General features: G+C 44.4%; 2 protein-coding genes and 2 pseudogenes across 6 annotated transcripts; 1 reads left to right on the top strand and 3 right to left on the bottom strand.

Moving 5' to 3' along the window:
* Nucleotides 1-11,855: 11,855 nt before the first annotated feature.
* On the bottom strand, nt 11,856-34,100 carry CDC25A (cell division cycle 25A). 2 transcript variants are annotated; one of them, XM_081284705.1, is made up of 15 exons: nt 33,493-34,100; nt 32,489-32,565; nt 30,310-30,352; nt 29,602-29,638; nt 28,835-28,936; nt 26,634-26,753; nt 23,889-24,023; nt 23,139-23,213; nt 22,035-22,214; nt 20,465-20,563; nt 18,611-18,673; nt 18,419-18,517; nt 17,333-17,463; nt 13,997-14,108; nt 11,856-13,765 (listed from the first exon to the last, which is right to left on the bottom strand). In XM_081284705.1, exons 1-15 carry the CDS (start codon nt 33,660-33,662, stop codon nt 13,625-13,627), a joined length of 1,584 nt encoding a protein of 527 aa, XP_081140831.1. In that variant the 5' UTR covers nt 33,663-34,100; the 3' UTR covers nt 11,856-13,624. The 2 variants fall into 2 exon arrangements, with proteins under 2 accessions (XP_081140831.1, XP_081140832.1); XM_081284706.1 differs by lacking the exon at nt 26,634-26,753.
* Nucleotides 34,101-48,498: 14,398 nt separating this feature from the next.
* LOC308644274 (mortality factor 4-like protein 1) lies at nt 48,499-49,624 on the bottom strand (annotated as a pseudogene). The gene is made up of 2 exons: nt 48,747-49,624; nt 48,499-48,570 (listed from the first exon to the last, which is right to left on the bottom strand). The product of its transcript is annotated as a mortality factor 4-like protein 1 (transcript).
* A 2,151-nt stretch (nt 49,625-51,775) lies between these two features.
* LOC308644277 (DNA-directed RNA polymerases I, II, and III subunit RPABC3-like) lies at nt 51,776-52,158 on the bottom strand (annotated as a pseudogene). Its single transcript has one exon. The product of its transcript is annotated as a DNA-directed RNA polymerases I, II, and III subunit RPABC3-like (transcript).
* A 13,949-nt stretch (nt 52,159-66,107) lies between these two features.
* LOC308644275 (cathelicidin antimicrobial peptide-like) lies at nt 66,108-68,048 on the top strand. 2 transcript variants are annotated; one of them, XM_081285191.1, is made up of 4 exons: nt 66,108-66,436; nt 66,980-67,087; nt 67,234-67,305; nt 67,865-68,048. In XM_081285191.1, the coding sequence occupies exons 1-4, from the start codon at nt 66,239-66,241 to the stop codon at nt 68,000-68,002; spliced, it is 516 nt and encodes a 171-aa protein (XP_081141317.1). In that variant the 5' UTR covers nt 66,108-66,238; the 3' UTR covers nt 68,003-68,048. The 2 variants fall into 2 exon arrangements, with proteins under 2 accessions (XP_081141317.1, XP_081141318.1); XM_081285192.1 differs by lacking the exon at nt 66,108-66,436 and adding an exon at nt 66,460-66,680.
* The last annotated feature ends 1,979 nt before the right edge of the window (nt 68,049-70,027 follow it).

Here is a 70,027-nt window from a genome sequence, read left to right as displayed (position 1 = left end):
CTAGTGACCACAAAGCACTCAGTAGACTGTGCTTTGGATCATCCCATATTTGTCAACATATCTGGGCCTCCTGAGCCAGCCAGATGTCTGGACTGGCCTTAGAGCTTCTGGACCAGCTACCACACCCTGTAGTAGCCCTGCCTTCCCACTTTTTCTACCATGCCAGGTAGTTCTGCAGCTGCCAAGCTTGTCATTCTTTCTCCTGCACACCCAGCTATTTGGGTACTGCAAATGCCAGGTGAGGTACCTCAGTTTCTACCAGTCCTGCTCTTCTTGCCTTCCAGGTACAGGGTAGGTGTGGGGCAGGTAGCCAGGGAGAGATGAAGTGTCTCCCAAGATAAAGATTGCTGAGATTGGACTGCAGCTGAATTAGGGCATTAACCCATCTGGAACAAAAAGCTCAGTTGGATCAAAGGAAAGACACCACACCAAGGGAATCTAAGTAATCAGAATGTGACCTCTGTTCAAATGCAAGACAATTTCTCTCCCTCATCAAAGTTAGATCAAGTGGCCCCCACCTCTTCCTGTTCTCTGCATTATCTGTTTAAGACCGACCACAAACCCAGCCACAAATTAGAAAATTAACTCTCCTGGAAATTCATAGTTGGAATCATCCAGAGATGACTTCTGGGATCAAAAAGTTGAAGCCTTAATTCAGAATTGAAGACCAAAGGGTATGGCCTTCAGGGAGCATGGCCTTCAAGGAGCCCTCAGGGAGCCAGTCTGAGTCAGACCACTTTCTATACTGCTTTGTGTTCGAGGAAGGAAATGTCCTCTGTTAAAGTATTTGAACAGAAAAAGAAGATAGAAATAGGTAAAAGGTTGCTATAAGGGAACCTGAAAACACTCTACTACCGCTCAATAACCCCTGTGGGGTGAACCCAGAATCTTGCAAAAAGGAGACAACGCACCAGGCATCTTCTCTCATCTAGACCCACTTCGGTACACCTCTTCCCTCCCTGCCTCCAGTACTGTCACACACTCAGGTCTGGTGGTTTGTTCACCCTGATTTCCTGGAAACTCCACCTACCATTCAACCTCTCCCAGGTCCACTCATCTGGCTGCAGCCAGAGACCATGCTTGACAGTGAGGTAGTTGGGTGGGGTCAGGGCAGGGAGGGACCTCAGGTTGGGTCCTTATTCTCCTGTTTCTGTTACAGTAGTAGTTCTTGGGCCCAAGGCTGGAAAATACCACACAAGTCTTTGTCCCAGACACTAACTCCACTACCTGTGGCTCCCTAAGACATCTCTTTCCAACATTCCATCAGTCATCCAAGAAGCAATCTTAGTGTGCTTTCTAGGAAGGTGGCTTGAAAGTAGTAGAAAGTCAGGAAAGATCTTGGAACCTGAAACCCAAACATTTACTACCCCCTCTGTTTTTTTGTTTTGTTTTGTTGTACCAGGGATTGAATCCAGGGGCGCTTAACCACTGAGCCACATCCCCAGCTCTTTTTTATAGTTTTTTGGAGGTAGGGTCTCGATTAGTTGCTTAATGTCTTGATAAGTTGCTGAGGCTGGCTCTAAATTTGCAATGCTCCTGCCTCAGCCTCCCAAATCTGTGGGATTACAAGTGTGCACCAGTGCACCTGGTCCTCACCTCTGCTGTTTGTTAGCTGAGTTACCAGAAGCAACTCATCCATTGCAATTAATGTAGGTATTCCTGTCCTACCCCATAAGATGGGGTAAATTCCATCCTGTGAGAATCAAGTAAGAATGGCCACATACAAGATTCAGCACAGGCCAGGTGTGGTAGTGCACACCTGTAATCCCAGCAACTTGGGTGCCTGAGGCAGGTGGAACTCAAGATCAAGGCCAGCCTCAGCAATTTAGTGAGGCCTTAAGCAATTTAGCAAGATTCTGTCTCTAAATAAACTGAGGATGTAGTTCAATAGAAACGTGTCCCTGGGTTCAATTCCTAGAGTCCAAAAAAGAAAAAAAAAATCATTACCAACCACAAAATCCACAGAAAGAAAAACCAGGTGAAATTGCTTATCTTGCAGTTTCCTAAACTTATTTGTGAAACTAGAACCTTTTTTTTTTTAAGAGAGAGTGAGAGAGAGAGAGAGAGAGAATTTTAATATTTATTTTTTAGTATTTGGCAGACACAACATCTTTGTTTGTATGTGGTGCTGAGGATCGAACCCGGGCCGCACGCATGCCAGGTGACCGCGCTACTGCTTGAGCCACATCCCCAGCCCCGAAACTAGAACCTTTTGTTGAATCATTTTATGATAATGTATATACTCTACATATATAAAATACAGATTTTCTTATTTATGAACAATGGTTCAATCAACATTATTTTTTTAAATATTTATTTTTTAGTTACAGGTGAACCACGATATCTTTATTTTTATGTGGTACTGAGGATGGAACCCACTGTCTCACACATGCTAGGAGAGTACTCTACCTCTGAGCCACAACTCTAGCCCCTCAATCAATACTCTTGTACATATATACCATGTATTTATGTAGTATAAATTCCTAGAAGTGAAATAGCCATATCAAGAAAACATTTGAGCTGGGCATGGTGGCATATGTCTGTAATCCCAGTCATTTGGGAGGCTGAGGCAGGACTGCAAATTTGAGGCCAGCCTGCGCAATTTAGCAAGGCCCTAAGCAACTTAGTGAGACTGTGCCTCAAAGTAAAAAAATAAAAAGGACTGGGAATGTAGTTCAGTAGTAAAAGTGCCCCTGTGTACCATCCCTAGTACCCTGCGAAAAAAGAAAAGATTTGAAGCCATATAGATATAAAAATATATGTGAAGCCGTATAGATATATAAATATATATTTATATTATATTATATAAATGTATAATAAAATAAATAAATATTACTTATTTTTAAATTTAGTGGTACTGAGGCTACCATTGAGCTATATCCCTAACCACTTTTATTCTTTAGTTTGAGACAGGGTCTTGCTAATTTGCCCGGGCTGACCTCAAACTTGCTATCCTCCTGCTTCAACTTCCCTAGTTACTGGGATTACAGGAATATGCCACTGTACTTGGCATATTTTCTTTATAAACACACTGAAAAGGTCTAGAAGGCCACAGGCTAAACTTAAGAGGAGCTATCTATTCTGAGGGGTTTGGGTTTAGGAAGAGGAAAGGACGACAGGAAGAGACGTACAGAGGATAGGACGACAGAGAGACCTGTGTGTTTCCATGAGGGGTCAGTCTTCTATTGGTGCTGTGGAGCAGCAGCTAGGTGTCTCTGTGTGGGTGTTCTGGTCTTCTGTTCAGTATGTGTTTATGGAGATCATGCATCTTTGGTATCCTGTCCTCATTACATGTACAGATGTGGATTTTTTATTCACTCTACTTTGGAGGTGTTTCTTGATTTTGTAGATTCAAGTTTTCCACCCAGTCATTTTTTAATTTTGTTTTTAAAATTATTTATTTATTTTGTGGTACTAGGGATTGAATCCAGGGCCTCACCCATGCCAGGCAAGTGCTCTTTACTGAGCTACATCCCCAGCCCCTATTGTTTCTTCTTCTTTTTTTAATATTTATTTTTTAGTTTTAGGTAGACACAATATCTTTACTTTATTTTTATGTGGTGCTGAGAATCGAACCCAGTGCCTCACGCATGCTAGGCAAGCACGCTACCACTTGAGCCACATCCCCAGCACCCCCTATTGTTTCCTTAAAAATTGTTTTTCTCCAGTGGCTCAGGAGGCTGAGGCAGGATCCAGAGGATCACCTCAGCAACTTAGCAAGTTTTAGGGCCTGTAAACAAGTCAAGATGGCGCCAGGTTTTGCCAGGGAGCCATTAAGTGTGGAAATTCCTTATAGGTTGACTGCTGTATCTAGTTTATGATAATTAAGATAGCTGTGTGGAATGTATCTATACCCCTCCAGTCCTACAATAAAGGGCTCCCACTCCTGCTGTATCAATGTACACAAGTGACCCCCCAGCTATTTTGCTGCAGCCGGACTGCGGCAGATGGTGGCCTGTACAGGGAGCCCAGGGACACTCGGGGGTAAGTTGAGGAGGAAAAGCTGCCCGTCCCTAGATAGGATGGGAGCAAATCTGCTCGTCCCTAGGCAGATAGGTCGAGAGGAAAAATGGCCATTTTGAGAAAATGGAGAGGATTGATACAGTATGTTTGTGTCTTGTCTTGAAATGTTGTATTGTCTTTGTGACGAAAATATGGAAGGGGTGAGAAGTAAATTACTAAAGGAAGAAGGCACCCCAGTGGAACCAAGAATAGTTAGGGCATGTGTTGATGGAAGCCCAGGAACTCTAGTCAGAAAGAAGAAAGTTCAGAGGAGGAAGGATTATCAGGAAAAAAGTTGCAGCAAAAGGCTATTACTAAATACTTTTCGTTACCGGAGGGCGCGTGAATTGGTGCAGCGGCTGCCACGTGCGCAAGCCGGTCATGGTGCAGCAAGGACTTTCCAAGCAGCGGCAACTGGCTCTTCCCCGCCCCCCTGCCAGGGGAGCGGGACGCCACTGCCAGAGCCCAAATCCAAACCTGACCCGGAGGCACGGTCTCACAGGCTCTTGCTCCCTGTGCCCAGTGGCAGTTTGAGTCTGGGACACTCCCCGGACCCTCCCCAGGGCCATCTGGGGATGCCCGGGATGCTGCAGGCGCAAGACGGCCTGTGTCCCTGAAGTTTGATCATTTCCAAGGCCAGTAACTACAATGGTTCTCCCACACCTGGAAGCTAATGAGTAATGAGCACTATTAAGGCTTATTTCAAATGTAAAAAACCTTGAGATAATGTACTAAATTGTTCAGAAGGTTGTTTTCTTAGTGCCTGCTGGAATACTACAGGATTTTCTTTAGCATCATTGCCAGAGTTCCTGCCTTCATCCCAGTGCCGGTGAGGACAAGGGTGGAAGAATTTCCAGTGTTGCTGAAAACCAGAGGAGACTTCGGATCAAGCTAGCTGCCTGCAGAACTTACCTGGACTGTGAACTTACCTGGATTGTGATTTACCTGGTCTGTGAGTTAATCTATTGAGACACTGCTTTACCTGGACTGAGACAACAAACTGTAATCCACAACAAATTGTAACTCGGTATCTTTGCTAATGGTGTCATTGCTGGTATAATTTTTCCAAGGGCTTCTTGCATGGAGCCATCAATTAGCTTGGTATTGTGGCATTTTGTATCCTCCCCTTCTGCTTGTAGCAGATTATTTGTGGTGTTTGTGTAAAAACCACTATGATCGTTATTTAAATTAAACAAAAGGGGGAAATGTTTGGGTCTGTAAACAAGTCAAGAAGGCGCCTGGTTTTGCCAGAGGGAGTGGTTTGTGAAGTAATGCCAGGAGCCATTAAGTGTGGAGATTCCTTATTGGTTGACTGCTGTATCTAGTTTATGATAATTAAGATAAACTGTGTGGAATGTATATATACCCCTCTGGTCCTACAATAAATGGCTCCCACTCCTGCTGTATCAATGTACACAAGTTGCTCGTCACCCCTGGGCTATTTTGCTGCAGCCTGACTGCGGCAAGCAAGGACCTAAGCAACTTAGAGAGACCCTGACTCAAAGTTAAAAAAATAAAAACCAGGATGAGGATGTGGCTCAGTGGTTGAATGCCCCTGGGTTTAATCCCTGGTATAAATAAATAAAAAGTACTTTTCCTCCATTCTCTCTATCCCTTCTTTCTGGGGCTCAAATTTGATGTTAGATCTTCTTATTATGTTCTCTTTCTGCTTCTTTCACACTCTGTTGGTAAATATGATAAGTATGTTTTAGTGTTGTATTCTAAATTATTTTCTAATATATTTCCCCAATGTATGGGAGACATATCTGGGTCTAAGCTGTAGTTTAACCCATCAGTTGAATGTTAAATTTCAATAGTTATGCCATTTATTTTTATAAGAATGAATGAGTTACTTGAAAAAAAGAAGGGCATTTGCCAGAGGTGTCAGCAAAGGTGAAAAGGCCCAACAGGAATTGTGTGCAGGAGCAGGAGAAAATTTCTAGGATGGGGCTGGGGATGTGGCTCAAGCGGTAGCGCGCTCGCCTGGCATGCGTGCGGCCCGGGTTCGATCCTCAGCACCACATACCAACAAAGATGTTGTGTCCGCCGAGAACTAAAAAATAAATATTAAAAATTCTCTCTCTCTCTCTCTCTCTCTCTCTCTCTCTTAAAAAATTTTTTTTCTCTCAAAAAAAAAAAAAGAAAATTTCTAGGATGGAGAGATGATGTGTTGCTCAAGTCCATCCTTTAGAGAGACTTCTGAGGTCCAGAGAAGTTAAATGTTCTGCCTAGGGTCACACAGCTGCTTGGAGACAGCCAGAATTCCAATATAGGCCCTCTTTTTTTTTTTTTTTTTGTACTGGGGATTGAATTCAGGGTCATTCAGAGCCACATCCCCAGCTCTATTTTGTATTTGATTTAGAGACAGGGTCTCACTGAGTTGATTAATGCATCGCCATTGCTGAGATTACAGCTTTGTGCCACTAGCCTGGTGCTCTTAATTTTTGATTAGAGTCTGCCAGTGATCAAGGCCATCCTCCTGGGGAAAGTGTTAGGCATTGAAAAGGTTAAGGTGGACCCTGCACTGTCGTTCAATATAAACCCTGAAGGGCTGGGGGGTGTAGCTCAGTGGTAGGGTGCTTCCCTAGCTGGAGACCTTGAGTTGATTCCCAGCACTGCAAAACAAACAAAAATGCATCCAAAGCCAGACCAGGGGAGGGGTAGTGAGAATATGGGTGGGGTGGCTCCTGAAGAACCCAAGCTCTTCCCAGTTACTGGTTCTGGGAAGAGTTGCTGGAGGGCAGATGCTCAGAGCATCTAGAAAGAGGAGCCAAACTTGGTCACCATCGCCATCTGGTGGGTCACCATGGCTATGAGTTGATCTCTGCCTAAAGCCCTGTATGCAGCTGACACTGAACAAAATCTGAAAGGACAAAGGAGGCCTGTGGGTTGGGGGTGTGTGCCAGGCAGGCTGACTGGCCTGGGCTTGAAGAGTTGTCTGCTCCGCTCATCACTGTTAGGGTCGCCTCCCTGTGCTGGAGCGTGGTATTGTATGGGACTTTGCATGATTTCCAGGAATTCAAGCCTGGATTTCTGGGTGACCAAGGTCACAGGGTCTGGGAATCTTCAAGGTAATCTCCACTCCTAATCTGCCACCAGATCACAATCACATAGAGGCTGAGAACTGCCCCAGGCCACCCAACTTGCCCTGCTGCTGCTGTCTCCCCTCCCAGCCATTCCTCCAGACCTAATGTGGGCAGCTTTTGTTCTCCAAGTGGCAGTGGTGCATTTTCGGCCACAGGCAAGGGAGCTTTGCCTTATCTCTGAGTCTTCCAATTGGGCAACACTGATGTGTTCTGTTTCTCCATCTCCTTCAGTCTTTCTCTGAATGAATGTATGGTATTTCACATTTGCATGGTATGTTCCTTCTTCTTGGAAATCCTGTCTCATGATACTTCTAGTCATGATCAGGTTTGAACATCATCTCTTCTGGGATATATTTCTTTCCTTTGCTCTGGAACTCCATGTTCTCTGGACTCTCTTTTTGTGGCACTAGGGATTGAACCCAGGGGTACTTGGCCACTGAGCCACATCTACAGCCTTCCCCCCCCTTTTTTTTGTTCCTGAGGAATACAAGGGTGCTCAACCACTGAGTCACATCCCCAGTACTTTTTATCTTTTATTTTGAGACAGGGTCTCACTAAGTTGCTTAGGGCCTCACTAAATTGCTAAGGCTGGCTTTGAACTTGGGATCCTCTTGCCTCAGCCTCCTGAGTCATTGGGATATGGGTGTGTGTGCCACTGCTCCCAGCTGAACCCTTCTCTTTTCTAGTTTCTGTTTCATGAAATTAATGCTCCTAATTACTCCTAATCTTTTGTGTGTATGTAGCATTGGGTATCAAATCCAGGACTTCCAGAAAACTAGGCAAATGACCTACAAGAGCCGCACCACCAGCCCTGACTTGTAATCTTTGATTTCTCCCACTAGAGCGGGAGCTCCTTTCAGGAACACCTGTCTTATTCTATGTGTCCATTGCAATTCAAATATTGAATGAGTGAATGAAACAGATTTTTCTTCACTAAGACCCTTCTTCCAAGTGGATTTTGGGATAATGTAAAGGTCATCTGAATACCAGAGCCACAGAATGGTTGAGACACAGGCAGCGAAAGGGTAATATGTAGTTCAAATGCTTTTATCCATGAGAAAGGGAAGGAACTTACTCTAGGCTCTTTTGTTGGACAGGTGTGGCCCTGAGTCACTAAACTCAGGCTTTGCCTTGCCTGGAACCAGGTACCCTTTAAATGTGCTATGAAGAGGAATAAAAATCAAACTGAGGGCTGAGGTTGTGGCTCAGTGGTAGAGCACTTGCCTAGTATGTGTGAGGCTCTGGGTTTGATTCTCAGCACCACATAAAAAGTAAACAAAATTAAGGTAATGTCTCCATCTACAACTAAATAAAAAATTTTTAAAAAGCTGAGCTGCAGATGAATGTGCACAAAATGGAGATATTTATGTAAAGTTTTAAAACAGAAAACAATTGTTATTTTCTTTTTTTTAGAATTTTAATATTTATTTTTTCTTAGTTCTCGGCGGACACAACATCTTTGTTTGTATGTGGTGCTGAGGATCGAACCCGGGCTGCACGCACACTAGGCGAGCGCGCTACTGCTTGAGCCACATCCCCAGCCCAACAATTGTTATTTTCTTGCTTAGTTTCAATCATAGTCCTGGGAAAGGTAATGATTCCGTATTGGGGTAGGAGAGGCTGAAGTGTTTATAATCAAGTCACAGTGGTTTCAATTATGTTGTAGGGTAGGAAGCATTTGAGAAAGAGAAATCTGCCCTATTATTGGAGTACAAAATAAGCAAAGGATAAGACTAAGATTATATATTTTATTTTAGCATGGGCTAAAGAGTTCAGGTTTCATTTTATAGACAAGGAACCATTCAATTTTTAAGTAGAAATGGGTTGACCTAATTAGCCATTTTAGCAAGTTCGTTGTGGCAAGGATGGGTCCAACAGGAAATCAGCTGGCTATTTCAACAATCAAGGTAAGTATTACCTGTTCAAAGAAAAGATAAAAAGCAAAGTCAGAGTGAAGTAAGGAAGAGAACCAAGATTGGCAATGAGTAATGACTGAAGTTCTCCATGATTTAAAAAAAAAAAAAAGACAAAGTTGCTGAATATAGAGGCACATGATTGTAATCCTAGCTACTCTAGAGACTGAGGAAGGAAGATCGCAAGTTCAAGGTGATTTAGCCACACATTGTTTAAAAAAAAAAAAAAAAAAAAAAAAAGATATTGGGAGAAGTGTGTGTGAGTGTAGCTAAGTAGATTTTAACTAACTTGCATTGAAGTCCTGGCTTCCATCCCTAAGCAACACACATGCACACATACACACAGACATGCAGAAATGTACATCTAAGTTTAATGTATTTAAAAGTGTATGTATGGGGGCTGGGGATGTGGCTCAGGCAGTGGCGTGCTCACCTGGCGTGCGTGCGGCCTAGGTTCGATCCTCAGCACCACATACCAACAAGGATGTTGTGTCCGCCGAGAACTAAAAAATAAATATTAAAAAATTCTCTCTCTCTCTCTCTCTCTCTCCTCTCTCACTCTCTCTTAAAAAAAAAAAAAAAAGATTGCTGTGTCCTTTAAAAAAAAAAAAAGTGTATGTATGGGCCAGGTGTGGTGATCCCAGTGGCTCAGGAGGCTGAGGCAGGAAGATCATGGGTTCAAAAACCAGCCTCAGCAATTTAGTGAGGCCCTAAGCAACTCAGTGAGACCCTGTCTCAAAATAAAATATAAAAAAGGGTTGGGGGGCTGGGGATGTGGCTCAAGCGGTAGCGCGCTCGCCTGGCATGCGTGCGGCCCGGGTTCGATCCTCAGCACCACATACCAACAAAGATGTTGTGTCCGCCGAGAACTAAAAAATAAATATTAAAAATTCTCTCTCTCTCTCTCTCTCTCTCTCTCTCTCTCCCTCTATCACTCTCTCTTTAAAAAAAAAAAAAAAAAAAAAAAAGGGTTGGGGATGTGGCTCAATGGTAAAGTGCCCCTGGGTTCAATCCCTAGTACTGAAAGAAAAAAAAAAAAGAAGTGTATGGACTGGGTATGGTAGTGCATGCCTGTGATTTCAGCTATTCAGGAAACAGAGACAGGAGGATCACAAGTTCTAGGTCAGTCTGGGGAATTTAGTGAGATCTAGTCTCAAAAAACAAAAAGGTTTTGCTGAGTGTGGTGGCACACACCTGCAATTCTAGTGACTTGGGAGGCTAAGGTAGGATAGCAAGTTCAAGATCAGCAATTTAGCAAGACCCTGTCTCAAAGAAATTAGAGGTTGAGGCAGGAGGATTGCAAGTTTGAGAGCAAGGCCCTAGAATGAGAATAAGGATTTTTTGGTCATCATAGGAACATTGCCGGCTTTTTTCCTGTGGCGAGCAAATGCATCCTCATAACCTCCAAAATTAAAAGTAAAATATAAAGAAGCATGTTTGATATCTCTCATCAATAGAACATTATTTAGTAACACAACTATAGAGAAAAGTCAGGTTATTTAACTCAGAACTAACTTAAATTTAGGGCTGCAACATAGAAACCTGTGGAATTAAATTTTGTCTGAAAAAGATATCTCTCGTTAGCATTTACAGGTAGGCATTCTTAAAAATACAGGCTCTGAACAGCTCCTGTAGAAATCTGAAACACAGTAGTTAGTACAGGTTAGTGGCTGGGTCTAGAAGTCCTGTTTGAGTGACCGTGGAAGAACCAATCAGAAGCCCCCGAAAGTGTGCGAGGTGGGACCAGGAAGCCCGCTCTTCCGGCAGGCACCCCGTGGTTACCATGGTGATGCAAACAACATGGAGTCCGCTGCCCAAGTTCCCCAAGTTTTCCTAGCCGATTGCATTTTGTTTTATCTTGTCTGCATTTTCCCCCGCCTGGCCAAGATCCTACTGCAGTAGCAGCTTGTTCTGTCTCTGCGACCTGCCGTTGCAGCTCGTGTACATCCTGCACTTTTTTCTGTGGCACATGGGTGCTCCAAACGTTTTTTAGCAGCAAATGCTAGCATTACCATCAGATCTTAAGTTAGTTTGTGTTTGGCATTTAGGTCAAGTAATTCAAGGGTTAAAAGCAGTGCTGGCCGTAGGGGCTAGGACCCCATAGCGAGCAGCAAGCAGCCTGAGTTATAGCCATCCTGATTCATAGGACAATCATGTAGTAAAAAGGTCCCTGCGTACTTTCTGAGTATTGACAAAAACAATAGGAAATTGAAACTTATTTCTCTCCAGGTAAACATCACATTTTCTCTCCCTTTTTCTCACTCTCCTAGCGCAAACTTCTAGAACATAAGGGCCAAAAAAAAAAAAAAAAAAAAAAAAATCTTTTTTTTTAAGCTTTTTTTTTTTTTTATATGATGCTGAGGATCGAACTCAGGTTCCGCCCATGTTTACTGTAGTCTTTTCCTCATGCTCTTCCTTCCTGTTCTGTTCTTAGTTGTTCTCTAAAATTTTTTTAATATATATCTTTTTAATTATAGGTGGACACAATTTTATTTTTATGTGGTGCTGAGGATTGAACGAGGTGCCTCACGCATGGTAGGTGAGCGCTCTATCTCTGAGCCACAACCCCAGCCCTGGCCTCAAATTTGAGATCCTCTTACTTCAGCTTCCCCAGCTGCTGGAATTTCAACTTATGCCACCACTTCCAAATTAATATACCCATTTCACCTTGACAACATGAACCACATTTGTTTTTGGCCTCAGGATAAGTAGAGACTGTTCCAAAGTTGGTTGGGCTGTTATCAGAGCCTTTGTTTTCAGGAAATGTGGCTGCTCCACACACTGATATTAAAGTGTAGTCCCAGAAATACATGGGGAAATGATCCCTTTTAAACCCATCAATAACAAGGCAGAGTAAGGGTTCAAGATCACTTTATTTTCAGAGCCTGCACCAGTTGGTTAACAATACTAGGTAAGCTGGTACAATCTGAAAGCCATCCCCCCTTAAGGCATTCAACCAACAGAATACCTACAAACAAGATCAGAGACCAACTGGGATGTATCTTGACATGTAAGGGAAGAAGCCTTCTCCCATTCCCCTCCTCCCCACATATTTTCCAACAAGATTGTTTTATATCCAAATGCAACTCAAACCCGAAACAGCAACTAGTCATCTCCAATATCACTGATTCCCTCCCCACCCCCAGAATAGGAAGCAGAGGTAAGAGGGGAGACTGACTCTTTTTGTAAGAGAATCCTGGCTATACCCCAATGGAATGATGGTAAGGAGGCTGGTGCTGGAGGGTAGGGATGAACAGGCACCAAAACAGGCCTGTGTAGAATTAAGGCAGCCCCAAGGCTCCTTGGATGGGAGGTATTCTCTTGAGAAGACCATCACTTCCATGGGGCTAGATAAGGACTAACTGGTGATGATTCATCATTCCCTGTCCCTTGAATTAAAACATGATAAACCCAGAAAGTTTTACCTTCAAAATCCACCAAGCTCCCTCCTGAGAACCATTTTATACAGTTATCTGTATGCCAGGAACCACTCCTTCCTCCTAACACCCAGGGGCTCTTGCCCCCTCCCTGGGGTGGCCCATCCAACACTGATTTGATACTCCTTGGTTCATAAAATGATTTTTTTTTAAATTAAAAGTTACCAGAGAGTATCAGAGTAATAATAGGACACTTAATGGATATGTCCCTTCCCCATCCTATGGAGCCCACCCATCCCCACCCTTTACCCTGGATACCTACACTAAGACCTTCCAACACAGGCCTGGGGGTGGCCCAATGGAAGCTGCGTGAAGTGCTTTCCGGACTTGACTCCTACACCAGTCAACATCACAGGGAACTGGGGTGAGGAAGAGCAGGAAAACACCTCCCCCGTATATAGATTACAATGCTCAGAGGCAGGTCTGGGAGGTTTAGCTTATATCTTGTAGCCAAGCCTGAGTCCAGTGCCCACTCCCACCAGTATCTCAGTTCTTGACTTAATAGCAGCGGCCCCAGTATGCAGTGCCTCCTGGGGGTGATGAGCTCCTAGCTCTGTCGTCCCACAACTCAATAGGTTTACCTTTTCTTCCCCTTCCCTTCCTTTTTTTTTTTTTTTAAATTAAAAGCTGAGGTAGTCCCTGGGATGATAAAACCCTACCTAGAATGGCAGTATTTCGACTTAATGAAATAGTAAAATAAAAGTCTCCAGGAGTTAAAAAAAAAAAAAAATTGATGAAGCTGAATAAATTAAGATACGGGTTATCCCATAAAGATCTTTCCTTCCCAGGCTGTCTTTGGTATTTGGCCAGCAGCATTTCTGTTTGTGTTGCTTCTTCTTTCCCCTCCTCCACCCATCCCCTCATCAGAGAAGCCCAGAGCTCAATAAGGCCCCAGTTGCTTTATCCATTTGTAGGGAAAACAGCTTGAAGAGGAGATGGGACTGCACTATGGCACAGCCTTGGCAGACAGTCCTGATGAGGAAAGAGGACATCTTATAGGGATAGAAGAGGTGCAGCCTCTTCTGGGCTCCAACCTGGGAGTGTGGGAGGTAGGTTTCAGGCACGATGTCCCAGGCCTTCTCTCCGAATATCATCACACAGCTGGCCCCTTTGCTCAAGTTTCTTTGCAGCAAATAGGTGAAAGGGGGAGGGAGGCCCAGGCTGCTGCTTTCTGGTGCCAAAACTTTCAGAGCTTCTTCAGACGACTATACATCTCCCGTTTACTCTTTTCTCCTGCCCAGGTCCGGCTCTTGGTGCGGAACTTCTTTAAGTCTTCTTTAAAATCCTCATGGTGCATGGGTCGGTAGCTGGGGGGCTCACAGTAAGACTAAGGGGACAGGAGAGGATGAAGTTAGGGAACACTTGCCCCACACTCATATCTGGCTCCATCCCTGCCCAGAGCTATGAGCTTGGAATAGCAACGGTAGTGTGCCCTTCTGTGCAGGGCAGATACCCAACTTATTCCCAGGCCCCTGGCAAGACACAGTCATGACCACCAGACAGACCCACTGGTCCAAAATGGGGGTGGGAAACAGGCCCTTCAGAAAGCCCATCTTACCTGGCATTTCAGGAAGAACTCCTTGTATCCCCCCTTCAGAACATAGAGCTCAGGGTAGTGGAGTTTGGGGTATTCATTACCAAGCCGATCTCTCTCTCTCACATACCGGCACCTAGTAAAAGGAAAAAAAGGATCAATGCAAGGTTATCCCTACTAATAAACAATGCAATAAAAAGCAGTTATACTTATCTTCCCAGCCTTATTCACTTATTCCTAAGATAAAATGTTATCTAGTTAACCAGTACCAAACTATAAGTTCCTGACCATGTGAGCATGTACATTACTGGTAGATGGTCTCTTCCCCAAGCCTCTTTTCTCCAAACCTTCCTAGCATCTGACCCTGCCCATCCATCTCCATGGACACTATATATATATGTGGCACTGGCTTCTGAGCCAGCTTGCCCAACATGCTCCTTGACCAGTCTCCTTCATTCATCTCTTATCTTAGTGGGATTCTCTGTACCCATGCCTTTTGAATAGGCTAGGCCTGCACCAGCCACGGGGCATCTTCTTGCATCCAATGCTTCGAGTGAATACTGAATGCTTTTCTCCTACTAACCTCATCTGGTTGATAGTTCTTTACTGCCACCTGCCTGCCCTCCGCAGGAAAGCTGCAGTCCTTATAGCATCCTGCTTTTACCTTTTTTGTTAGCTCCCTCCCAACTCTGGCCCCCCTGCTGTTCTGCCAATCTTCCTGGGAGGTCCCGTTTGGCCTTTTTTTTTTTTTTTTTTTTTTAAAGAGAGAGAGTGAGAGAAAATTTTTTAATATTCATTTTTTAGTTCTTGGCGGACACAACATCTTTGTTTGTATGTGGTGCTGAGGATCGAACCCGGGCCGCACACATGCCAGGCGAGCATGCTCCCACTTGAGCCACATCCCCAGCCCCCCCCAATCTGGCCTTAATTTTCTCTGAAGCACCTTCTAACATAATGCACAATTTATATATTTGTTAGATTGTCTCCCCTTTGTCTACTTGGAAATGAACTTAAGTCTTGCTCAAATATCACCTTTTTGTCGTTTTGTGTTATTTTTATTATTATTATTTGGTACTGGGGATTAACCAGGGGAGCTTTACCACTGAGTTACATTCCCAGCCCTTTTAAACTGGGATTACAGATGTGCACAACTATGCCTGGCTGATTTTGTATTAATGAAGAGCAAAGGGATAACGATGTGGCTCAGTGCTTGTCAAGAAGGCACAAGGTCCTACTGAGCCTAGTAATCCTGTAATCCTGGCAACTCAGGAGGCAAAGGCAAGAGTATTACAAGTGTAAGACTAGCCTGGGCAACTTATTTTCTGAAAATAAAAAAGGAAAAAAAAATTAAAAGAGCTGGGGATGTGGCTCAGTGGTAGAGCACTAGCCCAGCATGTGTGAAGCCCTAGGTTCAATCTCTAGTACCACAAAAACAAAAACAAAACAAAAAAAGGATTGGGGATGTAGCTCACTGGCAGATTTTCTTGTATTCAATCCCTAGTATTTTTTTTTTTCCCTTTGGGGGGTGGGGACGGACAAAACAAAAAACCAAAACAAAGTCCTTATCTTTAGGAGACAGATGCCTGAAAGACTTGGGGAAATGGCCAGGTGTGTCAAGTTTCTACTGTGCGTATTAGAAATATATGCACTCAAATATGGTAAATATTAGCAACTGATGAAATCAGGTAAAGTCTATGCAACTACAGCCTTTGAGCTTTGAAAAGATTCAAAATAAACAGCGTGCCCAGCTAGAGGTATTTATCAGTGGTAGAGCATTTGCCTAGCATGTGTGAAGTCCTGGGTTTGATCTCTAGCACCAAAGGGAGAAAAAAACCAACAACCCAAAGTGGCATGAGAATGTGGCCCTATCAGAAGTTTATCCTGGGCTATTGTTGAAGCTGAACCCTCTGCTCTACCTCTCTCTAACCATATGTCCTTGTTTTCTTAGGACTTAATAACATGATTAACTTATTTCTCTCACCACTGTGACCTCTGCTGCAGCAGAGTCCTTGCTGATTTTGCTCACTGTTGTATCTTTACATTACTATGTTATATTGGTGTTTTTTATTTTGAAACAGGGTCTCATTAAATTGCTGAGGCCAGCCTCAAACTTGTGATCCTTCTGCTTTAGCCTCCTGAGTCACTGGAATTACAGGCATGAGTCACCACATCCCTGTTGCTGGGTTTTTATTGCCTCAGGTGCCTGCCACATTCCAGGCTTCCAATCCTTTTTTATGCACTCCTATCATCAAATGTTTTAAAGCATTATATTGAATTTTTTAAAAAAACATTTATTTTATTTATTTTTTTTTTTGTAGAGAGAGTGAGAGAGAGATTTTTTAATATTTATTTTTTTTTAGTTCTCGGCGGACACAACATCTTTGTTGGTATGTGGTGCTGAGGATCGAACCCGGGCCGCACGCATTCCAGGCGAGCGCGCTACCGCTTGAGCCACATCCCCAGCCCCCCAAAAAAACATTTATTTTTGGGAACTGGGATTGTGGCCCAGAGGTAAAGTGCTCGCCTAATATGTGTGAAGCACTGGGTTCGATCCTCAGCACAACATAAAAGTAAAATAAAGATATTGAAAAAATAAAATAATATTTATTTTTTAGTTGTAATTGGACATAATACCTTTATTTACTTATGTTTATGTGGTGCTGAGGATTGGACCCAGGGCCTCGCACAAGCAAGGCGAGAGTCTACTGCTGAGCCACAACCCCAGCCCAATCATATTCTACTAAGTTGTACAGCAAGAACATCACACTTTCATGACATTTGCATAAATAACAATCACTTGAAGGATGTCATGAGACCAGCAGCCCCACAGATAGAACTAAAGAGAGTAGGAGATCTGGGTGTATGTTGGAGTATACCTGAAATACCAGAAATATGGGAGGTTGAGGCAGGATCAAGCATCAGCAACTTAGAGAGACCTTGTCTCAAAAAATAAAAAGGGCTGGGGATGTGCCTCAAAGTTAAGCACCTCTGGGTTCAATCCTTGGTACTAAAGAGACAGTGGGGAAAATTGGAAGAGCTAGTATAGAGGACCAACAATAAGCCACTCAGGAAAAGACGTTGGATTCATGGGAAATACTCCCTAGCATCATTAACAGTGATGGACTGAAACAGTTTGAAAATCCTCTGCAAATGAAATTAGGTCAAGCCTATAAATTATACCCAAGGAGGCTGTTCACAAAAGAAAAAAAAAAAAAGGTCAATCAGCTGCTAAATAAGAAAGAATTTAGAAATTTAGAAAAACAAAGGTTATATATAATCAAACATGGTTCAAATGCAAGCCACACACCATGTCCCACAAAACCAACACAGTCCTGGAGCCTCATTCTGTGTAGTACTCACATGCGTGGGCCTCTCTCAGAAGAAAATTCACAATGGAATACAACGATGACACGTTTGCCATCTGTAGGTACAATGGGCTTCTTGAGTAAGTAGTCTTCAACTTCTTCTTCCATGTGCAAGTTCACTGCACCCTATAAAGGCACCAGATGCCATTAGCAACTGCATGTGTCATCTTGAAGTAACAGTTCTTGAGACCAGTTTGTGGTTTTACAAGTCTCTTGACACAATAGTATAGTAAACCACCCGGTCCTTATATCTTAATGGAGCTTCATAGGCCTATAGAGTAGTAAGATACATGTAGACTGGAAATGGGTCACTCAAATTCTGTTATATGACTTATAAGTATATATAAATTGAGACTTTCAAAAGCCATAATATAGTAGCAAACACTAATATCACCTTATCACTATTTTAGTTCCATTCTTCCTGGAAATGTGTCCCCAACGTGTCCCCCTACCAGGCAGCTTGAATGAACTAAAAACTCAGGAGGCCTGGTTCAGATACAGGGCAAGTTGGTTCTCCTAGTCAGGAGTCCAAGAGTGTTCATCATGGAACCCTGTAAGGTCCCCCTGAATGGCCTATACATCAAGGTGTACTACCTGAAAACTGCCTTAAGAGTGAGGGTATCAGGGACAAAATAGAGAGAACATCTGCAGCTTAAGTGGTAGAGAGTGGAACAGAACATTCATTTGGTATATCAGGAGTCAAGTGCCTTTCACATACACTTTCTTTGTGGGCTGAGGCAAGAGGATTCAAGTGCAAGGCCAGCCTCATCAATTTAGCGAGACCCTAAGCAATTCAGCAAGACTCTGTCTCAAAATAAAAAACAAGCCAGGCGCAGTGGTGCACGCCTATAATCCCAGTAGCTCAGGAGGCTAAGACAGGAAGATCATGAGTTCAAAGCCAGCCTCAGCAAAAGCAAGGTGCTAAGCAACTCAGTGGTATATGTGTGTATAAAAGGCTGGGAATGTGGTGACTTAAACATCCCTGGATCAATCCCTGGCACCAAAAATTAATTAAAATCACAGATCTCGCCTATGGCTCCTTCTATGCTCTCTTGAGATAGCAGAATTCAAGAATCCATACCTTGATGTGGCCTCCCTCATATTCATATGGGTATCGGCAGTCAATGATAACAAATTCCTTAATGACGCTGGCAAACTTGCCATTTAGAACAGAGGCCATCTGTGGAGAGAAAGATTAGGAAATCAACTTTGCTGTCAGGAATAAGAAGATCTAAATATCCCACATGTGGCAGGTTCAAAGAAGATAACTTACAATTTCCGGAGAAATGTATTTTAAATCTTGATGCTTCCCAGACACTGTATGAAAAAGATAACCCTTAAAAAAGAAAAAGGAAAAATTAAAAAGATATTTATCAAATCCGAAAGCCTTTAAACATTACATTTATATTGCGTCCTGGTAGAAGGCAGCTTTAATTGAACAATAAGTATAGGCTAAATATGTAATTATTCTTCCAGGCATTTCATTAACATCTTTTTTAAAAAAAAAAAATTTTAAATTTATTTTTAGTTGTAGTTGGACACAATCTTTATGCTCTACCGCTAAGCCACAATCCCAGCCCTCATTAATATCTTTTTTTTAAAATAATTTTTTAGATGTTGATGGACCTTTATTTTACTCATTTATTTATATGTGATGCTGAGAATTGAACCCAGGGCCTCACACATGCAAGGCAAATGCTTTTACCACTGAGCTATAACTCCAGCCCCTTCATTAATGTCTTGCATTTAATTTTCACACAAACCAATCCAGTACATTATTCCAAAGTTCAGACCTTATCTGAGCATTTATCTAAGGGCACCCAACTGGTAGGCCAGATGTGAACAAGAAGCCTTAAGTAACTTCCATTTCCTCCTGCTTTTGTCAGGAACCCTCATTTTAACCAGAGTGAACAGCACAGAAACACAGGGAAAGGACTACTGCCTCACTGAACTGCTGAGCACCTGTGAGGCCTTGCATGGTGCAAGGGAACAGAAAATATGTGACTTGGCCCTGTCTCAAAAGGAAGACAAGTACAGCAGCATTATTTAGTCCAGCTGGCTGTAAGAACTCATCTACTCTCTTGGTCATGGACAGCCACAAGATAATTAACTCCAAGTTGAAGGCTCTACAAGTGAGGATACACCTGTCTTTGCTTATTCTTCCCATTCAGACTCCTTCCTGTTCCCTCAAAACCCATCTGGGCAAAATACCAACAGCCCAGGGCCATATCTCCCAATAACCTAGCTGAGACAAATCCCTTTTTTATTATTTATATAGCCTACTGCTTTCACCTCACTGACATTTACTTCCATCATGTGGTATATGTGTTAGGTCTCCAAACATATGCTAAGTTCTTTTAGGGAAGAAACTAGGAATCTATACCTAACACATCAAGCACTTCAATAAATACTAGATCAGCTAACTTAACAAATAAGAGATTGATCAGGCAATCCTCAAGTCAAATATGGTTAAACAAGTTGCTGCCAACACATTCCCTATCCCACCCCTGTATTTTGTTACAGCTTAAAGGCAGAGAACCCTCCCTCACAATGCTTCAGGCCTTTACCCTCAAAGGCCATGCTTCTTTGAGAAAAGAAACAATTCAGTCTCAACCCATAACTGTCCCCCCTCCTCCTGATGAACCTGAGGTGCTATACCACTGACCTACATTCCCCACTCTTTTGAGATGGGGATCTTGCAAATTGCCCAGGTCTGGAACTTGCAATCTCCTGCCTCAGCCTCTGGAGCAGATGGGATTACAGGCTTGTGCTACCACACCCTACTAACACTACTTTCTGAGATAACCTTATAACATGCATACTTGTAGTGAGGCTATAAATTTATTTCTGCTCCTGATGCTATTTTTTAATGAGATACCCAGTTCCCAAAGAGTCTGATCTTTGAGTTGGAGTCAAGATGACTCCCTATTTGAACTCACTGATCAGCACTCAGAGACCAACATGTACCTGATTATGAGAAACCAAGTTAATTTCCCTTGCTTATATATTTTAATGTCTCCTTGAAGGCACCCTAGGAACCACCTTGGAGAGGCAGAAAGGCTGGGTAAAATCCTAGGTATCCTCCACCCCTTTATCCCTCAGCCACAGCAGCTCTGCTTGTAATTACCTTGGAAAAATCTCCTATAAGGTCCCTTGGGTCATTGTCCAAAATGTTTTCAATGGTCCCTTTTGGGGAAGGTGCCAAGGATAAAGACTGGTGTAGAATCTGTAACAAATCAAAGGTAGAGAATGAAGCCAGGGTTCTGACTGGAACTTCTAGAAACATTCACCTGGAGCATGACAAAGAGAAGACTTAAATTAAAAACTTTTACTGTTACCCAGCTGTTATAAAGTACCCCATTTCTATACCATTTGAAGGCTTCCTTTATTAGCACTATCAACAGAATTTGGGAACTTGTTTTTCTTTTTCTTAATATTTTTTTTTAGTTGTAGTTGGACACAATATCTTTATTTATTTAATTTTATGTGGTGCTGAGGATCGAACACAGTGCCTCACACGTGCGAGGCAGGCACTCTACCAATGAGCTACAGCCCCAGCCCCAGGAACTTGTATTTCTTTTCCCACCTTCCCTGGATATCAGAGGGAGCCTGCTAAACCAGCTTTATAGAGACCACAGCCTCATAACATAAAACTCAAAATATGTAGATGATAATTGAATCCTGACTTACAAAAACAATAGAGGCCAACACTAGAAGCATATGTTGGAATTATCTAACAAGGATTTTATTTGTTTTGGTTTTGGTACTGGGGATTGAACCCAGGGATGCTTCATCCCTACCCCTTATTTTGAAACAGGGCCTTGTTAAATTGCTGAGGCTGGCCTCAAACTTGTGATCCTCCTGCCTAGAGCCTCCCAAATAGCTGGAATTATAATTTGACAAGGATTTTAAAGCAGTCATCTTAAGCCAGGCTCAGTAATATACACCTGTAATTCCAACAGCTTGACCACAAGTTCAACTGCCTCAGCAATTTAGCAAGGCCCAGTCTCTAAATTAAATATAAAAAGGGGCTGAGGATATGCCTGAGCATTTGAGCACCCTGGGGTTCAATCCCTAGTATGAAAGAGGGAGGGAGGAAGCAGTCATAGAGTTATCTTAAAAATGTTTCAGTGACACATTCCTGTAATTGCTGGTACTTGGGAGGCTGAGCAGAACAATCTCACAATTGAGGCCAACTTGAACAATTTAGTGAGACCCTGTCTCAAAATGAAAACTAAAAAGGGCAATAGGGCCCAGGGTATAGCTCAGTGGTAGAGCATTTACCTAGCATGCATAAGACCCTGAGCTTGATCAAAGAGTGTCTGTGGGGTTGCGGTGCAGGGGAGGCCATAGCTCAGTGATAGAGTGCTTGCCTAGCAAGTGTGAGGCACTAGGTTTGATCCTCAGCAGCACCACATAAAAAGTAAAAGTATTCTGTCCATCTACCAAAAAAAAAAAAAAAAAAAAAAGCGCCTCTACAGATAATTAAAAATAATATAGACACACTTGATATACATGAAAGCAAAACCAAAAACATATAGTCTGTCAGGTGTGTTGGTGCATGCATCTAATCCCAGCTACTTGGGAGGCTGAAGCAAGAGAATTACAAGTTCCAAGAGCTGCCAAATAAAAATTTTAGAATTGAGAAATACTGTATCACTCTCCTAGGGAAAAAAAAAAGAACCTGTACAACTAACCTCCTGGGTCTTCTCTGGACTAGCTACCACTTCAGAACTGGTTCCAGTCATGCTCTTCCTCCGTTTTGTATTACCACGTGGAGATTCTTCTCGAGATCGTTCTGTTCTCTTCAACATTGACCGAGTCCGAGTGCTGGAGCTACACAGGGAAGGGGAGTCAAATGGCTTGCACCGATTGCCCTTAGAGAAAAAGAGACACATCCATCTTTCGTTAAAATCTGTTATCTTGAATGGCCCTTAAATCAACAGCTTCCTGGGATAGTAAAAAATTAATCCTGGCCTTGCATAGTGATGCACACCTGCAATACCAGCTACCTAAGAGGCAGGAACTGGAGGATTATGAGTTTGAGCCCAGTGTGAGCAATACAGCAAGATTCTATTACAAACCAAACCAAACCAACCCAGTGGCACACATTTATAATCCCAGGGACTCAGGTGACTGAGGCAGGGGGATCTCAAGTTCAAGGCCAACCTCAGAAACTTAACAAGGCCTTAAGCAACTTGGTGAGACCCTGTCTCAAAATAAAAAGATGTAGCTCAGTGGAAAGCACCTTTGAATTAAATCACCAGAACAAAACAAAGCCACCCCAAAATAAGGAAACAGACATCGTCAGTTCACCTGGCCCCAGAAACTTGTAGGGCCTAGCACATGGACCTGGTATTAAAAGAATATGTATTCAGCTGATGCATGGTATGCATAGATTACTATGCATACCATAGTGTAATCCATAAATGGCCTCAAAGCTATAGTTAAGCTAGGTGTGGTGGCACAGGCCTGAAATCCCAGCAAGTCAGAAAGCTGAAGTCACAAATTTGAGGCCAGACTCAGCAACTAGTGACACTGTCTCAAAATAAAAAAGTACTGGTAATATAGATTAGTGGTAAAGTACCCCTGGGTTCAATTCCCACCCCCACCCCACCCCCCAAAAGCAAATCTGCTACAGTTCTTTTTGGAATTACATGTCTTTACATGTTTTACAGTATAGTTCAGGTCACTGTCAGTTAAATGATCTAAGAAAACCCAGTATCTTATATTAAAGACTTGAGATAGCTAAAGTGGCCTAAATACTCAAGATTCCCTCCAGACACATCAGAAAAACTTACAATATTTGTAGTTCTTCTCATGACAAGGGGAGCTGTCCAGAGGCTTGACATGCATGATGGGGTCTCCTCATCATTCTAAGAAAAGAGGAAAAGTGATTTTATTTATAAAAATTTTAATTGTAGATGGACACAGTACCTTTATTTTATTTATTTGTTTGTTTTTATATGTTGCTGAGGATTAAACCCAGTGCCTCATACATGTGGGTGAGCACTCTGCCACTAAGCCATAACCCCACCCCAGGAAAATTGATCTTAAATAGATCCAATAAAGATTAACCTTAGTTTAAATAGGAGGCTGTGGCATTACCTCCAGTTCAAGGCCACCCTGGACAACTTGGGGGGATTCTGTCTTAAAATAAAAAGGCCTGGGCTAAGTAGCTCAGTGGCAAGAGTGCTTGCCTAACATGTGCAAGTCCTTGGGTTCATTTCCCAGTCCTGCAAAACAAACCAACAAACAAAAACCAAATTGACTTGGGTAGAAACTTTTTTTTTTGACACTGGGGATCAATTAATTAGATATCCAAACAAACTGAAAGTATCTCTGATGAGGACACTTGAGGAGGTCCTTTCAGCTTTATGCCACCACTTTGCAGCTAGTCCTACACTGTCCTTATTCATGTTTCTCACATATAAATAGATTATTTAACTCCTTCAGGGGAAGGAAGACCATATCGATGTCTCCTCAGAGGTGGTTAGAATAGGTAGGAAATCAATCTCTCTCTCTCTCACACAAACACACACACTTGGTACCTTCAGATTGTCTCCATCGAGAAGGTCCATGAAGCCATCATCTTCATCAGACAAAGCAGCTTTCACAGGTGATGAAGGCATAAAAAGAGGAACAAAATTCCCTGGCTCACTGCTCTCTTTTTCATTTGAGGAAAGCTAAAAGACAAAATTTATGGGTTATAAAATAAACAAGAGCTTGCTGTTTGGTTGAAGCAAGATTGCCAGTTTGATGTCAGCCTTGGCAACTTAGCAAGACCCTGTCTCAAAATAAGAGAGCTGAGGATGTATCTCAGTGATAAACAGCTTGCCTAGCATGTGTAAGACCCTGGGTTGAGTTTCCAGTGTGGAGAAAAAATAAATAAAGCAAATAATAATACTAAAAAAAAAAACTAAAAAAAAAACCTCACAAATCATAAATCTACATGCCAGAGAAAAAAGTTTATAAGAGATATGTTTTTTTCTAACAAGGCAAACCCAATGCTAAGATTTTTTGTGGGTACCAGGGATTGAACCCAGGAGATCCTCTTCCTTTTTTTAATTTATGTTTTAGTTTTCGGCGGACACAACATCTTTGTTTTGTATGTGGCACTGAGGATTGAACCCGGACTGCACGCATGCCAGGCAAGCGCGCTACCGCTTGAGCCACATCCCCAGCCCGAGATCCTCTTCCTTTAATCTCCCGAGCTGCTAGGATTACAGGAGTGTGCCACTGTGTCTGGCTCCAGTGTTAAGTTCTAATACCCTCAAGAACCAAATCCCCTTGGAGCATGAATGTGTTAATTCTTTAATGGCCCTCCAATTTTCTGAGTGGTCCATTCACTAAGAATCCTGCCTACAGCTAGCCTACTCTGGATCTGACAGTACATTGTCCACTCCCAGTATAAATTAAGCTCTGGGCTATCTGTGGTCCTAGCTAAGTATACATGAGCTTACCCTGGGCAAACTGGCAGTTTTTCAGCCAGCAGACCTCAGGTGTAGGCAAATTTATCATGGAATGATACCTTCTGAAAGCTCACACTACTGTGAGGCAGGTTCTGGGATCCCTAGGTACAAAGATAATGTAGAAAAAATAGCCAAATCTCTTGACAAAACTTTGTTCTTTCCATACCAAGAAGCTATTATAAGGAAAACAGATGAAGGTTGACTAAAAACTGTTAGGATTACAGGTGTGTGCCAACATGCCTGGCTAAGATATTTAGTTTCTGACACCCATATCTTAAGCGTTACTGTGTGCTTGGGAATGTGAGATTTTTGTCAAACCGTGGTTGATGAGCTATTTGTGTCCTTTGGCTAATCATCCAACCTAATAGTACATCCTAACCTGACAAATGAGGTAATCCCAACTACTTTTTAGGCTTATGAAGATTCAAGACAAAACAAAAAGAGTGCTTTGGGGGCTGGGATTGTATTGTGTCCACCTAAAAAACAAAAAACCCTAAAGACTACTTTGTGCAAATGCTAGACAGAGTCAATACTGGCCCCAAACCAGAACTTCAGGCCACAAACCACACCAGAAAACAAGTTCCCAGAAAAACCCAGAAACCTAATATGGTCACTTTGTTTAAATTGGGCCTCTTCAGTATAGATTCTGTCAGCTGACCCAATTCAGGTCAACAATAGGAAACTTTTTTTTTTTTGGTGTGTGTGATACTGGAGATTGATCCCAAGAGCACTTAATCACTTAATCCTCAGCCCTTTATATTGATCTTGTTAAGTTGCCCAGAATGGTTTTGAATTTCTCATCTTCCAGCCTCAGTCTCCCAAATAGTTGGGACTACATGCTTGTACTATTGCACTTGAGCCAACAGTAGGAAGCCTTAGAAGTAATAAAGTCTCTACCTGGAAAATAAAAAGCCCTGAAATAAGTGGCCCCACAAACTGCTAAGCAATCTGTAGATGATGGGTTAACTGAAATCCTTTTTTCCTTTCTTTTTTTTTTTTTTAGAACAGGGGCTCACAAAATTGCCCAGGCCGGCCTTGAATTTGTGATCTTCCTGCCTCAGGTTCCTGAGTAGCAGGGATGACCATGCTTGGCAGCATAATAGTTCTTTTTTTTTTTTTTTTAATATTTTTTTATTTACATTTTAGTTTTCAGCAGACACAACATCTTTGTTTGTATGTGGTGCTGAGGATCGAACCCGGGCCGCACCCATGCCAGGGGAGCACGCTACCGCTTGAGCCACACCCCAGCCCCAGCATAATAGTTCTTAATATCTCAACTCGAAGCAGCCAAATACTTACACCAAACAAAATCATTCTTTGGAAAGTATCTTAGTACTTAGGAAGTATTAGGAAGTGTTATAAAAGAGCAAGTTTTAAGTAACACATAATCCAATCCTACCATACATACAGTAAGCATCTGGGATGCTACCTGATCAGTTTCCCAGAATTGGCAAGGACATATTTCTTGCTCAAGCCCACTAACAAACCATCTCCCACTCTTACTTCTGCCAATCTGTTCTCCAGCTACAGCAAAAATATTAAAAATGTTTGACAATCTGGTTAATAAAGACAAGGGTGCTTTTTTTCCTTTTAAATACTGGGGATTGAACCCAAGGGTGTTTAATCACTAAGCCACATTCCCAGGCCTTTTTAATCTGATAGCTCAGTTGCTTAGTTGCTGAGGCTGGTTTTGAACTAGCGATCCTCCTGCCTCAGCCTCCCATGTCTCTGGGATTACAGGTGTGCATCACCATGCCCAGCAAGAGTACTTTTTAAATTCTCTCTTCCCCTCAGGAATTCCCCTGAGAAAGCCAGAGCACATACCATCCGAGCTGGGGCAGAGTTCTGCCTCTGTGCGAAGAGATCTTTACCCTCCTCAAGTCCATGAGAGTGCAGGCAGCCACGAGATGCAGGTCTTATTGGCTTCTTAAACTCAAAGGCTTCCTGCAAGACAGTATAGTGGAGACATCTTCTACTGTCTACAATATACAGCTCTAGGGCTCAGCTATAACTTGGGAAGCCAGGCAAGGGAGTGGGTACTGATCACTTTTGTAACTGACTCCAAAACAACACTGAATCTGTTTAAGAGTTCATGGCTGTCAACAGCTAACTTCTTTTTTTTTTTTTTTAATTGGATGTTCACAACATTACAAAGCTCTTGACAAATCATATTTCATACATTAGAATCAAGTGGGTTATGAACTCCCATTTTTACCCCAATCAACAGCTAACTTCTAAAGTAGCATCTTGGGCTGGAAGTGAACTCAGTGATAAAGCACTTGCCTAGCATATATGAAACCCTAGGTTCAATTCCCAGCACCACAAAGCAAATAAAAATTCAGCAGCATCTTTTTTATGTCCTACCTTATTTCCTAATACAGTATCTGCAAAGAATAAAAAAAATACTACAAATGATAAGCTAAATCACAAACTTTCTAAAATCTAAAGCAATGGCATTATAGTATAATTGCCTGTGAGCAGAAGTCAAACTTTTCACCTAGGATTTATATTTTCTACCTCTTCCTACCACTGAGACAATTTTTTTCCTCTTAAAATTAGTACTGCATTCCAGCTGGATGCTGTAGTACATGCCTGTAATCCCAGTAACTTGGGAGGCTGAGGCAGGAGGATTGCAAATTTGTGGCCGGCCTAGGCAATTCAGCCAGGCCTTAAACAACTTAGCAAGACCCTAATCTCTCTTTTTTTTTTTAAAAGAAAGAGTGATAGAGGGAGAGAGAGAGAGAGAGAATTTTTCAATATTTATTTTTTAGTTATCGGCGGACACAACATCGTTGTTTGTATGTGGTGCTGAGGATCGCCGGGCCGCACGCATGCCAGACAAGCGCGCTACCACTTGAGCCACATCCCCAGCCCCAAGACCCTAATCTCAAAAAAAAAAAAAAAAAAAAAAAGCATGGGGATATACCTCAATGGTTAGATGCCTCTGGGTTCGATCTCCAGCATACCCCCACCCAATAAAGAAAATAACTAATTATTAAGTGCTAAAAGCGGTAATAGTAATATCACAGTTATTATCATTGCCGACATAGAGCTAAATACTGTCTGTACATTAACTCATTTAACCAAATACATGATTCTCTCCCCTTTTACAGATAAGAAAACTAGGCCTTAAAGTTTAAATGGTATGACCAAGATACTGAAGCCAGGCAGGACAACTTAAGGAAGCTCTTTAACTGCCACCTATACTGTCGTTCCTTTTAGAACAAACTCTAGGTAGGCAAATTGTATGAGAAGCCAGGTTTGGTGAACCAGATGTCAGTAGTTTGAGCCTGGTAAAAAGCACTACACAGAAGAAGCAAGACACTGCTCCAAGCACTCAAGGCAGGAACCCATTTTCATATTCTCCTTCATGATATATTCTAAGTTGATAAACAGAATTATGAGATTTCATGGAGGCAGTTGTTTTTATAATAAATCTGTAGGATCAATCAAATATGGAAATACAGTGAGAGAAGGCTGACAAAGAAAACCAGGCCAGGGTACAGCTGGGCTTTTGGATGAACAACAAGTTCACTTTCTAAGCCACTATTTCAGTTACTAGAATTCTCTAGGACTCGTTGACCCTCGTCTTCCAAATAGTTATGGGCCTACAACTCACCCCAGGGTCAGGGCAAAGAAGGAAGGCCTGGGAAGACTGTTCCAGATAAACTATTTGTGGATCTAATTACTTCCGAGAGCTATCATCTGAGCAACATCTACAGCTTGCCAACTACCATTTTAAATTCTCCACATACATAATTTTATTTAATCCCTACAATGGAACAAAAAGGTATTGCTACTATTATTTTATATAAAAAAACACAAAGAAGTCTTAAGAGAGGTTGCCAAGGTCACACAATTAGGAAGAAACAAGATTCAAGCCCACATTTCTCTGATTCCAAAGACTACACATGATTTTGAACAGGTTTATTTGCAGAAAATAGCCCCAGTCATTTCTCTTGCAAGCTGCTGACACTTGCAGGTTTCACCTCTATCCTGAGTTAGTACATTGATGCCACACTCACATTTTCCTTGTTTTCATCCTGGTCGATGAGCTGAAAGATGTCATGGTCAAGAGAATCGGAATGGCTTCTTTTCAGAGCTGGGCTACATCCCAAGAACTTCAGCTATTGAAGTTAAAAAAAAAAAAAAAAAGAGGAATAGAGTATGTAAAGAAATATTCAATGGAAAAATCATTAAAAAAAAAAAAAAACTTTTTCTTTAGTTGTAGATAGACACAGTACATTTTACTTTATTTTTATGTGGTGCTAAAGATATAACCCAGTGTCTCACACATGCCAGTTAAGCGCTCTACCGCTGAGTCACAACCCCAGCCCTAAAATTCAGTTCTTAGTGTGGTGGCACATGCATGCCTATAATCCCACTGGCTGGGGAGGCTGAGACAGGAAGTTCGTGAGTTCATAGCCAGCCTCAGCAAAAAGCAAGGCACTAAGCAACTCAGTGAGACCCTGTCTCTAAATACAAAATAAGGCTGGGAATGTGGCTCAGTGGTTGAGTGCCCTTGAGTTCAATACCCAGTAATGTGCTCCCCCACCTCCCCACCGGCAACAAAAACAAAAATTTCCATAAAAAGAACTCTTCCTGGTTTTATAAAACAGAAGACAAAGTTCTCAAGAGGCTGCCATTGCTGAAATTACTCTAGGCAATGTCTTGAGTTCTTATGAGATTACAGAAAAGCAGTATTCACTTCCTAAATTGAAGTCTCCCATCAAAGTCAAGCTGGAAGCTAGGGGATAGGTAACAGGTTTTAGTCTGAAATAATGGAACTTACAGGTAGGGAATTTATTCTCCTCATGGGATTTTCAAGGCTGAAATGAAATCAGAAGGTAAAGATGAGAATTAAGCAAGGAAAGTGGTATTCATAATAGCAGATTTTAGCCTTTACTTTGAAGAGGGGGTTGACCAAACAGACTCCCATTTAAGCAAAAGATAAGAAAAGTCCTGAAGCTTTCTTGCTCCTTAGAATCTTAGAGCATCCCAAAATACTTGTAGCCTTGTAGGTAAAAAACAAAAACTTGGACTTCTCTTAAAATATACATTGTCTTAAGGCTTTAATGCCAGAGGGAAGAGCAAGTGAGACCCAAACAGAATACCTAAATTACAGCTAAAATAAAGGAGGGCAAGTTCAGAAAACTGCTGACACAAATTCCTCATTTTCAAGATACCAGAGTATTTCTAAGATCCAGGTGTCTCACTAGGAACAGCTAACCCTAGGGCTCTTGTCTAGAGTATAAAAAACTTCATTAATTTTAACCCCCCAGGCCAGGTATGGTGGTGCTTGGGAGGCTGAAACAGGAGGATTGCAAATTTGAGGCCAGCCTCAACAACTCTGCAAAGCCATTCTCAACTCAGTAAGACCTTGTCTCAAAATAAAAAATAAAATGTGCCAGAGATGTGACTCAGTGGCTAAGCACCCCTAGATCCAATCCCTGGTTCAAAAAAAAGAAAGGAAAAAGAACAGTGAACACTGAATACATACTTTTCTTTACTGTCTAATGGCCCAGGAGAATCTAGACAGAAACCTGTGAGAAATTAAAAAAAAAAAAAAAAAAAATTTCAGGAAACAATGCACAAAACACTATTTTGTTGTTAAAATAAATATACAACATTTTTTTAGTATATTCACTAACCCTCTTCTCCTACTTGTGAATACTCCTGAGAGGAATAAGACCCTCAAGGAGAGAGATGGTCAAGGTGGCACAGGCCTATAATCTCACTACTCAGGAGGCTGAGGCAGGATGATGGCTAATTCAAGACCAGCCTGGGCAACTTAGTGAGACCCTGTCTTAAAGTACAAATAAAAAGGTCTGAGGGTATACTTCTGGATTCAATCCCTAGGATGGGGAGCTGTGATTTTGGTTATTCAGACGGAGGTGACCCACACAATCTTTTGTGAGTTCCAACCAAGGAAAGGATAAAACTTTTCTGGAATAATTATTATTCAAGCATTTTTGTGTGGTCAACTCATATGCCTATTTTGGGTATGAAAAATACAATCATTTTTCATAACATCTAAGGTCAAGTATTTGTTGCCTTTAACAAAATGATACTAAGGTCTCCATATCAAAGGCAAGTGGGGAAACACACTGCTTAACATTATTTATATGTCAGCACATGTATTATTGCTCCTGATATTCTTGCTTGCCTCAAAGCCACAAATAAGAATCCTATCCTGGGTTGGGACTCAGTGGTAGAGCACTTGCCTACATGTGTGAGCCATGGGGCTTGATTCTCAGTACTATAAATGGTCTCACTAAGTTGCACAGTTTGGTCTCAAATTTGTGATCCTCCTGTCTCAGTCTCCCAGGTTGCTGGGATTACAGGTGTGCACCACTGCACCCTGCCTATCTCCAGTTCTTAAGAAGCCTATACAGTTTACATTTTAATAGATTTCCTCTTGTGGTTCCCTAACTGGAAAAATCCACACCCCAAATACTCTTATCAGTATAATAATATTAACATTATAACAAGGTATAATCCTGCAGAAACATGTATTTATGAAGTAGAACAAAATGCACTGGCACATTTCCTCAAGGCAGGATTTCTGGAATGATTCCATTATACTTAACTATTTGACCCTTGTTTTTGTCTTCAATTTTTTATTGGTGCATTATAATTATACATAACAATGGGATTCATTTTGACATATTCACATATGCATAAAACAATTTGGTCAATTTCATTCCTCAGTAATTTCCTTTCCACTTCCTCTTCCTGTTCCCTTAATCTACTGATGTCCCTATTTTCCTGAAATGCCCCCCTTTCCTTTTTTCTCTAGCTCCCACATGAGAAAATATACAACCCTTGACTTTCTGAGTCTGGCTCTTATTTCATTTAACACAATCCCCTCAAGTTCCATCCATTTTCTATAAATGACATCATTTATGGTTCTTTATGGCTGAATAAACTCCGTGTGGCTGTCTCTCTCTTTGGAAATAGCTCACCTTCTCCTTGAGTGTGTATTTCTTATATTACTCTAAAGGAGTCTCTACTGAGAATGCCCATATTATTCTTGAATATGTTTCTACTTTTCTAAATAAACCTGTCTATGCCTTTCAAGGGAAAAACCCCCAATGTGTATATATACATTTTCTTTATCCATTCATCTACTGATGGCTACCTAGGCTGGTTCTATAGGTCACTTTAAATTGTGCTGCTATAATTCTTTAGGATATACCAAGGAATGATATAGCTGAGTCATATGGTAGTTCCATTCCATTCCTAGTACTTTGAAGAAACTCCACACTGATTTCCATAATGGTCATACTAATAATCCCATATTAATTGTTCCCTTTTCTTCACATCCTTACCAGCATTTATTATTTACATTCTTGAGAACTGTCATTCTGACCCTTTATTTTAAAAGGTTTTCTGAATGCCACTTATAGTCGGTATAGTGAATTTTACTCTACTCATTCTTCAGGAGCAAATATACATCACTCCTTTGAAGATACCAGACACTAGTTTCTCTTAACAAACTGCCTCTTTAAGGCTTCTTTATGGTTCCGAAGTGTTTGTCACCCAATGCCAAGACTTCTCTCTGTATTCACTTAACTTCTCACAAAAGTTCTGGGGTGAAAGGATATATTTCAGGAAATTCCCAACATTGCTCACCACACAGCAGACAAATCCTGCATGTTTGGAAATCAAAAGCATACCTGAATCAGTTGATTCAGAAGAACCCATTCTCTGTAGACTGCTGTTATTTCTCACCTCCAGTGGCTGCTCATACTCACTGAAATCAAAAGAAATACTTCCAAATGAGAAATGCATAGGACATAATTAAAAGGTCACATAAAGGAAATGGGACATGAAGCAGCCAGGCTGCCTCCAACCATCATCACTTCTAAGCCAGGACTCAATCCCCTCTTTGCCACCCAGAATACCAGGTAGCACTTGAGAAAAGAAAGGAGTGGACGCGCTTGGCTCTGGGCCACATTGTAGGATGTACTGACTATGGTAAATGAACATTGGGATATTTTTCCAAATGAGTTTATAGTCGAGGTACTGTGCTAAAAGTAGGGACGAACATGGCAGGAGTCCTTGCTTTTCACAGGTTGGGGAAACTATAAGACCTAAGTAATTACAAAACGAGACGCCCAAGATGTGAGAAAAGCAGCTTTGCCCGAAAACATTGTGGGATGCATTTTTTTTCCTCGCTGTTAAGTTCACAGAACTTTCTAGTATGGAAAGTTTAGTTAAAAAGCCGGGCCTTAGAAAAGCAGAGGGGATGAACAGCAGGAACGTGTAGGAGCCAAGGGAGTGCCACGATCCCGCACAAATGTCGGGAAAGAAAATGCCACGTCCTTTTGTTGAGAAGGAACAAAGCTCGCAGTAAACCAAGACCCTGCGCAGCGGTTCAGGAAAGGGTGGAAGTGAGGCCGGAGGCCCGATTCTCCTCGTGGGGGAAGATCCTAAAGAGCTTCCTGGAACAGGAATTGGAGGGCTCGGGGCAATTCAAAGGGATGAGGTGGGAAGCCAGGCCCCCGGCGGGCTGCTGGGCAGGGGGCATCGCTGGCAGTCCGGCCCGCCTCTCCGCCAACATTCTGCCGGGGAGGTGCGCATGGCGGCCCCAGCCCGGCCCCGAGCTGAGCGCCGGGCCCGCAGGTCCCACCCTCCCCCGCCCGGCCTCTCTGGGGCGCCGCTCGCCGGCCCGGCTCACCTTCCCAGTCCCTGCAGCTGGTCCATGGTGACCGTCAGATTGGTGACAGGAGACAGGCCATCCGCCGCCGGCGCGCCGAACAGCGCTTTCGAGACCGGCTGCGGCGCAGGCGGGGGACTGCAGGCGAAGAGCAGGCGACGGCGGTGCGGGGGCTCGGGGCCCAGCTCCATGGCGGCCCCCGGTCTCCTAGTGCTCCCGCTACGACTCCCTCCGCCGCGCCTGCCCGCCCGCCCTGCCGGCACCGGCCTCGGCCGCGCGCCCCGCGTCGGCGCCCGCGGGTCAAACACAAACACGACCCCGCGGTTCAAGGATGCGGCTGCCGCGGGCAAGTGGCGCGGACGGGCAGGCGTCTGGACCCGGCAGGCGCCAGCCACAAGCACGGATGCTTCCCTCACACCCCGCGAGGCCGGCGGGCGGGCGGGCGCCGGCAACCTGAAGATTAAATCCAAACAAACTCTTCGAGTCAAGAAGGGGGAGCGGGCAAGAGCCGCGAGGCAACGGCCCGGGCCCACACTATGTTCACTCGTCTCTCACCCCCTTTGCCCAGTCCTGGGTCTTAGAGAACTACACAAATCAGTAGCTCCCTCCCAGGCTTTCGCAGCCGAAGTGGCTTTCGCGGTAATAGCTGGCCACTGGGACCACCGATGCTCCGCCCCTTTCCTAGTTGGCGCCAAACAGAATCCACCAATCAGTAAGTAACTTATTTTCCTCACTCCTGAGTGGCAGCCAAGCTAGACCAATGAGGAGAAGAAGATAGCGCCTCGCGGGACTCCGCCCGGCCACCCGCTCTTAGAGGGGGTGGGGCCTGAGCAGGTGGGTGGAGTCGAAGTTGGATGGGGCGCGAAGGTCAATGAAACTCCCAGCAGGACCTGCGAGATTCTGGCGGCACCGGAGAGGCCCTCCTGCCCTGGTGCACGCCGGGAAGCGTAGTTCCTGTGCTCTCAAGGGGCAGCCTACCCGCGAACCATCCCCCCCCGCACCCCGCCCGGTCCTGCAGTCCCCAGGTGTGGGAAGCTGCGGCGGGGTAGGCGGTCCTCACAGTCTGGAGGCCTCCGCTGCCTGAGCAGCGCTTTGGATTTCTCTTTTCTTCTCCAGACCTCTATGCTCCAACTTTATAAGGAGGAGGGAACTGAGTAACCTCAGCACCAGACCCTTGCCTTCAGTGCCCCTCTGTGCGCTGACAGCTCCGCCGGCGCTCAGGCAATGCGGACCTGAGCCCATGAAATGGTCCACGCCCTCCCCCAGCAGCATTCTATCTCGCGGATCCTCTTGAGTTTTTCCTTTTTTCTATCTCTGACCCGCTGGGAGCTGTTAGGGAACAGTACTAGTGAACAGGTAACAGCCACTGATCCATCTGAGTTACCTGTACCAATTCATTTAACCCTTAAAACTCAAAAGAATTACCCTTTCCAGTTTCCAGGTGGCCATATTCTTGTTCATAGCCCTTGCAGTAGTGTTTGCTTCTAGAATGGTAAAACAGAAACCTAGGTGCAATACAGGCTATAAAAGGACTTAGCTTTGGACAGCATTTTTAAAGCAAACATACTTAGCTTATTAAGAGCACATAGGAGGGCTGGGGCAGTGGCTCAGAGGTAGAACACTCCCCTAGCATGTGTGAGGCCCTGGGTTCAATCCTTAGCACCACATAAAAATGAATAAAATAAAGGTATTGTGTCCAACTACAACTAAAGAATAAATACTTAAAAGAAAAAGAACACATAGGAATTTAGGTGGCTTTAAGAGCCTGCTGGAGATTATGACCATTATCTCTGCTTAAAAAAAATTTTTAAAGGAGGGTGCAGATGTAGCTCAGGGGTAGAGCGCTTGCCTGCCATGCATAAGGCCCTGTGTTTGATCACCAGCACCACATGGAGGAGGAGGAGGAGGAGGAGGAGGAGGAGGAGGGGGGGGAGGAGGAGGAGGGGGGGGAGGGGGAGGAGGAGGAGGAGGAGGAGGAGGAGGAGGAGGAGGAGGAGGAAAGCAGCAGCATTTTAAAAACTTTGCTTTAAAAGGTTTGTATTCGGTGCTGGGGAGATAGCTCCGTTGGTAAAGTGCTTTCCTCTGTTTTCAATCCCTAGCACCACACACAAAAAAGGGGTCGGGATTATGGCTCACTGGTAGAGCGCTTGCCTAGCATGTGTGAGACACTGGGTTTGATCCCTGGCACCACGTTAAAATAAAGATATTGTGCCCATCTACAACTAAAAAAAAATATTTAAAATAATAATAAAATAAATGACAAGTAAAATTAAAAAAAAAAAAGATTTATATTCTACAAATAATATAAGTACAGTTTTAGAAAATATAGATAAGCAGAACGATGTTGACCAAATTATATTGTTATATTGTGTGCATGTACGAATATGTAACACTGAGTCCCACATACTATGTATAATTATAATGCACCAATAAAAATATGGAAAAAAATGGGTGTGGTGGCACAAGCCTGTAATCCCAGGTACTCAGGAGGCTGAGTGAGGGGCTGGGGATGTGATTTAGTGGTAAAACACCCCTGGATTAAATCCCTATTATAAAGCACACACATACACATACACACACAGGACATTCCCGAATGAGAAGTACATTAACATACCATAACATTTCCAACAAAGAACTTAAACACTTGCTTGTATCTGTTTCTGTGATTAATTAACTAGGCCAACTCCCTCAAATTATTACAAACTCAAAGAGTAGGGACCTTGACTTTCTTTTTTCCTACCACCCAATGCCTGGTTCAGGAGACCCCTCAGTACATATAGGCTAAATTAATACATTCTGTGAAGAAAAAAATATGAGTGCTTTGAGGGTGTTTAAGAAGGGTATTTGAAAGCCAGGCATGGTGGAGCATGCCTGTAATTCCAGTAGCTGGGGAGGCACAGGCAGCAGGATCACAAGTTCAAAGCCAGCTTCAGCAATTTAGCGAGGCCCTAAGCAATTTAGTGTGATGCTGTCTCAATATAGAAAATAAGAAGGGACTGGGGATGTTGTCCCATGGTTAAGTGCCCCTGGATTCAATTCCCAGTGCAAAAAAAAAAAAAAAAAAAAAAGTATCTGAGGTAGCAGTAGAGCTCTTGCCTAGCCTGCATGAGGCTCTGGGTTAGATCCCCAGCTCTAAAGCAAAACAAAAACCAGAAAGTTAAGAAGGGTATCTGAGGGGCTGGGTTTGTGGCTCAGTGGTAGAGCACTTGCCTAGCATATTCGAGGCCCTGGGTTTGATCCTCAGCACCATATAAAAATAAATAAATAAAACAAAGGTATTAAAAATAATAATAATAATAAAAGAAGGGCATCTGAGACTTCACATGCAGCTCAGTGGTAGAGTACTTGCCTAGCATGCACAAGGACATGGGTTCCATTCCCAGGACTAAAAGTAAAACAAAGAAAGAAAAAGGAATATGATCTGGTCTGGCCCAGTAGGTCAGGAAATCCTTGAGGAATTTGGCCTGAGACAAGGTCTTAAACAAAGGCCCTGAGGATGGAGGGAATTCTATATCTGGTAGTCAATAGGTTGAGACAGGAAATTAGGGAGGCAGGCAAGAGCCCAGGCTGCTAGACCACATCTTGGAATTTGGACTTTATTCTAATAGGGGTGTGAAAAAAAATTGAAAGGTTTACATAGGCATTTAAAACTGATAACCTTTTGGGCAGAGTGGAGAATGGATTAGAAAGCAGCAATTAGTGGGGGCAGAGTTGAGAATGGATTAGAACGCAGCAATTGTAGAGACAGGGAAAGGGATTGAAGGCAATTGTGGCAGTCATATTATGAGATGGGATGGTGACTTGAACTGGGGAAGGGGTAATGCAGAGGGAGAAGAGTAGGCCTGTTTTCTACCTGTGGGTGGTGAAAGGTGCATCACAGCTGTGTCTCAAACAGGGAGGGGCCTTAGTAGGGCTCCTGGCTCTTCCTTGGCAACCACAGAAGCATGACTTTTTTTTTTTTTTAAAGGAATCAAATGAAGTACCTTCTTTTTAACACATTTTTTTTGAGAGAGAATGAGGGGGGGGGACAGAGAGAGAGAGAGAGAGAATTTTAATTTTTATTTATTTTTTCTTAGTTCTCGGCGGACACAACATCCTTGTTGGCATGTGGTGCTGAGGATCGAACCCGGGCCGCACGCACGCCAGGCGAGCACGCTACTGCTTGAGCCACATCCCCAGCCCCAGAAGCATGACTTTTTAATCTGTACTATGTATTATAGTGCCCTGTATGTTGTATTCTGCTTAAAGAAGGGATTGCCAGGGTGGGGAGTGTTGCTCAGTGGTACTGCATGTGCTTGGCATGTGTGAGGTCTTAGATACAAGGGCACCAAATAAAATAAAATAAAATAATGAAGAATTCTCTTTGCTACAAATAAAACCCCCAAACCTCAGTATTTCCCTCCATCAATTTATAAGTCTTATTTTCTGAAGAGAAAGAAACATTCCTTTTTGATTCAACATTTTGCATGTGTTTTCATTCAACTCTGCTGGTAGCAGGACTGAATTATGGGATGCAGTACAAGCCTCCCTGGAGACTACAGGGTTTAGTTTAACACAGGAAGGTCAGACATAATAGACTTCTCTCCATAGGCCTGGTGTGGGGTCTTGCTTGGAATCTGTATACTCACAAAGCTTTCTCTGGATTGCTATTATTTTTTTGTAGCAAAGATTGAGCCCAGGGGAGCTTAATCACTAATCTACATCCCCAGCCCTTTTTATTTTTTATTTTGAGACAGGGTCTCACTAAGTTGCTTAGGGCTTTGATAAATTGCTGAGGAGGCTGGTATTGAACTTGTGATCCTCCTGGCTCAGCCTCCGGAGCCACTAGGATTACAAAGGTATGCCACTGTACTTTGCTGTCTGTATTATTCTAAACACAGCCAGGTCTGTCGACCACCGAACTATCTATCTTTTAAGGCCAGACATAAGAAAATTCTAATAAATAATTTGTACTTATGTTGAATTATACAAGGGAATGAGTTTTGTAGTTACCATTCTACGTATAGACTAAATCCTACTTCCTGGTTATGTCTGCCCTGCAGCGGCAAACTCTTCTAGCAGAAGCCCTCACGATTTTATATTGGAACTTCTGAACAATTTCACCTACTCTAAGTACTCCTTGTGGCCTCCTCCCTTATCTCATAGAAATCCTGAATTCCTGTCTCCTACTGGACTCTCCCTCCTGAACTCCAGCCCCTCTCCTGAGTCCACCTAGAATGGCCCACTGGCAACTCAACTCCACTTTCTCAAATTGAAATACTCATTTCAATTCATTCTACTCTTCTGAGTCCCTTTGGACAGACATAGCACTTTCATTTACTCCTTTTCCCTCCCGCTGCTGGTTGCCAACTGAACTTTCAAGTCCTAACTCCCAGGTGATCTTTCCAAATGCAAATCTGATCTCCTAGTACTCTCTGCTCAAGAACCCTTTAAGTTCCTGAGACTAAAAGGCTTAGGGGTCACTCTAGTTAAACTGGGCTAACTGGGCTGCATGAAATAACCACACAAGAGACACAAATACCTTTTTCTTTGGGGTTGCTGTGACGGCTCCTCTGACCTTAAGGGTCCGCAAAAAGAGAGAGAGCAAGAGCACGCGCTGACCCCTTTTATTGAGGAGAAGCTATTCAAATGAGGCAAGGGGTCAGGTTTCAGGGGGCTGAGTCCATCTTCATGATGTCCACTTGTCAGCAGGTTGACTGACACCTGGGTAGGCCACACCCAAGGGCACAGTAAGAGGAGGGGACACACACAAGGCACTTCCATGGAAGATTCTATCCTAAACAGGGCAAGGGGTTATATAACAAAGGAACAGGTGAGCATAGCTTCACCCATGGGGCTGTAGCAAGACACACCCATTTCTGTGACTGAGTGCCTCAGCACCCAGCTGGGGAGTGTAACTCAGTCACCCTTAAGGTTGGCTCCCCCCCCCCAAAAAAAAAAAAAAAAAAGGTTGGCCTCCCACAAGTGCCCCCATGACTTAAAGCAGGGCTTCCACATGTTTTGGAATGATGCAGGACACACAAAACCACACATAGGTGACTCTATGACCAATGTGATTCTGCAATCTGTACAATCAGAAAAATGAGAAATTATACCCCAATGATTGAAATGTATGAATTGCCAAGATCATTGTAATGTCGTATGTAGCTAATAATAATAATAATAAAGCATTTTAAACACATTATTTACTCATACAACAATATATAAGCCGTGCTTGGTGGTGCATGCCAGGAATCCTAGCCATTTGAGAGGCTGAGGCAGGAGGATTGCCAAGTTCAAAGCCAGCCTCAGCAACCTAGTGAGACCCTGTCTCAAAATAAAAATATTAAAAGGGCTGGGGATGTGGCTTAGTGGTTAAGCACCCCTCGCTTTAATTCCTTGTACTAAAACAAAACAAAAGAAAAACAATCAAGCAAACAAATAATACCCTATTTGGTACTTTATTATATATCACTTTAAAAACCAACCAATCAATCTCTGGTTATGATCCACTAAAACAAATATATGATGACTCACCACCTAATTTGAAAAGCAATGACTTAAAAAAAAAAATTAAAGCAATGATTGACAGTCTGAAGCTCAAAACCTTTTTGGCCCCAACACCAGCTTCTTCACAGTAATGTATCTAATGTATCTTCCACTCTGTCTTCATCCTTTTTTTTTTTTTTTTTGCTCACAAACTGTCCAGTACCTGCCAGGAGAAATCCCTCTAGAAACCCCTAACCATTTAGCCCTCTCTGCTGTCACAGTTCACATGACATGTACCCCTTCCAAGTTTCAATATTTTTCATTATTTTCCCTGTCATATCTCTGTCATTCTGCTCTTACTCTTTTATGCAATTTAATACTTTACTCAATACCCACCTTATTGCATTCATTCATTCATTCAATAAATATTTATTCAGTATCTACTGAGACAAAATCAGTGCTTGAAATATAAATGTCACAATTCCTACCCTTAGGGAGCTCTTCTCAGCTAAGCCTCAGGATCCTTATGATAAAGGAATCATCACCATGATAACGGCTGTCATTTGTGCAGAGACAAAAGAGATCTTTAGGAGGGGAAGAGAGTGTGGAGGAGTTTGGAGGAGACACTTCCCAAAGGAGATTTATTTTTATTATTCTTTTAAAAATATTTTTATTTTGTTTATTTATTTTCTTATGGTGTGGAGGATTGAACCCAGTGCCTCACACATCATGACTGACCTACAACCCCAGCCCTCTTTTTCTTCTTCTTCTTATTTATTAGTATTATTATTACTTTTTGCAGTGGTTGGGAGTGAACTCTGGCTAGGCAAGCACTCCACCACTGAGCTACATCCCCAGCTCTTTAAAAATGCTTTTTTAGGGCAGGGTCTCCCCCAAGTTGCCCAGGCTGGCCTGGAACTTGTGATTCTCTTTTTTTTTTTTTTTTTAGAGAGAGTGAGAGAGGAGAGAAAGAGACAGAGAGAGAATTTTTTTTTAAGGGGGGAGAGAGAGAGAGAATTTTTTAATATTTATTTTTTTAGTTCTCGGCGGACACAACATCTTTGTTGGTATGTGGTGCTGAGGATCGAACCCGGGCCGAGCGCATGCCAGGCTAGCGCGCTACCACTTGAGCCACATCCCCAGCCCCACTTGTGATTCTCTTACCTCAGCTTTCTGGGTAGTGGGGATTATAGGCGTGTGCCTGGCCCAAAGGGAATTGATTAAAGCTGCTGAAATTGGAAGTTGTGAGTCCCTGGAAAAGGGACCCTTGGTGGTAGGGAGAGATAAGTGCTCTATAAGGTGCCCCAGATGCAGCAGGTGAGAAAGAATTCTGCAGTTAGTGAGAACTACCACTGATTTGCTCTAGAATGGGCCCCTGGGAGTGGTTGTGAGAGACACAATTGTGTGGCACAGTTCTTGAAGACCTTAGATCTTGCTGAAGGGTTTGGCCTTGTATTGTGGACCAAGGGTGTGGAGAGTGGTTGATAAGAGAATAAGATTTACTGCAGGGTTGGGAGGATTGAGGAACCAGGAGCTGGCTGTCCTCCTGAACTGGGAAATTCTGATTCAAGGTGGAGACCTCAACCACAGAGAAAGGAACTAACCTTGAGAACCTTAAAAGAGTCTTTTGATAAATGAGAGTTAAGATTGGCCTGGGTGGGGGAAAGAGAGGAATTTGGAAAATTTCTAGGCAGTGACTCAAGCACCTGAATAGAGAGTAATGTTTCTTTCTTTTTTTTCCCCGGGACTGGGATTTGAACCCAGGGGCACTTTACCACTGAATTACAGCTCAGCCCTTCTAAATTTTAATTCGAGGCAGGGTCTTGAAAAGTTGTTTAGTGCCTCACTAAATTGTTAAGGCTAGTCTCAAACTTGTGGTCCTTCTGCCTTAGCCTCCTAAATCACTGGGATTATAGGTTTGTGTAACCACGCCTACCTGAAGAGCTTAGTTTTGTACTTGTGGATTGTCTGGGCTTGGCACTCAGTATAGTTTTGGGGTTAATTAGCATGAAGACTGAGTGTATGCAAAGACAACTTTAGGCACCTCAATCTAAGAGCACCAGCACTGCATGTGTCAGTCATCCCAGCTATTCAGGAGGCTAAGGCAGGAGGGTCACAAGTTTGAGGCCAACCTGGACAATTTAGTTAGACCCTTCCTTAATATAGAAAGGGCTGGGGGTCTACATGGTAGACACTTGCTTTACATGCACAAGGCCCTGAGTTCAATCCCCAAAACCTCCCTCCAAAAGTCAAGTTCTGTTTTGTAATTCTTGGTGATACAAATTAAGGTTCTGGTTACACTGGGGGAGGGTGATTGCAAGGAGCAACAAGGGTAAATTTTGGAAACAGTTCTTTTTTTCTTTCTTTTTTTTTTTGGTGATACTGGGGACTTAACTCAAGAGTGCTCTACCACTGTGGTACATTCCCAGCCCTTTTCATTTTTTATTTTGAGACAGGGTCTTATTAAGTTTGCCCAGGCTAGTCTTGAACTTGAGATCTTCTGCCTCTACCTCCCAAATTGCTGAAATGACACATATGTACCACCATACCCAGCCTGTTGTTTTTTTTTTTAATTATAACAAACTTTGATTGAAACATACTGTTCATATAGGACATCGAACAAATCATGAATGTGCAGCTCAATGAATTTCCACAAGGTAAGCCACTCATGCAATCAACACCCAGATCAAGAAACAAACTGAGCTGACAGCATCCACCTGTAATCCTAGCAACCTAGGAGACTGAGGCAGGAGGATTGCAAGTTTGAGGCTAGTCTGGGCAATTTAGTAACACCCTGTCTTCCCAGTTACAAAAGAATAAAAAATAAAAAATAAACATGTCTAGAGGTTAAATGCAATGGTAAAGTGATTTCCTGGAATGTGTCAGGCCATAGGTCCAATCTCCAGCTCTGTACAAAAGCAAATAAAATAAAACAACAACAACAAAACAAAATTAGGGCTGGGGATGTGGCTCAAACGGTAGCGCGCTCGCCTGGCATGCATGCGGCCCAGGTTCGATCCTCAGCACCACATAGAAACAAAGATGTTGTGAGCGCCGAAAAAATAAAAATTAAATATTAAAAATTCTCTCTCTCTTTAAAAAAATTTTTAAAAGTCTTTAAAAAAATTAAAAAAAAAAACAAATAACCCCCCCCCACACACACACACACAAAACAACAAAACAAACAATGACAACAACAAAAAATCAGGTCTGGGGTTATAGCTTAGTGGTAGAAAATGAGTTGAGCATGCCCTAGGCACTTGGGTTCCATTCCCAGCATAACAAAATACCACAACAAAACCTTTTCTTGATGGCATTTTTCCCCCTCCAGTTATACTCTTCCCCTTCACAGTAAAAATCCTCAAAAAGCCGAGTGTGGTGGCCCACATCTTTAATCCCAGTGGCTCAGGAGTGTGAGGCAGGAGTATCATGAGTCCAAAGCCAGCCTCAGCAAAATCAAGGTGCTAAGTAACTCAGTGAGACACTGTCTCTAAATAAAATACAAAATGGGGCTGGGTTTGTGGCCCAGTGGTCAAGTGGCCCTGAGTTCAATCCTGATACCAAAAAAAAAAAAAAAAAAAAAAAAAATTCCTCAAAAAATGTTGTCTCTAGGGCTAGGGATGTACCTCATTGATAGAGTACATGAATGCTGGAAGAGACCTAGACTCTATACCCACAATATTGTCTCTAATTTCTCTTATCCCATTTTATCTTTTTTTTTTTTTTAACCAGAGATTGAACTCAGGGGCACTGAACCACCAAGCCATATCCCCAGCTGTATTTTGTATTTTATTTAGAAACAGGGTCTCACTGAGTTGCTTAGCCATTGCTGAGGCTGTCTTTGAACTCATAATCCTCCTGCCTCTGCTCCTGAGCTTCTGGGATTACATCACATCCGGCTCCATTTTATCTTGAACCAACTCCAGTCAGACATCACCTTCCCTATTTCATAGGAAACCTTTTGTCAAGTTCTTCTTCTTTTTTTTTTTTAATATCGTTTTTAGTTGTAGATGGATACAATATCTTTATTTTGTTTATTTTTATATGGTGCTGAGGATTGAACCCAGGGCCTTGCATGTGCGAGGCAAGTGCTCCTCCACTGAGCCACAACTCTAGCCCTTTTGTCAAGTTCTTTAGGGACTTTACTGTGGCCAATTTGCAGTCCTTGTTGTTATCTACCCAGCAGTAGATAACTAGATACACTTGACCACTCCTAGAGACATTTACCTGATATGGCTTTCAGGCCACCACTCTCCAGATTTTCCTTCCTCTGTCTGGTTGCTGCTGGTGGTGGTGATCATGGGGGTTTGAGGGATCACAGGGAAGGAATTCTTTGGTCTGGCAATGGTAGGAACCAGGCATGGGGGAAGAGAACAGCCTCAGGCCTCATGGATAATCTGGGAGCCCCCTGGAGCAGCATGGCCCCTTGTTCCCAGCAGCAGGCTAGAGCTTGGCTCATGGAGACTTGGAGAAATGTTTATGGAGTGAATGAAGACCAAGCATTTGAATGTTATCCTGAAGGCAGTGGATTTAGAAAGGGCCTCTGAGCCAGGGGCAGTGGCAAATGCCTGTAATCCCAGTGGCCTGGGAAGCTGAGGCAGGAGCATCTGAAGTTCAAAGCCAGGTTCAGCAATTTTGCAAGGCCCTAAGCAACTTGGCAAGATCCTGTCTCGGGCTGGGGTTGTGGCTCAGTGGTAAGTGCTTGCCTAGCATGTGTGAGGTACTGGGTTCAATTCTCAACACCACATATAAACAAATAAATGAATAAAGATCCATCAATAATTAATAAAAATTTTTAAAAAAGATCCTGTCTCAAAATAAAAAATAAAAAGAGCTGGAGATGTGGCTTAGTGGTTAAGGGTCCCTGGATTCCATCCTCATGCCAAAACATGAAAAAAAAAAATTCCACTCAACTGCCTTTGTAATATGAAAATGCATTAGTACAAACTAATAAAATATCTGCTACATAAAAAAAGACAAAAAAAAAAAAAGAAAGAAAGAAAAAGAAAGGGCCTCTGAGCAGCCATCATTCCTTCTCCCTCTTCCCCATGGAAGATGGACTGACATGGTGTTGGGGTGGTGAGGCAGATTTTTCCCTTCTGAGGAGGTTGAGGACATTTTGTCCTGCTCTTCCCCCAGAGGACCCAAGCAGACCACCAGAGGGCACTGTTTTCTCCGGAGAATATTTGGAAAAAAATATTCTGCGTTGACAGAAAAGGCAGCTGTCATTAGGACAAAGGCTGAAAGCTAAGCACTGTATGAGAAAAAAAATGCACTCCAATTTCTGGGGATCTGTTTCCAGAAAATTTTGCAGGGTTCAAAATGTTCAGGGTCAGGAGCCCCACAGCTATGTTGGTTTCTGCTGGCCATTTATCTTCTGTGGCAGCCTCTTGACCACTGTTGGTCTCAGCTGGAAATGGAGGAATGGTTGCTGGTCAGCCCTTCAGAGGCCTTCACAGGACAGAACAAAGCATGTGATATAAATGCTTTTCAGAAGTTTCAAATAAAGGCCTGGGGTTGTGGCTCAGTGGTAGAGCGCTCGCCTACCATGTTAGAGTTCCATCCTCAGCACCACATAAAAATAAATAAGTGAAATAAAGGTATTAAAAAAAAAAGAAGTTTCAAATAAAGTGTGCTAGAGAAATGTGAGAGGTTGCTGACCCTCACAGTCCCCCAGTCTACCATATACAATTAACAATATGAAGAGTGTGACATCACATTCCTGTAACCTATTGCAAGTGATTCCCCAACAAGTAGAGGTAATGAGGTCTGACCCAGGTCAGAGGCCATGGGCAGTGAATGGAGGACACTGGGCATTAGGGAGGTTCTGGAATGGGAGGGGGACTTTATCTCAAAGGGCTTAGTTTTCTTGTAATTTCTTGGGGTCCTCCCCTTGGAAGTCAGAGGTGCTGGGTTCTACCACGCGGCCTGCGCAGTGGTTTCATTAATGAGGTTCTAGGCATAAAGTTAGTTAGAAGAGATCGAAATAAAACACACAGACAGTACCTTATTTATATTGCTAGGTCCGAGACGGCTCACCTCTCTGGTTCCCACCTCTAGCCGCCCAGCAGGGCAGCGAGGATTACTCTGGGCTAGCAGGAGAGAGAGAGAGCTAACACGCCGGGGAGTAGCCTTTTATTTGGGGAACAAGAGATTCAGGGGAGAATTCCATCCAATGAAGGTTGAGGGGGGGCTGCACTCCAAGGTCAGGGTCAGTGATTGGGTCCCCGGGGTCAGTGGTCAGGCACACCCCACACGGATGGGCTCTCTCATCAGGAAAGGGTCGGGAAAGCTTCGACACAGCCAGAGCGCCTCAGGCCCTTAACGGGAGTCACCCAATCACGTGTCAGAATGGCCCCCTACACTGGGTAGCAGCTGAGCCCTCCTTACAGCTTATACTTGGGTATCCTGCCCCACCCCCTCCAGCCCACAGATGTGCTCAGAGGAAGAAACACTGTGTTAGGGCCTATAGTGTCATGGCCCTGTCCCTGCCTTTCTCAATCCGTGGGCCTCTGGTGTGTAACGTTGTTCCTGAGGCTCCCTCTTGTTCTGGCTGAGGTAAAGCCTCTTGCTCCATCTGCCCACAGCTAGTTGGCAAATGCCTACATTTGGCAAGTGCTGTGCGGGTATGGTCTAGGAGGATGGCAGGGTGGGGGCTGGGACCCTGGTTTCTACCCCCTCACACCCCAAATCCCTTTCTAACCCTAAGCAATGTCTGCCCCAAAGGGAACTGGGGGCAATATCTGCCCCAGAGGGAACTGGGGCTGGGCCCATTCCAATCCAAGGTTCAGACTCCAAGGCAAGCCCCAGGCCTTCTGGGATGTTTATATGGGTGTAGAAAGTGGATTTGAGGAAATCAAGATTAGAGTGAAAGTTTCCTTTTCTGTATCACTACTTAGAGTCTTTTAAAAATTGTATATTGTGTGGGTGTCAGATGGGGTGCTGGTGGTGGCTGGCACTAGCTTGTAATCCTATTACTTTGAGAGGTTGAGGCATGGGATCACAAATTCAAGATCAGCCTGAGCAATTTAGCAAGACACTGTCTCAAAATGAAAAATAAAAACGGCTAGGGATGTAGCCCAGTGGCAGAGCATCCCTGGGTTCAATCCCTAGTACCTGAAACAAACAAGTTGTGAATTGTGAGGCTCCAAGGAACAGCAGGGAGGTTTCCTATACTTCCTTGAGTGAAAAACCCTTTTCACAGACAATCTTTTCTTTAATTTTTTTTTTTTTTTGTACTAGGTTCTGGCTAAATTGCTGAGGATCTCACTATCTTGCTGAGGCTGCCTTGAACTTGAGATCCTTTTGTTTCAGCCTCCTGAGTTACAGTTGTGCACCACCACACTCAGCTTCACAGGTTTTTTTTTTTTGTTTGTTTGTTTTTTAATACTGGGGATTGAACTCTTGGACACTCAGCCCCTGAGCCACATCCCAGCCCTATTTTGTAATTTATTTAGAGACAGAGTCTCACTGAGTTTCTTAGCGCCTCGATTTTGCTGAGACTTGCTTTGGACTCACTATCCTCCTGTCTCAGCCTCTGGAGTCACTGGGAGTACAGACGTGTACCCAGTCCCTGCTTCACAGGGTCTTGTCTGATCATTGTTCCATAGAACACTGAGAAGTACCCACTTATTCAACATAGCTCATGTTCACTTTATAGAGGAGGAAATGGGACAGACAATCTTGTTTCCAGCCTCAGTCTAGTTTGGTGGTGGTCTGAGTGCAGCCTGATCTCCCTTTCTTCTGTGTACTTAGAACCTCCACCAGGGGGCAGAGGGGATGTTGCAGGGCAGCCTGGGGGATCTCAGACATTTGAGGAGAACTACATTGGGTTTAGATCTGAGTAGGGGCTAGTGTGACCACCTTTTTGGCCTGAGGCCCCTCTAGGGCAACCTTGGCCACTTTCACCAGGAAGACAGTGTCCTCTTATGGGTCCTCTTGGCAGTTACTCTCAAGGGTCAGTCTGGGTGGAGACCTCAGTGAAGCTCAGCTTTACTATCCTCTAGTAAATCCATCTGACTGGTTGCTTTATAGTTATTTCAGTAAATAAATTTGATGAGCTTCTCTGTTTTGTTCTCCCCACCAAGGATTGAACCCAGGGTGCTCTACCACTGAACTATACCCCCACCCTTTCTTTATTTCTTTATTCTTTTTTTTTTTTGAAAGGAAAAAAAGGAGCAGTAACAACTTTTATTTTCTCTTGGGGCTAGGGATGTGGCTCAAGCGGTAGCGCGCTCGCCTGGCATGCGTGCGGCCCGGGTTCGATCCTCAGCACCACATACCAACAAAGATGTTGTGTCCGCCGAGAACTAAAAAATAAATATTAAAAATTCTCTCTTCTCTCTCTCCCCTCTCTCACTCTCTCTAAAAAAAAAAATTCTCTCTCTCTCTCTTTAGAAAAAAAAAACTTTTATTTTCTCTGTTTAAATTCAAACAGAAAACAAACATCAATTTTGTTATACACTAACATCTTCAAAGTACATCATTTGTACAAGAGAAGGACTAAGAACAAAAATGTGTTTACCGAGATCCAAACACAAGTGAATGAAGTACACCTCCTCACACTGCTTTCTGATGGTATTCAGGAGGGGTGACTTCATAATCCCTGGCACTAAACAAAGTTGCAGAATTCTTTGCCAGGGGGGCTGGGGATGTGGCTCAAGCGGTAGCGCTCGCCTGGCATGCCTTCGGCCCGGGTTCGATCCTCAGCACCACATACAAACAAAGATATTGTGTCTGCCAAAAACTAAAAAATAAATATTAAAAAAACTCTCTCTCTCTCTCTCTCTCTCTCTTTAAAAAAAAATCTTTGCCAGGTACTTGAGGAAATCATGAAAATAATTCAATAATAAAGCAGGGCTCTTCTCATCCAGAGGTGTATAGGCCAACATCACTCCAATTATTACAAATAATCTCAGTAGATGTGGCGCTCCATACTCCTGGGACATGGGTGCATTAGAATGACCTACAAGGATTTCAGCATACTGTGGTCTCTCAAATTTGTAGAGCAGTTGAGTGCCCAGCATTACATTGAAGTATTCTTTTATTCCTGCCACAATTTCATTAACAGCCTACTCCTTATTATCTGTGTTTCCTCAAGATTTCTTGTAATTTGCATAATCCTCAAGAATAGACTCCACATTCTTCTTTGCAGGAAGATAAAAGAGCTGTTTTTGTCTGCTAATTAAGTCCCAGTCATCAACAAGCCCTGGTTTTAGCTCTTCAGGAATCTTTACTTTAACTTCAACTCTGTTCATAAATGTTTCTTCATTTTCAACAGCAGGAGCTACCTGGGCCCTTTTTTTCCGAGGAGGCTGAGGTGTCTCACTGGTACTGCCACCAGGTGTTTTCTGTTTGTTCTTTTTGGTTTTCACTTCAACATTTTTCTGTTGCAGACCAGATGTCTTCTTTCCTGGAGCAGCCCCTCTCATCTTCCCCTCTGCATACAGCTCCTGATTGGCTTTTTGGAGTTCTCTCTTTCTGCAGATTGGTGTCCACGTACTTGAGCACTCTGCTCTCTGGAACCCATTCATCCCAATTTTTATTCCAACCACTGTAATGTATAAAGTATTTCACTTGTTTGTCCTTTATGGCAACCTTAACGCACTTTGCTTCATAAAGGAGAGGCCCATGAAAGCACAGCACTCACTCACCCTCCTGGAATTTCGGCTTAGGGTCCTGCTTGGGCGCCTCCTTCTCCCACCACCTCCCACCCACTACCGCTCCCTAATCTCTACCCCACCCAACTTTGCTTCAGATGCACCGTCAGGCACAGCCAGCTCTATATCCTGGGCCCGATTTATTTATTTCTTTATTCTGAGATAGAGTTTTGCTGATCTCAAACTTGAGATCCTCCGGCCTTAATCTGCCAAATTGCTGGGATTATAGTGACTGAATTTATTTCACCATGCCTGGCTTTACGAGCTTTTCTGATTATACCTGAGCCTCTTTCTGGCTTGGTTATCTGGGCTAGGAGCAGATGGATGCTCCTAGTTAGGACTGAGTTAGGACTGAGTGGCTGCTCTGAACAGAGTACTGTGCTAGGTTCTGTCAGGAGGTATCAGGTGTAATGGTGATTCAGATTAACCTGGAGTTGATAAACTGAGGGAATGCATGTGCTTTCTTGACCTCTAGGCTCCTAAAGAATAGACAGCTGTTTGAAGATTTACCTTCTTTACTCAGACCAATTGTCCCTAGAAGTAGTTCAGTTTCTGTGCCTGAGGCTTCCAGGGTCCTGCCCCATCTCCAAACTGTAATAGGCATTTCCTTTTGGTGAATTAAGACCAGGAGGGATATTGGGCCATGGTAGCCCAGGCTTGTGGATTGGACCATGGAAGCTCTTTACACATGCTGCAGGAATGACTTTACCTTTATGAGTAAAGTCTATGATTGGGTGGGTGAGTTAGACTGTGTGGGGGTGGTAAGCAGAACCAGAGTGGGAAGGGGTATGATGGAGCCAGTCCAGGTGAGGAGAAAACCACAGGAGGGGTGGGTGTCTTGGAGCCTCTGTCCTGCTAGCTCCTGGTTGTGCCAAGGACACCAGGTGGGAGTCTGAGATGCTCAGGAAGGTCTAGCACTTGTCCAATTTGCAGATTCTAAGGCTCTTGCTTCCTGATATCTTGGTGGGGGCTGATATTGCCTGGGGGAGATCCAAGCAGGCCCATGGATCCAAGGTTCTCCATCCGTCCTCACATGTTGTTGGGGAGGCCAGGAACAATATCTGAGGTGAGGCCTTTCTCCTAACTCTTATACCAGGACAGGGACCTGAATTTGTACCAGACCCTAAACTTATCCTCCTAGAGACAGTAAGTCCCAAAGAGGAATTGTTTTGATCTCTGGAGGCCTGTGGCTTGCAGGAGAACCTGGTAAGTGAAGACCTCACCAGAGAGTGACCTCTTCCAAGAGCTCATCCTATAGTCTCCTTCCCAGGCCTGTGGTCTCTACTCTCTCCTCCCTCCCCTACCCCTCATGATGAGTCAGCCAGCTGGGCACCTCCCTCTTCTTACTCAGGGTCTCATCACAGGGACAGGGTATCTGAAAGGTGAAGGGCCAGGGCTGGGGATGTGGCTCAAGCGGTAGTGCGCTCGCCTGGCATGCGTGCGGCCCGGGTTCGATCCTCAGCACCACATACCAACAAAGATGTTGTGTCCGCCGAGAACTAAAAAATAAATATTGAAAATTCTCTCTCTCTCCTCTCTCCTCTCTCACTCTCTCTTTAAAAAAGAAAGGTGAAGGGCCAGCCTGGGCCAGCAAGGTACCTTTTTAATTTTTTTTTAAAGACGGACACAATATCTTTATTTATTTTATTTATTTTTATGTGTTGCTAAGGATCAAATCCAGTGGCTCACATGTGCGAGGCAAGCGCTCTACCACTGAGCTACAACCCCAGCCCCTCATCAAGGGACCTTTAAGGCTGGAAGCTGACAGTGTTTGTCCAGGACACAAGAAGGCCTTAACCAGACTGGGGAAATCACAGAGAAGCCAGGACTAGGAAAAAGGAATGTACATGGTGCTCCTCCCAACTGATGGTTCTCTGCTGGGTGGGGATAGGGTGTTGGGAGGGAGGAAAGGAAGCATCATTTTTTTTTTTTCCTGAAAAAGTAAAATTTAATCAAAGAGTCATATACACAAAACAACTTCTGATTCGCTTCAAACTCTCCCACTGGGTTTTTCACGGACAAGTCAGTTTCCCATTGAGTTCGGACTAGCTACAGATGCACCAACAGTGGGCAGAAAGCTAGTTCCTCCTTATTAGATAAACAGTAGGAACATCTACTCAGGTTTGAACAAGGTCCATGACCTGAGTGACCAAGCAGCAGGTGGCATCCCTTAAGGTTCAGAAGGCCAGTTTCTTCATCAGCAGATAAACTCTGGAATCCACTCCAAATCCTTGCAGGTTGTTGGCATCACCTTGCAGCCTCATGAGTGAAGCCCCGTAGAACGTAGGCAGAGAGGTGTGTTGCTGCTTCCATAGACGTTTCATCCCCTCAATCCTGCACACGTTCCCCTACATTACATATTCAAACTGGTCAGCCCCGAAAGGCCTAGGGTACCATCTTCATACAAGGTATTAGCTAAGACCAATTGGAACTTGTCAAGCAAGTCTACAAGATAAATATGAATGTTTACATCTAAAATGAGGTCCATCTTGAAAGATTCACTCTCACAATGCAATAGAGATACTCCATAAAACTCTTTACCCTCTGAGTCAATGTCTTTCACATCCAAAAAACAAAAAAAAAAAAAAAAAAAAAGAAAAAAAAGATAAAAAAAAGAAAAAGAAAAAAAAAAACAAAAAAAATGTCTTTCACATCCAAAACATCCTCAAAAAGGATGCTAGCCATCGTGAGGGGGCCACCGTAGCAGCAGAAGCGCAGAGCAAGCAGCCATGACTTGAGGTATTCGCGCACTCCCTCGTGCTGAGAGTAGACAGGGAAAAAGTGCAGGCTGAGGAGCGGCAACATCGGAGCCTAATGATGCATGCGCACCGACTTGCAGCAACAAGGAGGTATTAATTTTATCTGTTTCTTTTAATTTTTTTTTTTTTTTTGCAGTTCTGGGGATTGAACCTAGGGCCTCATGCATGTGAGGCAAGCACTCTACCGCAGAGCTCCTCTATCTCCAGTCCATTACCCAGTTTTTTTTTTTTTTTTTTTTTTTTTGTTGTTGTTGTTCTTTTTTTTGGGGGGGGGGTGTTTATTTATTTATTTATTTTTTTGTTTTTGTGCCAGGGATTGAACTCAAGGGCATTTAACAACTGAGTCACATCCCCAGCACTTTTTAATTTTTATTTTGAGATAGAGTCTTGCTAAGTTGCTTAGGTCTCACTAAATTGCTGAGTCTGGTTTTGAACTTGCGATCCTCCTGCTTCAGCCTCCTGAGTTGCTGGGATTGCAGACATGCACCACCAAGCCTGGTTTACCCTGTTTCTTGGCAGTCTTGCCTAGGAAGTTTAGAAGAGCACTCCCTTATGGGATTTGAACAGACACCACTGCTTGAGGCACAGGGTTGCTGGTGTCAGTCCAGCCCAACTGTACCCAGTGATCACAAGGGAGATCTCCCGAAGAATTTAGGATGAACCTAGGGCCTCATGCATGCAAAGTACTCTTAGTACTGAATTATACTCTTAGCCCCAAAGATAAATCTTTTTCTTTTTAAATTTTATTTTGTGACACTGGGGATCAAACCCAGAGGTGCTTTACCACTGAGCTCCATTCCCAGCCCTTTTCAATTTTTCTTTTGAAGCACAGTCTCACTAAGTTGTTGAGGCTAACCTTGAACTTGAGATCCTCCTGCCTCAACTTCATGAGCTTCTGGAATTATGGGCCTACATCATCATGCCCAGTCTCCAGAGATAAATCTTGATTAGAATAATGATGAAACTAGTTTCTAATGTTGCCATACAACATTTGGAAGAACACTAGGAATATGAATTATGCCTATGGGTGTTCTTGGTGACCAGATATGGAGAGACGGTGCTACGTGTGTGTGGGTGGGCGGTGGGAGCTTTCCTCCTGTCTGTGCATGGGTTGGGCTTGAGAGTAAGGACAAGTGTGTGTACACATGTGTGTGATTACGTGTTTGTAGTGGGAAATGTGTATATGTATTTTTATGGGTTCACTCTGGCTGCGATTCTTTAGTGGCTTCAGCTGGAGAGACAGGTGAACACATCTCTGTATTGGGCCCTGAGAAATACCGTTACTGTTCCTGAAGTTAGTGAAAGACTGTTTGGTGACTGTCTCTGCTGAGCATGAAGCCACCACCTTGGAGGTCCCCTATACTAGAAAGAGATTCCCCATGGAGGAGAGGAGTAGGTAGGTGCTCCCCCCACCCCTGCCGCCGTTTTTTGCAGTACTAGTGATTGAACTCAGGGGCACTCCACCACTGAGCTATATTCCCAGCTCTTTTAATTTTTAAAAAATGTTGAAACAGGTTTTGTTAAATTGCTGAGGCTGACCTTGAATTTGCTGTTCTCCTGCCTCAGCCTCCCAAGTACCTGGGATATAGGCTTGTGCCACCATGCCCAGCCTGTGCAGCCTTCCCTCCTCTCTCTAGCCTTATCTCAGTGAGTTTGAAAACAGCCCTCAGGGCTGCTCTGGGCACCAAAGACAGAAGCCAGAGTCCTTCAACAACTTCTTGAAAGGGTTCCTGGGACCATGGAGACCTATACCCATGACTGCCTCTGGACATGTGGCCCCTGAACATTAGCTACCTGCACCTGGGCGTGTACATGGGGTTCCTGTGCTATCACGGGGCTCAGTACACTCCTGTGAAGGGGTCACCATTATTTCCATTTGGTGGAGGAGGAAACTTAGGCCAGAGAGGGGGTTGCCTAAGGTCACAGAGGGAGGTCTTAGCAAGTCTGGTCTCTTTCATCTGAGTTTGTGTTCTGGCTGCCCCTCTCTTCCTGGTATGAGCACTATTTTACTGTACCCCATCCTTCAATACCAGAATCCCCACCCCAGCCCTCTTCATCTTTAACCTCTGCCCATTTTCTCTTCCATAGCCCATTGGATCAAGAGATTGAAATTCAGCTTTAATGGATATAGTAGAAATCAAGGGGCTGGACTGAATTGGCCCGGGTCAGGAGTTGCGGACTTTTCCTCACATGACTCCTGTCCACAGAATTGGGCAGAAGGTTGCAATGTCCTTGCCAGCTTTGTGTCCTGGGGCAGGATCTAGGGATGCTCAATACCCAAGAAAGCTCAACACCCTCTTGGCCTTGGCCTACCCTCAAGGCCCCTGGGCTAGCCAGGTAGTTCCCTGCCTGCGGCAGGCTGCACTCTTTATGTCCAATTCATTGCTGCCCACAGAACCTGCTCTGACCTTCTGAACATCACGCCTTGGCTCACAGTGTCCCTACATGCTGTGATTTCACCCAGGCAGTATACAATTCCTCCTTTAGATTGCCTGTGTCCTCCCTGGTTGCTAAGGCAGTACTGCTTTCTCTGGTCTCCCATAGCTCCAGGGCATGGCCCTCCGGGTTTTAAGACAGACATTAAGTCCTTGTCCATATCCCTACTGAATGTGAGCTCCCTGCCTCTGGACCACCTTTGTTGTGCCCACCAGAGTTTGTATGGCCCAGGGCCTCAGAATGGAAAGTGTGGAGACCTATTGGAAGCACACACAGGCCAGGTTGACTGTGGCTTTCTCTGAGAAGTTGGTCTGGGCCTAGATCACTTTTCATTGCATACACTTTTCTATTATTTGGGGTTTTCACTAAGCTTTCTTGTATATTCTTTTTCATAATAATAAAGGAAGAACCTCATGCTGGGCCTGGTGGTACACACCTGTAATCCCAGCAACTCAGAAGCCTGAGGCAGGATGATCAAAAGGGTCAAGGCCAGCCTCAGCAATTTAGTGAGACCCCAAGCGATTTAGGGGGAACTTGTCTCAAAATAAAAAATAAAAGTACTGGGGGTGTGGCTCAGTGGTTAAGTACCTCCCCTGCCCCCCCATACCAAAAAAGAAAAAGAAAAAAAAGGAAAGAAAATTTTCATTATATAATAAATATGAATGTTTATTGTCTATATTTAAAGGACAATCTATTAGAAGAATTCACTCCCCAACTCAGCATTCAGCCTCTTTAACATACCTGAGAAGTGTTGCTACCAAAAAACATGCTTGTAAGATACATTTAAAAATAAAGATCATAGCCAGGTATGGTGATACACACCTGTAATCCCATGACTTGGAGGCTGAGGCAGAAGGATTAAGGATTAAGAAGTTCAAGGCCAGCCTCAGCAATTTATCGAGACCCTGAGCTATTAATGAGACCCTGTCTCAAAATTCAAAAAATAAAAAGGACTGGGAATGTAGCTTAGTGGTAGAACACTTGCCTAGCCTGCCAGAGGTCCTGGGTTCAACACCCAGCGCCACCAAAAATATATATGCGCACACACATATATATTGTCTTGAAAAAGTTGGAGACCACATCCACCCAATTGATGGAAGTTATTTGACATGGGTACTGGGGTGTGTGGGAAGGGTTTACAAATTGTTAAAAGGACTTTTGTTATACTGGGATTGTTTGGATTTTTTCTTTCTTTCTTTCTTTTCTTCTTCTTCTTCTTCTTTTTTTTTTTTTTTGGTACTGGGGATTGAACCCAAGGGCACTTAATCACTGAGCAACACCCCCAGTCCTTTTTATTTTTTATTTTGAGACAAGTACCTCCTAAATCATCCTTAGGAGAGGAAAAAGTGTCAAGGGTATGGAGGAGGCTGGCAGCACAGAGATGCTCCAGGCTGGCCAGGAGGCCTGGAGATTGCTCAGTCCTGTGCTTGTCTTACTATATTATCCTGAGCATATCAATCAACCTCTGTAAACCTTGGTTTCTTCTCTTAGCTGGTGTCTCTTTCTGCTCTGATGCTTCTATTGTTCTAAGGCACTGTTCTCCAACATTTTTGTGCATCAGAATCAACTGCAAGTTTCATTAAAAAAAATTTCTGAACAGGCATGGTGGCCCATGCCTGTAAAACCCAGAGGCTCCAGAGGTTGAGGCAGAAGGATCACAAGTTTGAGGCAAATAAGAAATAAACAAAGTACTGGGGATGTAGCTCAGTAGCAAAGCACTGCTGGGTTCAATCTCCAGTACCAAAAAGCAAAAACAAACATCCTCTCTAGAGGGGCTGGGGATGTGGCTCAAGCGGTAGCACGCTCGCCTGGCATGCGTGCAGCCCGGGTTCGATCCTCAGCACCACATACCAACAAAGATGTTGTGTCCGCCGAGAACTAAAAAAAATAAATAAATATTAAAAATTCTCTCTCTCCTCTCTCACTCTCTCTTAAAAAAAATCCCCTCTAGAGTTTCTGATTCACTAAGTCTGGGGTGAGGCCTACCTGAGAATTTGTTTTTTTGGGGGGCGGGGGGGGTGGGGTGGGGTGTGTGGGTGGGTGGGTACTGAGGTGCTTAACCACTCGGCCACATCCCAGTCATTTTTATTTTTTTATTTTGAGACATGGTCTCACTAAGTTGTAGAGGCTGGACTTGAATTTGCAATCCTCCTGCCTCAGCTTCCCCTCCCAAGTCTCTGGAATTATACAGGCATGCACCACCAGGCCTGGCTGAGAATTCCTTTTCTACTAGGTTCCCAGAAGGTGATGATAATGCTGGTTTGGGGTCCATAGTTTGAGAACCAGGTTCTAAATCAACAACTCACTGGGTAACTATCAGATTAATTCTTTGGGGATCTTAGTTTTCTTGATTGTAAGAGAGAGAGTGTGTGTGTGTATGTGTGAGTGTGTGTGTGAGTGTGTATCCCTGGGAAAGTGCATGTGTGAAATTTGTAATCACAGTTCCAGTGTGTGTGTGCGTGTGTGTGTGTATCCCTGGGTAAATGCATGTGTGAAATATGTAATCACAGTTCCACTTCTTTTTTAGTACAATTCACTAGAAACTTAATTCAGGGAAGGCTGTCTGTATTGTCTAGCCCAAGAATTCTTGACTTTGACTTTATGCCAGAACAAACTGGACTGCAGGGTTGTGGCCTGGGATTACAAATTCTTCTCAAGTGATCACAATGGATTGATAAAGATGGGAACCCTCTGCCCTGTGGAGGTCAAGGCTCAGGGTAGTGAACTGGATTTCCCAGGTCACTAAGTAGAACAGTGGCTCAGCTAGGAGCCATGTTTTCTGAGGACTCCTCAGGGCTGGGAAGAGTCTAAAAGCCCCCAAAGAGCCTGTCCAGCAAGTGACAGTCCCGTCTTTCAGCCCTCCCAGCTGAGTTCTGACTTCTGGGTACTGCCTCTCTGCCTTCTACTCCTTCTGCAGCATTGACTCACACCTGCAGACTTCTGGGATTTGCAGGTAGCCACTATACTGAAGTCTTTCTCCTTGGCCTTAAAGTAGCCTAGCAGGTCTGCACTTGCTGAGGGGGAGCAGAACAAGTTCAGACCATGACAACTTACTCAGGGGACCCCATGTGGCATAGAACCAAGGAATACTGGGCTCCAGGTACAGATGAAGCTGAAGAACAGAGCCAGACATTTGCAGCCTTGAAATGGGCTTGGAGAACTGGAATTTGAGGACCTTGCCTTATTGTCCTTGAAGGGATACTGGTTAGGCATGAGGTTTTTCCCTCTTGCATTGTCTCTTTAAAGGTGAAGGTCAATAATCTTGGTTCTGGAAATGTTTGATCCTGTCAAGCAAGGAGACAATAGGAATCTCTGTCTGCCACAGTATGAATTGTAAAGGGATCCAGAGATCATCCTATCTGAATCACATCAGGTGAGGAAGTTAGGGCCTGCTTTCCTGGGAAGACCTTTGCTACCAGCCACTAGCTAATTCCAAATTGAGACTCAGAGAATGAGAACAAATCAGCTAATGTTACCCAGTCAAGAAAGACAGAGCAGACCTGGGTGTGGTAGTACACACCAATATTCCCAGCCACTCAGAGGCTGAGGTAGGAGGATCTCAAGGCCAGTCTCAGCAACTTAGCGCTACTTAGGAGGGCTACTTTCCTGCTGGTTGACCTTCTTCACCACAGTCCATGCCTGGGCAATCCTAGTCTGGTTGACAGGGTTGCAATGATTACTCAGCCTCTTGACTTTCCTTTAAGCTCCTTGTGTTTTGCAGGAGTGGTGAGTAGGGAAGAGGAAACAGATTTTTTTTTTTTTTTTAAGAGAGAGAGAGAGAATTTTTAAAATATTTATTTATTTTTAGTTTTCGGTGGACACAACATCATTGTTTGTATGTGGTGCTGAGGATCGAACCTGGGCCGCACGCATGCCAGGCGAGCGTGCTACCGCTTGAGCCACATCCCCAGCCCGAGGAAACAGAATTTTAGCCAAAGGTCACCTGACTCTCATCCTAACCCAAACCCCTGAGACTCTGTGCCCAGGGTGGACAGCAGGTAATTCCCACTGCATATCCCCAGCTCAAAAATGGTACCAAAAAAGCCAGGTGCAATGGCTCATACCTGTAATTCCAACAGCTAGGAAGGCTGAGACAGGAGGATTGCAAGTTCAAAGCCAGCCTCAGCAGAAATCGAGATGCCAAGCAAGTCAGTGAGACCCTGTCTATAAATAAAATACAAAATAGGGCTGGGGATGTGACTCAGTGGTTGAGTGCCCCTGAGTTCAATCTCTGGTACCAAAAATAAATAAATAAATAAAAATGGGACCAAGAGCCAGTGTGGTGGCATAGGCCTATAATCCCAGCGTGGGAGGCTGAGGCAGAAGGATGGCAGATTTGAAGCCCGTTTTAGCCTCTTAGAAAAACAACCTAGCAAAACCCTGTCTCAAAATAAAAAATAAAAAGGGATGGGATGTGGCTCAATGGTTAAGTGCCCCTGAGTCCAATCCCTGGTACCAAAAAAAAAAAAAAAAAAAAAAAAAAAAGGTACTAAGGACTGGGAATATAGCTCAGGGGTAGAGACTTGCTTACTTGCTTAGCATATGTAAAGTCGCAGGTTCAATCCCCAGTACCAAAAAAATGGGGTACAGAGGGGCTTGGCCTCCAGGGGACTTTGCTCCTCAAGACTCATGCTACAGGCACCTGGTATCTCCTCCAGGCCAAGGGGAAGGTCACTCCCTGGTCATCTTGGGGAAAGAGATCCTGTACTGGGGGGCAGCAATGATCATGGGGTGGTGGGCAGTATAGGATAGGTTCTTATACACCATGACTTTGGGGTTCCCAGAAACTCTGTCCCTCTTCACTGCAGCCAGGGTGATACTCCTGTTACCAACCCCACCTGGGAAGAACCTACCATGCACCATCAACCACCCTGGGTGCTGGTGATGGAGCCTTCTCCAGCCAGCACCCACCTCTCATCACTCCTCCCACACATTAGTGGTTGCCTTTGGAGGCATCAAGCAGGTGCTACTGAAACATTTATAGGAAAACCTGCATGTCATAGGGACAAAACAGGTCCTTCCCAACCAGGGTTGTCATGAGGGTCTTCTCTCCATTTTAAGCTTCACTTGTTTTTTTTTTTTTTTTTGTACTGGGGATTGAACTCAAAGCCTTGTGCAGGCTACCAAATTCTCCACCACTAGCTGCATCCCCAGCCTTCACACCTAATTTTTAAATTTTAAGTTTAATTAATTTGAATAACCACATGTGCTACTGGCTATAGTATTGGCCATTGCAGACAATTGACTGCATTAAAGCAGAAATGAGCAAGGTCTGATGAGCTGGGAATGGAGAGAAGAGTTTGTTAGGGCTGGGGTTGGGGAGGAGGTGGAGAGCCCAGTGGTGTGGGTCTAGAGGTCACTAGCAGAAGGTGAGCAGCAGGCAGCTTGGCACAGTCCCTGGCCACCTAGAGGCACAGAAGTTGGAGCTGCTCAGGGTTGGGAATGGGAACAGACTGTCAAGAAGTCTGTTCTTGGGTCACTGTCAAGAAGTTTGATGTCGGGGCTGGGGATGTTGGCTCAAGCGGTAGCGCGCTCACCTGGCATGCGTGCGGCCCGGGTTCGATCCTCAGCACCACATACCAACAAAGATGTTGTGTCCGCCGAGAACTAAAAAATAAATATTAAAAAATTCTCTCTCTCTCTCTCTCTCTCTCTCTCTCTCTCTCTCTCTCTCTCTCTCTCTCCCCCCCCCCCCTCACTCTATCTTTAAAAAAAAAAGAAGTTTGATGTCTTGTCTTCCTCATTGGTGGCAAATTTGGGGTTGGGAACTTAGACTATGTGAAGTGCCCTGGCCCTGGTGGATATTCCTGGATAGGACAGAGAATGACTGACTTAGTATTTCCTAGGAGAAAACAAGCTGTGGTTTGATAGCTCCCCCAATCCCCACTAGTGGAAGACAGAGGGGTCCTGTGAGCCAGAGAGAGAACTTAGGAAATACCCAGGTCCCCCCTCATGGTTGGACAGAGCTCCCACCTCCCTGGACACTGTGTCCCAAGAAACTCTTGTGAATCACTCCAAGAAACAAAGGCATTTTTTTTTTCCCCCAGAAATTACCCAATGCTACTTATACTCTTTAGCTTTTCCTTTGACAAATCCTTCCTGAACCTGGCTCTGGATCTTCCAGCAGCTGCCCTCGTCTATCTGAATCTTTCTGAGGGCAGAGCCCAGTGCCAGGTCCTGAGAGGGTGCCAAAGAGGAAAGGGTCCCTGGACACCTAGGAAGTCTGTGGCCTGAAGGGAGCACATAGTCTTGTCCTCTTGTCCTTGGGAGCTCCTGTCTGAGGGACAGATAAGTTTGTCACATTAGGGAAACTTTTGGCCTGGGGAGGAGGAGTAGCCCCTCACTGAAAGTCTGAACAGAAGGGATAACTTGGAGATTGCCAGTCTGAGGGACAGCACAGGCCTCTGTGACTCTTGCCTGAGGAGACAGGTGGCCCCACCCTGGGGACTTGTCTGACAGATAAACAGACTGAAAGTGGGGTTGGTGAGCTGTCTCCAGTCTGATGTTGGAGTAGGGTCGGGGATGCATTGCTGAGGATGCTATCTGGAGGTGATGTTGGGCAAACTTCCTAGAGAAGTTGGCTCTGAAAATGTGTCCAGGGCTTGGGTCAGTGAGAGGAGTTGTTGGCAACGTTGGGGCATAGTTTTCAAGTTTTTCTGCAAATGTATGTGTCTGTTTGGGTCAGTTGGGCTAAGGCAGTGCAGAACAAAGAGACCTGACCCTGACCTCACTCACAAAAATGCCCAGGGGTCTAGGACTTTACAGTGAACATGGAATTTCTCACCCATGGTCACATTTGTCCCCACACAGGCATTGCAGGTCACGTCATTCCCATCCTACAGACAAGGACATTCACAGGAAAACAAAGCAACTTGCTCCAAATCAAGCAACTGGTGAACTGATGGTGCTTGGGACCCCCCCACCTCAGGTCTTCTGGCAAAGCAATCCTGCCAGTGAGAAGAAATAAAGCCTGAAAGGGGGTGTTGTGCAGAGACTGGGTAGAGCCTGTGGCTGGCACCCTCTGCTGGCCACAGAGTACAAGTGCACTCTGCCTGTGGCCCAGGAACAGGAAGGGAACTTCTGTCTCTGAACATACATCTGACCCTAGTGCATTGCTGTCCAGCAGAGTTGGGGTTACTGTTTCCAATTTTGCTCAAGAAAACAGACTCGGGGAGGGGAGGTAACTTGCTAGAAGTAAAGGTTGAGCTACCTGTGCATGGCCGTCCCCTGTGTCATCCTTGCTTAGCTGCTTTGCAGAGTTGGAAGTCCATTGGGATCTGTGGGAGAGGGAGGGCTGACTGCTCAGGCACTTTAAGCACACATGCTATGTGTCAGGTATTGAGTGCTCACTCTTTGTCACTGCAGTCCACACAGATCCTCAGGGGGACTTCATTCTATGGCCTCATTCTATGGCAGAGTGAGGGAGGTTAAATCGTATCTGTGAGCAACTGAGCAAGTTGGGATGTCTTACATCTAACTGCTTCCCTCCTCTTGCTGGAGGGGTCACACAGGCATGTGACCTACATGTTTGCTTCTGTAGTGTGGCATAGGGAGATTCCTGTGATGGTTGGACTTGGGAGCCATTACTATCTCTTGGCTCCAACTAGCAATAATACTTGAGATTCTGTAATAAAATATTGTACTTAAGCTGGCCTTTGAAATTCCATCATCAGAGTCTCTTTTCTTTTTTTCTTGTTTGATCCTATAAAAATGCAAAAGCCTTTTGGAGCTCACCTTGTGTAAAACCTTCATTTGGAGGATTGCAACTTCCCTGAGAGACATCAGCTCATGGCGTAAGTCACCAATTTCACTCCCTCCTGGGGTCCATATTTACTTCTGAAGTATTAACCTAAGGGTTCACAATAACAACAACTAAAGCAGCAACTCATATATACCGACCACACACAATGCTGCATTTGGCCCAGAAAATAATTCTATAAACAGGTCCTCTCTGTAAATACTATCCCCATTTTTACAAGGAAAGAGACTAAGGTGCAGAGCAGTTATGCCTATGTTCAGGACAAACCATACAGCTAGTCACAGCAGGGTTGAGGCCTGAACAAAGACAGCCTGGTGCAAGGGGCAGATTTATATATTTTTTTGATACCAGGAATTGCATGCGAGGCAAGTACTCTACCACTGAGTTATGTCTCCAATCCAGCTCCTTTTTGTTTTTTTTCTTTTTTAGTTGTAAATGGACACAATTCCTTTATTTTGTTTACCTGTTTTTATGTGGTGCTGAGAATCAAACCCAGTGCCTCACATGTGCTAGGAAAGCGCTCTGCCACTGAGTCACAACCTCAGCCCTCTTTTCTTTTTCTTGTCACCCACTGAGAGAGGGATTCTGGAATGGGAAGGGGCTCCAGCATCTGCTAATTCATGGAAGATCTTCCAGAGCCTTCAGTGGCCTTAGAGGCTTGTTTCTCTGATTGTAATGTATAGGAGATGGTGCCTCGTGGTCTGCAGGATGGGATGAGCCTTTGGGAAGGGTTGATATTGGGACATAGGGATATTTGTCCAGCTCTCAAGACTTGATGTGAGAGGTTTCACTTTTCTCCCTTGATTCTGATTTTTCTTAGAACCTCCTGATTACCTTGTTAGAAGGTGAGACATATGAAAAGGAAAGCTGGTGTGAACCCCTCTCCTTTCTATGGGTTCTAAGGCTCTGGTCAGCCTCCCTATCTTACATGATGGCATGATGGACTCCAACCAAATATACCCAGCCCTAGAGGAGACTCTCATGAATCTGGTAAGCCTGGGCCCCATGTTGTGGCCCACAGGGGAGATGTGTGCCCTCAAGGCCAAACTTCTGTTTTTTTTTTTTTTTTTTTTTTTTTGTAGTGCTGGAATTTGAATTCAGAGCCTCCTACATACTAGACAAGTGCTCTACCATTGAACGCCATTTCCATCCCCAGACTTCTAACTTGTATCATGGGACTGGTGTCAGTCATTTGGGCTCTGAAAGATTCTAGGAGAAAGGACAGCCTAAAAATGGCTGAGGTAGAATGCCCCCTATGGCTGGATAGGAGGGACTCTGACAGTGCTGGATCCCATCTAGAGGAATGCAGGAGGAGGTAGGTCTCATTCTAGTCTAAGGACTAACATGCACACCCACTTCTGTCCCAGTTTGGCTTCTTGGGGACTCCTAAGCTGGTGACAAAGTAAAGGAACCAGTAGAGCCCGAGGGGCCCGATGTCCCTTTTCTGGATGATCCTTTCCCCAGCTGTTTTAAAGGGCTTGAAGTGCAAGTTGTGCTTGACCAATAGGCCACCGGGGTAACACTGGACTGTGAAACCAGGTTGCACAGCAGCCCACTTCTCCTTCCTCCCCCCAGGCCAGTGTATCATCAGTGTGTCCTTTCAAGGTGTCCTGTCCAAGCCCCTGAGGAACCCATATCATCAAAGGTCAAAAGTTACCCCAGGCCTCATGGCCACATGGCCAGTCCACAGAGGAACTGGAACCCTAATTTGGTTCATTCCCTCTCACAGCTGTGTTCTCCCCCCTGCCCAACCCAGCCACCTCAGTTTACGATCTCAGCTACTGGACAAGGAATCATTTGAGGTTAAGTCAGGGGAGACTTTTTGGAGGCTGCAGGAGCAAAGAGAAGGAGGTTGATGAGTCTGGTTGGAGGCCAGGGAAAGCTTTGCTGGTGGAAGGATATACCAAATGGAAGGACGCGGTGCAGAGTTGGGAGAAAGGGCAGGAGGCTTAGCGAGCCAAAGTGGTTGGGATGTGTGTGGCAGCCTGGCACTTGGGGTGTGCAGGGCTGTGGTGAGGGCCATGGGGAGAAACAGGGCTACAGGCCTTGATGCTAGGCCCAGAGTGTGTAGGTTTCTTTTTTTTAAGAATTTTTTTAATATTTATTTTTTAGTTCTCGGTGGACACAACATCTTTGTTGGTATGTGGTGCTGAGGATCGAACCCAGGCCGCACGCATGCCAGGCGAGCGCGCTACCGCTTGAGCCACATCACCAGCCCCGTGTGTAGGCTTCTAAAGGCAGTGGCTTGAAATGGCCAAAGCAGTGGTTAGGAAGAGACCCTGGACAATGGTGTAGAGGGTAGACTGCGGTCTGGGGAGACCCTGGAACTCAGGGAAGGTGGAGTCTGGAGGTTTGGGTGGCAATTCATGGAAGAGAAGGTGGGTGGTAGGGGAGGTCTGAACGGTGTGCCCCCAGGAGAGGAAGGAGCAGGTGGGCTGTTCCTCAGATTTTTCAGCTCAGGGCTTATTTAGTGAGTATTCAACAGATCAGGTGAGGGAGCCCAGTGGGGACAACCAGGGGATTCATGGGAATTTTGAACTCAGAGATACAGACCAGGTGGTGTCTGGTTCACTGTAACTGGTGTCCTGGGAGGGGATGTATCCAGGAAGACTTGAGAACTTGGAAGAGAAGCAGCCCAAGCCCCTGATATTAAGAGGACAGCCCTTGGAAGAGGCAAAGACAGTAGGGAAAGCAGGAGAATGGCAGCCGGGGAGATGGGCCAGGGCAGTTTCAGGCGGAGAAGCTGTCACCTGCACCTATATACAGTAAGACAAGACTTGAGAGTGGTCACTGGACCCAGGGAGGGCTGGCCAGCCTGTTGGGGCTTGAGTGTGAGTGAAAAAGCTGATCCATCCAGTATAGACAGCCTTGCCTCAGGCTCAGGTGGGGAGGACCTAGGGCCAAAGGCTACATCTGCTGGGTGCGAGGGATTCCAGGACATTTTTAGACTGAAAAGAGGCAACAGAGAAGGATCCAGGAGAGGGAGACATGGAGCCAAGTCCCTGAGTTGACTGAAGGCCAGGTACAGGAAACAGGGTGGTCCAGCCTTGAACTGAGTGTGGGGAAAACTTCTCCCTTGGGTGTGAGAGTATCTAGGGTAGGGGCACAGATACTGTTATTCATCAAAAGTTAATTGAAGCCAGGTGCAGTGGCACACCCCTATAATCCCAGAGGCTCAGGAGGCTGAGGCAGGAGGATCATGAGTTCAAAGCCAGCCTCAGTAATTTAGTGAGGCCCTAAGCAACTCAGAGAGATCCTATCCTTAAATAAAATATAAAAAAGGGCTGGGGATGTGGCTCAGTGGTCAAGTCCCCCTGGGTTCAATCCCTGGTACAAAAAAAAAATGTTAATTGAGTGTCCACTCAGACAGTGTGCAGGGCAGGAACTGGCTTTCTTCCTCTTTTCAGGGACTCAACCCTCTTGAGCAACCCAGGCCATGAAATCTCCTGAGGCCATTTCAGGGAGATGGGGAAATTCTTTCTTTGTCTTGCACATCAGGCCGATCTGGCGCGCTGCCCAGCCCCCATGAGATGACAGCAGGCAGTGGGGCTGAGCTGCAGCCCAGGCCCTGGAGGCCAGCCCAAGATGGGGCTGGGTCAGGAGGACTTGTGGTTGGGTCTTTGCATCAGGCTCAGGCTGAGCATAAAGGAGGCTCCTGTGGGTTGGAGGAAGCAGTCTTGGAGACCATGCAGACCCAGAGAGAAGGCCCTTTTCTGGAGTGGCGGTCACTGTTGCTGCTGCTGCTGGGCCTGATGATGCCTCTAGCCATAGCCCAGACCCTCAGCTACCAGGAGGCTGTGCTCCGTGCTGTGGATGGCTTCAACCAGCAGTCCTCAGATGCCAACCTCTACCGCCTCCTGAGCCTGGATTCCCAGTCCCGGGGGGTGAGCTGGCAGGGAGGGCTGACTCTGCTCTGGCTAGGATTGGCCACACTGGGCTTTTGCTCTGTCTTCTGCCAGGAAAGTACTTCCTCCTGTTGGTGTGATCCTCCCTTTTCCAGGGAAACTTCCTGGAGCTATGTCCTCTCCTAGCATGATGTTTTTCAACCTTAGCATTCTGCTGTGGCAGATGTACTCTATCCCTACTCCACACAGGCTGCAGGGACTTCTGGGACCTCCAGGGACAAGGGTGAGGTTATTGATTCTTCTGTCTCTCTGTATAGAGAAGGGCTTTGGCCAGGCTTGGGGTCCTGAAGGTCTCATCCTCCAGGAAGCCCTTGGTTTCCCTCTCTCCCAGAGGGGAGATACCCCTCATTAGGGCTCCTTAAGGAGGTCAGAAAGGGGCTTATCTTCCTCCTCTCTGTTCTCAGTGCCTGGCACATAATAGATGTTGATGAAAGGCTGTTCCCTTCATGGGGATCAGGAAGACTGATCAGAGAAAGAAAAACTGGGCTCGAGCCTGGACTCCCCACTTCTTTCCTTGACCAGGATGAGGACCCAGATACCCCAAAGCTTGTGAGCTTCACAGTGAAGGAGACAGTATGTCCCAAGACGACTCAGCAGACCTTGGAGCAGTGTGACTTCAAAGAGGATGGGGTGAGGTTGGGGCTGGGGGTGCTGGTGGGTAGGTACCTCCTGAGGAGCTGGATAAAGGGTCCTTGGAGAACATTTCCAGCCACCAAGGCAGGGCTGGGAGTTATGGTAAAGGGTTTCCAGTTTGACTTTGAGCATTCCCTTTCTAGCTGGTGAAGCGATGTGTGGGAACAGTCACCCTGGACCCGGCCAGGGACTCTTTTGACATCAACTGTGATGGGGTGAGTGGGCTATTCTGGGATGCAGGGGCTGATGAGAATGGCACATGGATAATCTGTCCACCAGTCAGCCACTGCCTTACCCAGAGCAGGAAAAACCTCCTTCTACCCAGGGGTCCTCCCTTAGCCTGATCCCATATCCAGGGCCAACCCTGCAATTCCTGAGAGCAGTGGTTCTTAAAGATTGGTCCTTACCTGGGAACTTGTTAGAGATGCACATTCTTGGGCTCCACACAGAACTACTGAATGAGGCTCTGGGGTGAGGTCCAGCAATGTGTATTTTAATAAGCTCTTCTGGAGATTCTGACTCCTGCTGAAGACTGAGAACACTGACTTAGGGTAGTGGGCTCTGAGGACCCTGGGGAGCCCCTTGCCATTTCTGAGCCTCAATTTTTTTTTCCATCTTTTTATTAAGAGTAGGGATTCAGCTATGTGCTCCAAAGGTCACAGTCAGAAGAGGGTGAACTGGCGCTCCAAATCCCCTGAGGGAGGTCTAAGTGGACAGGGGTCTTGCACCCTTGAGTGCAGCCCTTTAAGGAACTTGTTTCTTCCTGTTGTACAGCCCCAGCATTTCAAGAAAATTGCCCGGCTAGGTGGGCTCCTCCAAAAAGGTGGAAAGAAGATTGGTGAAAAACTTGAGAACATTGGCAGGAAAATCAAGGATTTCTTTCAGGGTCTTGTGCCCAGGTTACAGTCCTAGAGTTTGTCCCGCCCTGCCTCTGGGCTCTGAAAAATAAACTGTGTGAAAGCAACTTCTGTCTCACTTGTCTTGCTTCCTCCCCTTCACTACAAGGGAGTCCTCAACTCTGGAGGCCTGTGTGTGCATGCACATGTGTGTGGGCATGTGTGTGTGTGTGTGAATGAGATGCAGAGGTGAGTGGGTGGCTGTTTCATGCCAGAGGCATGGGTTGTGGTGGCAGGGTCAAGAGGTGCAGGACAGCATCTTCAACCTCAGGGTCCTCCCCAGGCCCTTTGTACAGCTGCCGCCCTCTTCTGTTGAAACCCAGAAGGCATCTGGGGAGGTCTCCTAAGTCTAGTTGTGGTGGAAATGCTGTGGACCTGCTTTCTGCTCACAGAGGTGATACTTAAGGGTGGGGCCAGGCCCTTTTTTGTTGTTGTTTGTTTTGTTTTGTTTTTTAATATGTGGTGCTGGGAATTGAACCCATGGCTTTGGCATGGACATGCAAGGCAAGCACTCTACCAACTGAGCTATCTCCCCAGCCCACCCACGCCCTTTGTTAACACATCAACACAGTCTGGTCTCCTGGGTGGCCGGATGATCAGGTTCTATTGTCCTGCTGGTACAATTCCCATAAAGTTCTAGTTCCTCTTGAAAATCTTATCTCTGTAAAGTCCACCTTTCCTGGCTTTTCCTCTGGCTTGGGGAAGCCTCACAGTTTCTTCAGCTGGGAAGCAGATTTGAGATATGGGCTGTTGGTTAGGGACCAAATGGCACTAAAAATCTGTATCATTTAAAATGTGAATCCTGGGGTTGTGGCTCAGTGATAGAATTTTCATCTACCACGTGTGAGGCCCTGAGTTTGATCCTAGGCACCACATAAAAATAAATAAATAAAATAAAGGCATTGTGTCCAACTACAACTAAATAAATAAATATTTAAAAATAAAATAAAATGTGAGGGCTGGGGATGTGGCTCAAGCAGTAGCGTGCTAGCCTGGCATGCGTGCAGCCCGGGTTCGATCCTCAGCACCACATACAAACAAAGATGCTGTGTCCACCGAAAACTAAAAAATAAACATTAAAATTCTCTCTCTCTCTCTAAAAAAAAAAAATAAAAAAAAAAATAAAAAAAAATAAAACCTAACATTTCTCTTTAAAAAAATAAATAAATAAATAAAATGTGAATCCTGGCCAGGCGCGGTGGCACATACCTGTAATCCTAGCTGCTCCAAAGACTGAGGTAGGAGAATCAGGAGTTCAAAGCCAGTCTCAGTAAAAGCGTAGCACTAAGCAACTCAATGAGACTCTGTCTCTAAATATTAAAATACAAAATAGGGCTGGGATGTGGCTCAGTAGTCCAGTGCCCCCGAGTTCAATCTCCAGTACCAAAAAAAAAAAAAAAAAAAAAAAGTCGTGAACCCTGCTGGATATGGTGGCGCACGTCTGTAATCCCAGGGCTGAGACAGGGAGGATCACGAGTTCAAAGCCAGCTTCAGCAATGGCAAGGCACTAAGTACTCAGTGAGTACAAAATAGGGCTGGGGAGGGCTGGGATTGTGGCTCAGCGGTAGACCATTTGTCTGGCACGTGCAAGGCCCTGGGTTGATCCTCAGCACCACATAAAAATAAATAAACAAAATAAGGGTATTGTGTCCAACTACTTCTAAAAAATAAATATATGTATATATTAAAAAAATAGGGCTGGGGATATGGCTCAGTGGTTGAGTGCCCTTGAGTTCAATTCCTGGTACCCAAACAAAAAAACAAACAAACAAAAAACAAATGTGAATCCCGCTCAGTGGAATGAGGAGCTCGGGCTAGAACACACGTGCTAAGGGATGGCCAGGTCCCAGCTCTGTTGCACAGGCATTTCAAACTGCCCATGTCCTACTCACCGGCCATTCTGGGGCTGACTGGAAGCATCTATGGCTCTTTGCCAACAGAAAGTACTAGAGAGGTCCTGATTCAGGGAGCAGCTCATTTCCTGGAGCCCTCAGCTAGGTTGTGCCCTGACCACCAACAGGGGACACATCCTCTTCTGATT

This window comes from Spermophilus citellus (genome assembly GCF_964194105.1).
Source record: "Spermophilus citellus genome assembly, chromosome: 3".
Classification (NCBI taxonomy): Eukaryota; Metazoa; Chordata; class Mammalia; order Rodentia; family Sciuridae; genus Spermophilus; species Spermophilus citellus.
Note: the sequence above shows the minus strand (reverse complement) of the source record. Positions and strands in the feature narration are given on the sequence as shown.

Excerpts from the sequence above, each read along its gene's own strand:
- CDC25A (XM_081284705.1), bottom strand. The coding sequence starts at position 33,662 with ATGGAGCTGGGCCCCGAGCCCCCGCACCGCCGTCGCCTGCTCTTCGCC. Across the intron at positions 30,353-32,488 it reads TTCTGAATCAACTGATTCAG|GTTTCTGTCTAGATTCTCCT; the intron begins GTATGCTTTTGA and ends AATTTCTCACAG. Across the intron at positions 26,754-28,834 it reads AGGATGAAAACAAGGAAAAT|GAAGCCTTTGAGTTTAAGAA; the intron begins GTGAGTGTGGCA and ends ACTGTCTTGCAG.
- LOC308644275 (XM_081285191.1), top strand. The coding sequence starts at position 66,239 with ATGCAGACCCAGAGAGAAGGCCCTTTTCTGGAGTGGCGGTCACTGTTG. Across the intron at positions 66,437-66,979 it reads TGGATTCCCAGTCCCGGGGG|GATGAGGACCCAGATACCCC; the intron begins GTGAGCTGGCAG and ends TTCCTTGACCAG. Across the intron at positions 67,306-67,864 it reads TTGACATCAACTGTGATGGG|CCCCAGCATTTCAAGAAAAT; the intron begins GTGAGTGGGCTA and ends CCTGTTGTACAG.